Here is a 60,948-nt window from a genome sequence, read left to right as displayed (position 1 = left end):
CAATAGGAGGCAATAACATGTAGATTAAGATGCCCTGAGCTGTCTAGCAGTAAATAATCATTTAGTGCATCCTTTCCAGGTTTGGGGAAATGCCTTTAGCCATTCCCAACAGGCGATAACATATGTGATTCAGCCCTTGTTGAGTCCCCAAGTTCCATCAACCTTTCGATGAAACTCTTGCAATTATGACATGCTGGAACTGGCTTCTGGCAGAGCAAGGTTGTGTTTTCTGCTAATATGATATAAATTTAAAAGGTTTTGCTTTACAATGGGATGCTAGGAATTAGGCAAGAGCACAGTATCAAGACTACTGTAAAATTAAAGGAATTTCATTCTCAGGTTCCTAAAAGTAAAATCAGTTTTGGTCTAAAAATCATTAAACAACAAATAGCACCCATGCCTGCTTGGTAATGTCTGGCTTCAGATTAAAATGAAAATATAAGACAAATTTCAGCAAAATAATTTTATTTCCTAACACATAGTAAACATATACATCCAATATCTTGCACATTTATTCACAAATGACTTCCAAATTCCAATAACTGCTTTGATATTTAAGCATGTGCTAAAAGTTATCTTAGCTGAGATGAAAAATGCTTTCATATGGATAACACACTAAGTATATTGGATTGGTCACAGCAGAATTTTCTTTGTTAGTTAGATTAGTTCTATAAATTTAAAGCTTAGAAAAGCCACTACTTTTGCATCTAATACTTCCAGATGAATATGATGCAGTAATATCAGCTTGTATTTCAGAGAAATTTCCTTAGTTTTTCTGGTGATGGAACCATTTATCCACTAGATTCAGAGAAAAGAAAAACAAATTAGAACCCTCATTAAGAATCAAAATATACCCAACATATAACAAAGAAGAATATACTTGTTTTAATGTATCCTATTATTGATTACCTTCTTAAAACAAACTTTCATACTTGCAAGTTTCACTATAGCAAAAACGGTAATTTACCAATGTTTTCTTTTAGGCTTCCTTACTCTTGATACTAATCATATAAACATGTGCTTCTCATGAGAGGAACCTGATAGCGAATTCTCAATCTATAGGGGAGAGAACTCCGTTCTGGGTGAAGCAGCCTGTGGCCAGATGGGGACCCAGAGCCCAGCCTGCTCCAGTGCCCATGAAGCATGTACCCAGAACCCAGAGAGTGGGTCATGGTGTGGAAAAGGCTGTGATTAGGGTTGGCACCAAAGGTGGTGCGTACAACCATCTTTCTTTCTACATGCATTATGAAACTCTACAAATGTTTCTTCTCCCTTTCCTTCTCTTTCTTTGTATGGATGTGGTATGTAAGATTTATCTATAGATATAATTTTCCCACACATTCACATAAGGTTTAATGTAATTTTACTAGAATATTGTTCTTACCATCTGCAGGTATTGTGCAGGCAGATTCACAGGGTGGTGGTAACTAAAATAAAATATTAAAATATATTAGTCTAATCCTTTAAAAAAAAAAACTAAAAAAGTATACTGACAGAAATGAAAATGAATCTGAACAGAAGACAACTATCCTAATTTTTAGGTTCAAAAAATAATAATTTATAGGAATAATGCGAGGTTTGCTCTACTGCTAAAAAATGTTAACAAACTCAAGCCCCTTTTAATGACACACGAGAATAATAAAAATAAATGTATTTTGAAATAAAGAATAAAAACTGATTTACACACATAGTGATTTAATATATATTATATATATAAAATGTAGGCAGAGTGTTCTCATTGAAACAGTATGATTGCCAACCAATATCTTTTCCTATCCAAATGTTCTTATTTGTTTCAACTTTGTCAGGATTCATACATAAAGATAAATATACATTATTGGCTTTATCACTAAATTATTTTTCCTTTTACTCAATTAAAAAGCAGTACAAAATCAGACCTAATTTTCTTTTTTTTTTTAATATATATTTTATTGATTTTTTATAGAGAGCTAGAAACATCGATGAGAGAGAAACATTGACCAGCTGCCTCCTGCACACCCCCTACTGGGGATGTGCCCGCAACCAATGTACATGCCCTTGACCAGAATCGAACCTGGGACCCCTCAGTCCGCAGACCGACGCTCTATACACTGAGCCAAACCGGTTTCGGCCTAATTTTCTTTTGTTTTTCTTATTTAATATTGTAAATGAGAATAAATTAAAGATGATCTAGTTAAATATATTGGTTAATCTGAATCAGATAAAAAATAGTACAGAAACAAAATTATTTCTTTGATAAAGAGTTTACTGCCTTAGCCCGGACGGCGTGTCTCCGTGGTTGAGCATCAACCTATGAGCCAGGAGGTCACGGTTTGATTCCAGGTCAGGGCACGTGCCTGTGTTGCGGGCTCGATCCATAGTGGGGGGCATGCAGAAGGCAGCCGATCAATGATTGATTCTCATCATTGATGTGTCTACCTCTCTCTCCCTTCCTCTCTGAAATTGATAAAAATATATTAAAAAAATTTACTGCCTTACATGAAAGTCTTTTCTAAGATTATGAACCACCCCTGCAACAGTACCTAAAATGTGATAACTTTAACTGACCTTGTCAAGTAAGTTCCCATTGATTCTTTTGTGAAAAATGGCCTATAACAGGTACATAGGCACTTGGGTTAGTAGTACAAATTGTACTACTTTGCTACCTGCCCAATTGAGGGTGGACTAGGACACTACTCAGCTTTTACATGCAGTCAAATGTCTGCTTACGTGTGTTTATGTTTTGTAAGTTCAAGACCTCACACAGTAATATGCATACAGGAGGTACTCTAGTACTTGGTGAAAGCAGTACTTTTCCTCCCCATTTAGCACCATATTTGTCCTTTTGCAAGGAAGCGTTTACGTACAGCATCCACAATGGCTTTGGCAGCATCGGGATCACACTTGTAGGGGCTCTCAGACACTGTGGTATTCATGCTATTAAATAAAACAAAGGTAGTCATGAGTTGCAGTAACAAAAACTTCTCTCAAGAGTCAAAAAACACGTTGAAGACGGTATGCCACAGGAGATTCAAGTTCAATTTACTTGAACATCAGGTTTACTCAAGTTGCAGATTACAAAATCAGTATACATGAACGGTTGCACTTCTGTACTTTAATAACAAACTATCACAGAGATAAATTAAGAAAATAATCCCATTGCCCCAGCCAGGTGTCTCAGTTGGTTGGAGCGTTGTCCCACATACCAAAAAGCTACATGAGAAGGTGATCAACATCAATAATCATCAGGGAAATGCAAATCAAAACCACAATGAGAAAATCTCACACCCGTTAAAATGACTGTCATCAAAAAGACAAGCGACAACAGGTGTCAGCAACGATGTGGAGAAAAGGGAATCCTTGTGCACTGTTGGTGGGAAATGTACACAGACACTATGAAAAACAGTGTAGGGAGGGATTCCTCAAAAAACTGAAACTAGAACTAACATCTGATCTAGAATTCTACTTCTGGGTATTTACCTGATGAAAATGAAAATACTAATTCAAAAATGTATATGCACTGCCATGTTCATTGAAGCATCTATATATATAAAAGCCTAATATGCAAATAGACTGAATGGAGGAACAACCTTGCTATGACATGTGCTGACCACCAGGGGGTGCACGCAGAACATGGAGGGCATTGGCCGCAGCAGGATGGTGGAGCAGGTGAGCAGGGGCACCAGACCAAGGCAGGGCACCAGTTGCTGTCATCGGGGCAAGCTTACTGAAAATTCTTTGCTCCAGTGCGTGCCATAGTCCCACCCAGCACTCGCACCTGCTGCTGGTGCCGGCCCCGCTTGCACCCGCTGCTGGTGCCTGGTGCCGGCCCCGATCACTTAGCACTGTCGGAGGGTGCGAGCGGCGGCTGCCAGCCCTGATCGCCCCTGAGGAGTTCTCCACCTCCCCCTGCTCCTGAGGGGTGATCGTGGCAGCAGCCGCTGCTCGTGCCTGCTGACGGTGCTGGCCCCAATTGCTGCTCTGCGCCATCAGCGGGTGTGAGTGGGGCCAGCGCCATTAGCGCATGGGAGCAGCAGTGACGGGGGGCCATGGCAGGAGGGGCCGGGTGGGGGTGCGGAGGATGGGATGAGACCCGCCCCTGTGCCCACTGTGGCCTCGCAGCCCCACAGTTACTTTCAAGGTGCACGAATTTGTGCATTGGGCCCCTAGTTATTTATAATAGCCAAGACATGGAACAACCTAAATGTCCCTTGATGAATGAATGGGTAAAGAAAACGTCATACTGTTCAGCTATAAAAATGGAATATTATTCAGCTATTAAAAAAAAAGAATGAAATCTTGCTATTTACAACAACATGGATGGACCTTGAAGACATTAAGTTAAATAAGTCAGACAGAAAAAGATAAATACCGTATGATCTCACTTATACAGTTGAACCTGGAACAACACGGGGCTTACGGGCACCAACCCCACCACCATAAAAATCCACATATAACTTTTGCTGTTGTTGTTAATCCTCACCCAAGGATATTTTCCCTTTGATTTTTAGGGAGAGTGGAAGAAAGAGGGAAAGACAGAGAGAAACATTGATGTGAGAGAAACACATTGATTGGTTGCCTCCTTCACAAGCTCCAACCAGGGCCGGGGCCAGGGAGGAGCCTGCAACAAAGTCTGCAGGCCGACGTTCTATCCACTGAGCCAAACTGGCTAGGGCCACATATAACTTCTGACTCCGCCAACACTTAACTAATGTTGACCGGAAGCTTTACTGATAACATGAATTTTATTAACACATACTTTGTATGTTATATGTATTCTCACAATAAAGTAAGCTTAGAGAAAAGAAAATGTTATTAAGAAAATCATAAGGAAGAGAAAATAACATTTACAGTACAGGATGAATTTATTGAAAAAAATCCACATGTAAGTGGACCCAAGCAATTCAAACCCATATTGGTCAACTGTACATACATACTTATTCTGTAATTACTGAATTCTTTATTTTTTCTAGTGTTTTCTGGGCACACAATCATATCATCTACCACAATATGCTTCCCCTTTTCAATGTTCCTACATCAAAACACATGATTTCTTCATTGGCTACTATTTCCAGAACATTAGTTAAGAGATGATAGTGGACATTTTCTTACAAATCTTTAAAGACCTCAGAGGAAGTATATATTGCCCTGAACCGTGGTTGGCAAACTGCGGCTCGCGAGCCACATGCGGCTCTTTGGCCCCTTGAGTGTGGCTCTTCCACAAAATACCACGGCCTGGGCGAGTCTATTTTGAAGAAGTGGCGTTAGAAGAAGCTTAATTTTAAAAAATTTGGCTCTCAAAAGAAATTTCAATCATTGTACTGTTGATATTTGGCTCTGTTGACTAATGAGTTTGCCAACCACTGGCCCTGAACATCGAGGGCCAGATAGACTTGAGTACGAGTCCTAACTCTGAAAACACTTTGGGATGATTCTGGTTAAGTTTAATCTGCTTATTCTCTGTTACATGCTTTGCAAACATTTACTGCTCAATAAATATTACCTACTATTAGTGGCAGTAAAGGTTGTGTGCATGGTAGATACTGGTTATTTGTGATGCACCTTACACATTTACATCAGAGAATACTTACCCTAGCACTCAGCCTTATTTCACCCATTCCATTCTGACTCCTTAATGCCTTTCCCAATTACTTAACCTCAGAATGTTCTGATCTCACTGTCCCCTTACAGTTTTAGTTTGTCCTTTTTCAGGTATCTTATGGGCACTTTTCAGGCATTTATCTACCTTTCCACTCACTTGAGCACTGAATACAAAGAAGATACAAGTGCTAAAAATATCAACTAGGAAAAATATTTTTGGAAGGAGGAATACATTCAACAACAGAAGCTTTTTTCTAAGTGGAAGTGATGACACTGTGTTATGGTTGTTAAAACCTTTGGAGCAAGCTGGTCTGCTTTGTGTGATAAACATGGAAAGAGCAAGTGCTTACCAACTGATTCCTTTTCCTTCGATTTTCTTTGTCACTAATGCTCTCCAATAGTCATGAGTGCTTTTAATAATGTCAGTTGCAAAATCCTATAATTTGAAGAGATATGCATTACGATGTTAGAAAAGTATTCTTTTCTTAGTATCATCATTTTCCCAAAGCCTGATAACTTTGTCTCTTTTGAATCATTTCCTTGGGTCAAAAATGGAAGAAAACATTCAAATGAATAAATCAACATCAAGTCATGTCTTTAGACATTTTTTAAATGATCATATAGTCTTTAAATGGTAACAGCAGGTTAAATTATAAGCCTCGATACAAACAGACTTAAAGCCATAGTTCTGAATGACACATTACCTTATCTTTAAATTCCGCATTGAAAGAAAACTGGTTCTCTGGTTTTCCATCAGGAACCTTGTACCTTCTAAACCAGTCCACAGTAGCTTCCAGGTAACCAGGTTTCAGCCGCTTGACATCATTAATACCTTAGAAGAGAATAAGCAGATTGCAAGGTGCATACGTAATTATTTATGTGATAAAATATCAAGTACATCTTTACTTTGAAAGAACTATGGGATGGTTATAAAAAAAGTTCAAGATCATATTAGAGCTAACCACCTTGTTGCGAAGGGAACACATACACACATTAAAAGGAAATAAACTAGTGTCTTAGAATACCTCTGACGCTAAGTGGTAAGAGAACAACCAGTACAATGGTAACTTCTATTAGATAAGAAAAGGGAGAAATGATTGGAGCTACATAACGAAAAAACAGTTTGGCAAACGTTTGGGTAACTTCTATGAGGCGGACAGATGATAATAAAAAGGACGGGTCAAGGCTCTATTCACAGAGCCTCAATTCACCACAATTACATACTAAAGACAAGAAAAATGGATGACACGGATAACCACTGATGCATTACATATTAAATGTGACTAGACTATTCTAACTATAGTGCAGTGTTGGCATTCTATATCATAATGCTTTTGTTCTGGCCAACAGCAAAGTGTTTAAAAAAACTTTTAAAAGTTTCTGTACATCCATCAACTTTAAATGATCAAGCTGCCCCTCAATGCAAGCAAACAGAAGATACAAGTGCTAAAAATATCAATTAGAAAAAGTGTTTTTGGAAGGAGGAATACATTTAACAACAAAAGCTTATTGGTATTTGTATAAAATAACTTTAAGTCCAATTTATATCACACACAGTTAAACAATTATCATGCATTTTGTTTCATAGTACCACTAAAAGTATGAAAAGTTTACAAAGTGAACTGGGAACTGTTTAAACACTGATCAATTTCAAGGAACTTATAATAATTCACATAAAATGTGTCACCTAATACAGAACTAATCTGAAAATACAAAAATCCCAAGTATGGGGTATTTCCCAAAAAATTTTCTGACCAATTCTCCTATTCTTCAGGCACCACACCAATGAGTGTCCAACAATTCAATTTAATAATGACACTACTGGAATTAGCGTCTGATCCCACAAATTAAAGGGCTCAGTCCCATGGAACAGACATTCAGAAGTGGGTCAAAGTAATATTGGTCATAATGCCAATTTTCTATAAATGCTCTAAAAAAAATTTATTTGGGATATTTAAAAAATATTTCTTGTGTAGAAGGTGAAAGTGAAAGTTTATCCTCCTTTCAGATGGTGCTTTTTATTTCACAAACCCTGTTCACCTACAGTCTCTCATTTGATTTCTCCACAAAATGGTATTTACAGATAATTATGAACGTTACCAAGTTAATATACGGCTAATAAGTCAAAGAACCCACATCTCAGCACCTGGTCCAATGCTCTTTCCAATAAGAAGAGAAATCTTTCTTACTAATCTTAGCAAGACAAATCTTAACAAGATAAAAAACCTTTCTTGGCACTACCTGGTAATGACAGAATAATAGTACTGTGATCTTCTAGCTTACATAATTGTGATTGAGAAATGTCAAATATCCACAACAGGAAAATTTATAGAGACAAAAAGCATATTAGTGGTAGTCAGGGCCTGGGAGAAGGAAAAAATAGGAAGTGATTGCATAAAGGTACAAAGTTTCCTTCTGGAGTGATGAAAATGTTTTGGAACTAGATAGTGGTGATGGTTGCACAACAATGTGAATATACTAAATGCCACCTAATTGTATACTTCAAAATAGTTAAAATAGTAAGTTTTGTGTAATGTTAGTTATACTGCCAAAAAAGGGGAATGAAGTACTGAACATGTTACAATATAGATGAACCCTGAAAACATTATGCTAAGTGAAAGAAGCCAGACATATCATCATATGAACTCATTTATGTGAAATGTTCAGAATAGGAAAATCCATAGAGATAAGACAATAGGTAAGTGCCTGCCAGGGACTGAGGGAAGTGGAAATAGGGTGTGACTGCTAATGGATATGGGGTTTCCTGCTGGAGTGGAGAAATGTCCTGGAATTAACAGTGTTGAAGGAAAAGAGAGAGCAAGGGATTGAGGGCCTATTTGAAGAAATAGTGACTGAAAACTCCCCTAACCTGGTGAAGGAAAAAGACATACACGTCCAGGAAGCAAAAAAAGTCCTAAACAAGATGAACCCAAAGAAGCCCACACCAACACACATCACAAATAAAATGCCAAAAGTTAAAGACAAAGAGAAAAGCAGTTAGTTACCTACAAGGGAGCTCCCATAAGACTGTCAGCTTATTACTCAACAGAAACTTTTCAGGCCAGAGGAACTGGCATGAAATATTCAAAGGGATGAAAGCAAGAACCCATAATCAAGATTACTCTACCCAGCAAAAGCTATCATTTGGAAATGAAGGACAGATAAAGAGCTTCTCAGACAAGAAAAAGCTAAAGGAGTTCACCTCTGAACCAGTATTACAAGAAATGTTAAAGGGCTAATAAAGAGAAGAAGAAAGAAGGAGAAGGAGTGGGGGAGAAGGAGGAAAAGGAAGAAGGAAGAAAAATATGAATAATAAAATGGCAATAACTACATATCTATCAACAATTACTTTAAATGCAAATGGATTAAATACTCTAATCAGCCGAAACCGGTTTGGCTCAGTGGATAGAGCGTCAGCCTGCGGACTGAAAGGTCCCAGGTTCGATTCCGGTCAAGGGCATGTACCTTGGTTGCGGGCACATCCCAGTAGGGGGTGTGCAAGAGGCAGCTCGTTGATGTTTCTCTCTCATCGATGTTTCTAACTCTCTATCCCTCTCTCTTCCTCACTGTAATAAATCAATAAAATATATTTTTAAAAAATAATAATAAATAAATAAATAAATACTCTTAATCAAAAGAAACACGATAGCTGAATGGATAGCAAAACAAGACCCTTACATATACTGTCTACAAGAGACTCATTTCAGATAGAAAGACAAAGACTGAAAGTAAAGAGATGGAAAAATATATTTTGGAAACAAACAAAAACTGGGATAGCAATACTTATACCAGACAAAATTGACTTTATAAGAAAGGCTATATAAGAGACAAAGAAGGAACCAGTAATTCCACTTCTGGGTATGTATCCAAAGAAATACAAAACACTAATTCAAAAAGACATATGCACCCATATGTTTATTGCAGCAATAAATGAATGGATAAAGAAGTAGTGTAGATATACAATGGACTATGACTCAGCCATAAAGAAGAATGAATTCTTGCCATCGGCAACATGAATGGACCTAGAGAGCATTGTGCTAAGGGAAGTAAATCAGAGAAAGACAAATGCCATATAATTTCACGTATATGTAGAATCTAAAAAACAAAATAAACAAACAAGCAAAATAGAAACTCATAAATACAGAAAACATTTTGATGGTTGCCTGGTGGGAAGGGGTTAAGTGAATGGAAGAAAAAGGTACAGGGATTAAGAAGTACAAATTGGTAGTTACAAATAGTAATGGGGATGTAAGAAGTACAGTACAGCCCTAGCTGCTGTGGCTTAGTGGATAGAGTGTCGGCCTGCAGACTTAAGGGTCCTGGGTTCAATTCCGGTCAAGGGCACATGCTCAGGTTGCTGGCTCAATCCCCAGTAGGGGGGTGTGCTGGAGGCAGCTGATCAATGATTCTCTCTCATCATTGATGTTTTTCTCTCTCTCCCTCTCCCTTCCTCTCTGAAATAAAAATATATTTTAAAAAATACAGTACAGTCAATAATATTTTAATAATTATGTATGGTGTCAGATGGGTACTAGTTTTACTGGGGTGATCACTCTGTAAGTTATATAAATGTCTAATCACTGGGCTGTATACCTGAAACTATAATATTGTACGTCAACTGTCATAGAAATAAAAAAAAATTTTTTTTAAAAAGAAATCCTTAGGGACTCTTCCATGCTGTCCATAAACCTTTCTGTGATGATATAAACATTTAAAAAAATGATGACTTGTGATGATATAAACATTTAAAAAAATGATGACTTCTAATGGTATGTAAATTACATTTCAATGAAAACAAAATTTTAAAAATAAATAAATAGACCTACTGAGGGACAGTATATGAGGAAGGAAAGGAGAAAATAGTAAACACAAACTATCAGATTTTTGTCTTTCCTGGAATGAAGGAGAAAGTTTACTCAGTTAATTATAGAAGTTCGGCATTAGAAATAACAATGCTTTGTCAAATGTTTTGCTTCTCCTCCATTCTTTAAGAATTTGAAGGCATGAGCTTACAATTCTGTCGTTAGAGGTTAAGTGGTGCATCAGATGTAAGCACAAATACTTCAGACTCTTTAAACTTTCTTACCATTATAATTGGCTGCATCAGGATCATCCACATTGATGGCAATCACTTTCCAGTCAGTTTCCCCTTCGTCAATCATAGCCAATATGCCCAGAACTTTCACCCTGATTATTTCACCTCTTGCACAGACCTGAGAGTCAATAACCACAGTCAGGACAATACCACAGAATGAAACTTTGGAAGAAAAACACGGATAGAGAGTTGGCCTGCGGACTGAAGGGTCCCGGGTTTGATTCCGGTCAAGGGCATACGCCCGGGTTGCAGGCTCGATCCCCAGTAGGGGGCGCGCAGGAGGCAGTCGATCAATGATTCCTTCTCATCATTGATGTTTCTCTCTCTCCTTCTCCCTTCCTCTCTGAAATCAATAAAAAAAAATGTATTTTAAAAAAATGTATACACACTTTAACAGCTGATATTTTCACTCATTTTTAGTAATAATAAACACTGGCTTTATAATCATTCAAAGTGTGTATAATTTTGGGGGATACCCTGTATGTATAGCCATATATACTTATATGTACATTTTTTTCTAAGCTAGGTTTAAACATACAAATTATAATTATACAAATTAAAATATACAAATGCTTTAAATGAAATCTTCTAATCATCTCAAGTGACATCATTATTCATAATATTTTTTTAAAGTACGAACTTTATATATTTCACTAATATCATCTTAGCACTAAAGAAAAACATTTCAGATTACATTACCTTGCTTCCAATGTCACAGACATCAATTGGGTCATTGTCGCCACAACAACCAGTGTGTTCGTCATTGCGTCCAGGGTCTTCCCAAGTCTAGGGGGGAAAAATGCTTAGAGCATATCGTTCCTATACATGCTACTGACAGAATGGATCATGTTGACATTAAAACATCACATGAGTCTTTCTGCAAAAATATTAATCTTCAGCTATTTTTCTCATTTAGAAAAACTTTTATTCACATTTAAGAATCTTAACTACACATAATAATTTTAATTAAATGCCAGGGTTCCTATTATGCATAGAATGCTAAACTACATTTAAGCTTTAAAACAGGCAATGATCACCCAGCCAGTGTGGCTCAGTGGCTGAGTGTCAACCCAGGAACCAAGACGTCACCAGTCAATTTCTGTTAGGGTACATGCCCAGGTTAGGGGCTCGATCCCCAGTAGGGGACATGCAAGAAGCAGTCGATTGATATTGATGTTTCTCTCTCATCGATACTTCTATCTCTACCTTTCTCCCTTCCTCTCTCTCTAAAAATCAATTTAAAATATTTTTTTAAAAATAATAAAACAGGCAGTGATCCTATTTAAAACAAACAAAAATCAACCACCTGCCCTGGTTGGGTGGCTCAGTTGGTTAGAGCATTGTCCTGCACACCAAAAGGTTATGGGTTCAATTCCTGGACAGGGTCAGGGCACATATCTAGGTTGCGGTTTCAATCCCCAGTCCGGGCACGAACAGGAGGCAATCAATCAATGTTTCTCTGTCTCTCTCTTTCCCTTCCTCTCTATTTACTTTAAAAATATCTGAAAAGAAAACTGCTTTGAGGAACTCTTGGTACTTAGTATCTTCTACTAACTAGATTTTCTTTAAAATAAATTTCCAAAGCAGAAGTAGGTAGGCAGTAATACTAAAACAGAAACTGTGTTCTGATGGTAAAAGTGCCATCACTGACAGGAGCTAAGATTAAAAAGTTTAATCACAATTTTCTGAACTTTTAAATTACTGGCTTTCTTTCCTGTTAAATTGCAAGAGAGAGTCCTTACAAAGAATCCCATAAAAAGAACAGATGACCTATGTTTACCGAAAAATCAAGTTTAAAACGTAGCTGCTGTTTTGGTTTTCTCTCCTGATCCAGAATACTTTCTTGGATTTGTTTGTCTACTCAGCTGGAGTAAAGTAAAAAAGGTAAAAATGAAGGGTGATAGAGAACACCGGATCCAGCAAAGCCAAATCCAGCCTACAGAAGAATAAGAATTTCAGCAATGTTTTCCCAGAGGGAAGGTATTTCAAGGCTAAATACTAAATAAGTTGAAGTACAAGGCAAAATGATATAATTAAGGCAAGCTAGATGTGTTTGACCTATGTTTGCTTAAGTTATAGATTGTTTCACAATAGGTTCCACTTAATAGACTTAATGGTTAATAAAAACAAACTATTTATCAAAAGGGAAAAAATAAATTGAATATTCTGTGTAAAAATCGTAAGTGCACAGCATTAGCCTAACCAAACTAGAATTTAATCTGTTGATTACTCATAATAGACATGATTTTAGCGATTCTTCACTCAAATGTTACATAAGGACCTACTACATAACACTGACATTGCACTGGGGGTAAATCTGTAAACAATGCAGACATCTCTCGTCTTCAAAGGGTTGACTGTTCAGGAAAATACTATTCTTGCTTTACCACAGAGAGCTTGGCTTAAAGAGGGAATCAGGACTCTAAACATAAAGGTCAGCAGCTATGTGAACTAAGTGCTTTATTCCTCACAATAGCCATATGAGCTAAGTACTATTAATATCTCAGGGGGAGATATTCATGTCTCAGGGAGGAAGAAATAGAGACAAATTAGGTAACTTGGGGAGTGGCAGCCTTGGGATTTGAATCTAGTCTTTTTGGTGCCAAAAATCAGTGCTTTTATCACCATTAGCCTACACTGTCTCTCTTAATATAGATTTGCCACTCATTCTGTAAAGAAAGAATTTATAACTAGTCCATATAGAAAGATAAATATTTCAAAAAAGAACAAACTTTCAAATATGAAATTAAACATTATAAATATTTACCTTTTAGTTTATCTTGAAAAGTTATTGAAGGAAGTATTAAAATTAATTACCCCTTATGTTTTTAAAATCTATTATAGCAAAAACTTTCTGAAGATGTTTAAATATTTTTTTACTAACAGCAGTAAGTTAATTTTTTTGTAAGCTAAAATGTACATTTCTAACAATTGCACAGAGACATACCTGAGGGATGGCACCATAGTTCCAGATATATCCTTTATAAGGGAACACATTTGCAACATAACGGAGTTTCCCTTTTTTCACATCTTGTTTAATTGGGTTTAAAGGGTCCTTTGTAGCAATCTGAAATAAAAATTTCCTAATCATTGCATATTTGGATGTGAAATACTATTCAAATAAGGATTTGAGGAAATTATGGGATGCACACCCACTAGTTCCACTGTAATGACATATTTTATCTGTAACATTTTTATAATTTGAAATAAAAGTTTCTCCATAGTCAGCCTTTAAGTGGAAAACATTTGGGGTATACAGAAACTATCAAGAAGGGGAAAAGAACATTTAGTAATTCCAGAAAAGAAAATTAAACTTACCTGGAATAAATCCTAACATTTGAGAAATAAAAGATTTTTATTAAAAGGGCAAAATAAATATTACCAAATTCAGCTTTCCTTCAGAGCATTTAAAATTATTGAAGCATCTGAGTATCTATTACATGCTAAGTGTGGTTACATTTAAAAAGCTTAATTAAGTGACATGAAACACATAATAAATATCCTTAACCAAAAGCCAAATATCTTATGTGTCATCAGAAGGAAATTAACAAAATGCAACAGAAATTCCAATAAGATCATTTGTGGCTGGGGGACCAAGGTAAGCCTGTTGACTCTGTGAAGTCAGTAATGGACTTAAAAAGAACAAGACAGAGGAGAAAAGGGTAATCCCAGGCTTTGGGAATTCCAGAAGCGAAGATGTAAGGGAAGGAAAGTCTGTAGCATATTTGTAAATTGTAAATAGATGAGTTTAGTTGGAACACAGAGGAATGATTGGCAGGCAATGGGAAATACAACTGGAAAATAGATTGGGACTAGAAAGAGGTAATCTTGGGCTTTAGCTGTTTAACCCTTGAGCAAATCAGTACGGCTAGATCAAAACTAATATCCTACATCTGACTATCAAAGGCAAACATACCTCCATTTTTGCATTAGACCAGCGTGGTACTTCAACTACCATGTTGAACACATCCTGAAAAACAGAAGGTCAGATGGTCACAGGAGCTAATTTATTCTCTTCAATAAGTAGGCCCTGGTTCCTACAAAAGGAAACTGTTCATTGTATCTGATCTTTGAAGTCAATGGACTGTCAAAAAATGCATAAAAAAATAAGACAGACTGATGAAGAGACAAAGCAAAGTATTATTTTTGCAAGATATTATTCTTGCAAAATACTATTCTGCTAAACTATTACAAAATCAAGGTGGTGGGTGTATGGTTGTCCACTGTATAATTTTTCAAACTTTATTGGATGTTGTATAGTTTTCATAATAAAATAGTTGGGGTGTGTGTGGAAAGAATGTTTCTATAAAGAAGGAAAGTAGTTTCTAAACATAACAGAACTTGTATCACTGAAGAAGTACATCTTCAAAGCAATCATCTCCAATGCCTAGTCATTTCCATTGTGACTCTGAAATTACTCAAAATGTTTTTGGATCACCTATTCCAGAGGTGATTTGTAAGACAAACCCCAGATCAGTTTAATTACTTTGTCATCATTTAGTTTTAGCCTCAAACAAAATTAATCAGCTCAATTACCCACATTATTCTCCCAACTTGGCTGTTTTTAAAAATCAGCACTCCTCAAAAGGGCACTGAAATAAAATAATATGTTCCAAAAATATTTTTACCAATAGCATTTCTAATTGTAATTAGTTTCCAGCCTTAATATTGATTACTTTAAAATGAATGATACATTTAAAAAATTCCCAAGTGTTTATTATTTAGAAACACAATGAAAGAAAATCAGTCATCTTATTTTGCACACCTAAGTCAAATACCAACTTGACATAGGATCTCTAATTAAAACTGAGCTTTGAGGAGTCAGAAAATTACTTTTACCAAGGGACAAAACTTTAAATTCAGATTTCAGTTGATAGCCTCAATAAAAAGCACACATGAAGCCAAGTAGTCAATTACTCTATTATAAAATGTATTTTTAAAGTTGATTTAAAATAAAAATCATTTAGTCACACAATTTCTTAGAATTACATCTTTGCTACTTTGCATAAAAAAAAACAGGGACTTAGAGAATTATACACCTGAAGCCCATATAATTTTATTAACCAATGTCACCCCAATAAATTAAATTAAAAACATACAAACAAACAAAAAACAGGGACTGATGAGCTACAAGAGAATAAATCAAAGGTTTCAAGCCAATAATTACCTTGCTGCTACTTTTAACCAAGCAGAAAAGCTACACTGATTTATATTCAAGCGTGTAAATCTTGGTCAAACCAGGGGAGATAAAAACATTCCTTGGGTTTTGTTCTAAACATCCTGATGCCTACTTGCTAACAACATAAAAACCACAGAGAATGGAGATAGGTAGTTTTCAAGATCTATCTAGTACCACTACTCTGGTATTTTAAAATGTAGGATCTGTAAATCTATGATACTAGAACAAAGGGCTTTTAAAGTTTTCACTGCAATAGCCTAAAGGCTCACAAGATGGAGCTGTTACTCTGAGATGAGAAAACCTAGGCGATCGGTTGTTAATTTTTTTTTTTTTTTTAGGAAAATATACAGAATGAATATATTGCCTCGAGAAAACAAAGTAGCAAATAGAGCTGAAATCACTAATTCAAAGTTTGGAAACTACATCAAACACTTCAATGGAATTAAATGATAAATATGTATAGATTTCAAAACCACATTACCTAATATTACAAACCTGCGTAACTAATAGAAACAAAAACAAACAAACAAACAAAACCACATTAGCTGGGCTAAAAATAGCGAGGAGTATCCTGCAAGGAGCCACATACCCAATTGATTCATTTTTTAACAAACATTTACTGAGCACCACCATTAAGTGACATTTTTCTAGGCGCTGAAAACTACCAGTGAACAGAGTAAGTTTTTAACTCCCTAAGAGTTGGATCTCCAAACCAGGTCCTTCTGGCTCATAGGCTTCAAGCTAGAGCTTGGGGTCCACAAACCGAGATGAGAGACTAGCCTGTAAAATGAATGTTTAGCACATGTTCAAGAGTATGTAGATGCTGTAGTGATTACCGTATTTTTTTTAAAAAAATCAAAGCAATGAATGTGTAGTTTTTATTATCATGAGGAAAAATGTTCAACCAGTTATTCCATTGCTAGAAAAACATTCACTGTTAAAACATGCATTCTCATTGGAACTCTTGTGCACTGTTGGTAGGAAAGTAAAATGGCACAGCCTCTGGTGGAAAACAGAGTGGCGGTACCTAAAAAAATTAAAAATAGAACTGCTATATTGTGCACTGTGGACAGAGCTGACTCCGTCTTGAAGCTAACCTGACATATCGACTTCTGTCCCCCAAACCCCATTTGGGAATGTACACAAAAACTCTGTAGTGAGCCACCCGTGACCTTATCTGTCTCTTAACCAGCTCTGACACCAAGGCATCTGGGCACCTGGAGGTCCCCCTTCCCTTACATTAAACACACATTTCTTTCTTTTTTTGGCACATGTGATATTTCCTTTTTTTTTAAGCCTTTTTTTTTGTGTGTGTAAAGTATTATACATATCTCCTTTTTACCCCCCATTGACTTTCGCCAGCCTCCCCTACCCCCCCGTCGTATGCCCTCATCCCCCCCCCCCCCCCAGTGTCTTGTGTCCATTGGTTGTGTTTATATGCATGTATACAAGTCCTTTGGTTGATCTCTCCCCCCTCTCCCCAGCCTTCCCGCTGTAATTCGACCGTCAGTTCGATGCTTTACTGCCTCTGTATCTATCTTTTTGTTCATCAGGTTATAGTGTTCTTTATTTTCCATAAATGAGTGAGATTATGTAGTATTTTTCTTTCATTGCCTGGCTTATTTCACTTAGCATAATGCTCTCCAGTTCCATCCATGCTGCTGCAAATGGTAAGAATTCCTTCTTTTTTTAGCAGTGTAGTATTCCATTGCATAGATGTACCATAGTTTTCTAATCCACTCATCTGCTGATGGGCATTTAGGCTGTTTCCAAATCTTAGCAATGGTGAATTGAAACACACATTTCTTTCCCAGCACCTAGACTCAGTGCTTCTACACTAATAAAAGAGAAATATGCAATTTGACCATCACTTCACGACGCCCACAACCAATCAGGAATAAGTATGCAAATTAACCCGATAAAGATGGCGGTGGCTCCCCCCCCCCCAGCTGCTCGGGGCCTCTGGGCAACATGCATGCAGGCGCAGAGTGGCCAGGCAGGGCGGGACGCCTGCTATGAAGGGGAGGGCGGGGGGTGGAGGGAGCTACAGGAGCGGTGCTCCAGCTGGAGGGAAGACTGAAGGCTCCAGCCAGAGCGAAGACAGAAGGCAGCAGCCAGAGTGAAGGCCTGGTTCCCAGGTGCCAGAGGAAAACCGGTGCCAGCAGCCAGGGGAAGGAAGGCCTATTGCATGAACCTTCGTGCAATGGGCCTCTAGTTTAACTATAAAACACAGACTCTGGGGGATGAAGGTGCAGTGGATATCCAAATCACCTCGCCACCTCCCAAGATGCATCTCGTATCATAGGTGCCTTAATAAATGTAATGACAGGGTTGTCAGCCTCATGCTCTAGTCTCTCAGCCCTGGGAAATTTTAAGTAACAAGTGGGGAGCCAGGCAGGCAACCTAAGAAATGGGCCTTTAGGAAAAAAGCATCCATGGGGAAACCCCAGTTGATCAACTACTTCCATGTGGAGAAGGTGGCCCATATACTAGATTCCTGTGGACTGCCATGTGAGTACAAGGACACCCCCAAAACACTGGCTATTCTTATGCCTTTGTTTGAACAAGTACACATTACCCACTGTGGCCAGGAAAGAAAGTACATGGCCACAGCTTTGGGCTGGCGCCTCTTAGGGGTGGTTCAGATAGCCACAGACACCCAGCTACAGGCAGGAGCCAGGGTTAGAAAATTAGAACTGAAACTAGAAAAAGATAGCTACAACTTCGCCAGCATGAGGACTGGCTGATAGAGGGGGTGGGGAGTTAAGATCCTTTTAATAGATCCTACTTCTTTTATGCTAGCCATGAAGTCTGTTTGCATGTTAGTATGTTCATGTGTCTATATATGTTTGTAGATGTGTAGCATTTTCTACCTCCAGATGGTATTATTTGCTTAAAAAAAAACCAAAACTACATGATTGGTTTTAAAAAACAAGCACTTATAAGGGTGGGCTATTCTAAAATTCTCAAAAATACAAGAACTAACAGAAATGTTTTTCAAGTTCATGTGATCTAAGATTAATCTTTAGTAGAGCTAAAAAATAAACTTGGATCTGTTAATAAATACTTCTTATGCTTTGTTGAGGAAGCATATGTTTCAAAAAATTATGAAATATATTTGCCAGTAAAAACCCATGTTTCTATGTCTGGCCTGCGTGGCTCAGTGGTTGAGCATCGATCTATGAACCAGGAGGTGATGGTTCGATTCCCGGTCAGGGCACATGGGTACACAGTGTTGTAGGCTCAATCACCAGTGGAGGGCATGCAGGAGGCAGCCGATCAATGATTTTCTCTCATCATTGATGTTTCTCTCTCTCCCTGTCCTTTCTTCTCTGAAATATATATATATTAAAAACCTATGTTTCTAGGTTATAAAAGAAAAATAATGTTTTCCGTAATAAAAAGTATAAGGTATAAGTATGTATTTTTAAGAGGAGAAAAAAGTAATTTTGTCCTAAAGTGAGGCTGGTTGTTTCAAAATCAGAAAGAAAAACAACAAAATCTATTGTAAAAAAAAAGTTGTTGAAGGTTTATGAAAAGGTTATCTTGAGAATGGAAATTTTGTGTGGTCAAGCTGAATAAGACTGGAATAAATTTAATTAAGTACATAAATTTAAATATAAAAAATAAGCTGATTCAAAATTTAAGTCTTTTTCTTGATTTGGAAATGGCTTTGGGGATGTTCCTAAGGACCCCTGGAGTACCTTAAAAGATTTGCTTTTTCTCTTTTAACAAAGAAATATTAAACTAATTGCGCTTATTTGGTTTTTTAAAATTACATGGGATACATTGTCAAATAAGTAACATTGAGACTTCTTTATGTTGTATTTGTATATATCATAGATGTTCCTGAAATTCCTGGAAATCTGAGATGTCCTGGCATAAGATGTCTGTCATCGAAACTGTGTACCAGTACAACGGACAAAAATCAATACCAAAGGGCACTAAGATAAGCCACTTATCATGGTCTTTTGCTACCGTGCTCACATTACAAACACACACTCCTTTTCCAGCACCTAGACTCAGTGCTTTTAGCTACAAAACAGAGTCTGGGGGGCAGGAGGGAAAGGAGTAAAGGATACCCATATCATCTTGCCGCCACCCAAGATGCACCTTGTATGTGAGTTCTCTTAAACTCTTAATGTAATGATGGAGTTGTCAGCTTCTTTTCTGGTTTCTTGGTTCCAGGAAATTTTATGTAACATATATGATCTAGCAATTATAGTTTTGGGTATATGCCCAAAAGAACTGAAAATAGGTCTTGAAGAGATATTTGTACACCTATGTTCACAGCAGCACTATTCACAATAGCTAAAACATGAAAGCAACCCAAGTATCCCTGGAAAAGCAAAATGTGGTATATTATTCAGCCTTAAAGGGAAGGAAATGCTGACACATGCTACATGAATGAACCTTGAGGACATTATGCAAAATGAAGTAAGACAGACAGAATGAAATAAGATTCCACTTACATGAAATAATTCAAGAGACAGGGGCTGGACAGGGAGAATGGGAAGTTATTGTTTAATGGGTATAGTGTTTCAGTTTTACCAGAGCTCTGGAGATGAAGGGTAGTGGTGGTTGCACAATACATATATTTTTAAATATATTTTTTATTGCTTTCAGAAAAGAAGAAAGAGGGAGAGATAAACATCAATGATGAGAGAGAATCATTGATTGACTGCCTCCTGCAAGCCCCTCACTGGGGATGAAGCCCGCCACCTGGGCATGTACTCTGACCAGGAATTGAACCGTGACCTCCTGGTTCATAGATGGACACTCAACCACTGAGCAACACTGGCCAGGCTGCACAACAATATGAATGAACTTAATACCAATGAGCTGGATACTTTAAGTGGTTAAAATGACAAATTTTATGTTTTATGTACTTTATAAGTTAAAAATTGGGGGGAAATTATGGATTCTAATATTTCCAATGTTTATGTACTTAAAAATACCAAGACAAGTTTTTAGAAAATTTAATACCACCCAGAAATCTATGCTTTTTTTCTTTAATTCTAACTGGTTTCAACTATTACTTAGCTCATCATGAATTTATGGTTTTAGTATCCCCATTGTTAGAGGACTTCTCAGAACTCTGTTCTCCACTTTTATGCTTTGAATTTTAAATCCCTGCTCTGGCATCTAAGCTCTCAGATGCTTTATAGTTACAGGGAAAGGGAGACAGAGGTTAATAATAATATCCTTAGTGGGGGGATTTTGACCAGCCTATAGGAGGCTGGGAAAAGGCAAACTATAGCATTAGCTCTGATTTCCCAAAGTTAGAAATATAGCAATCATTTCATCAATAAGACAAGAATGTTAACGTTCAAAATGTCCAGATTCTAAGGAGATCAGAAACTTAACAAGTCTAAATTATACCATTCCAATAATAAAAGTGATTTAAGATAATTTTTTTAATGGATAGAAGAAATGTAACCTTTATCTTTTTTCCCGGCTTTATTGAGGTATAACTGACAAAGTTATAAGATATTTAAAGTGTACATGGTGATGATCTGACATACATATATACATCCATCACCTCACATATTTTTCTTTTCTTTTTTGTTTTTTGGAGGGAGAGATTATTTAAGTTCTATTCTCTCAGCAAATTTCAATTATACAATACAGTATTATCAACTATAGTCACCATGTTTTACATTAATCTTATAGCTCAAAGTATGTACCCTTTACCCTCTCCTTATCTCCCCCATCCCCATCCACTGATAACCATCATTCTTTCTACGACTTTGACTTTTTTTCATATATAAGTGATGCCATGGCAGTATTTGTCTTTCTGATTTATTCCACTTAGCATAATGCCTCCAAGGTTCAGCCATGTTGTCAACTTTATATATATATATTAGAGGCCCAGTGCACAAATTCATGCACGGGTGAGGTCCGGGCGACCCGCCCCAATGGGGGCCCATTGGGCCCGGCCAGCGGGGAGGAGGGGCCATGGGAGGGTGGCCGGCCGGCCCCGCCCCCAATCAGGGTGTTGGGAGCTGATCAGGGGCGGGGACAGCCAGGGGGAGGGGCTGCAAGCAGTTGGCTGGCTGGCCCAGCCCTCGATTGGGGTGTTGGGGGCTGATCGGGGGTAGAGCTGGCCAGAGAAAGGGGCCGTGGGCAGTTGGCTGGCCGGCCCCGCCCCTGATTGGGGTGTTGGGGACTGATCGGGGACCAGGCTGGCAAGGAGGGGCCCCCGATCGGAGCCCAGATCAGACAGGTTGGCTGCCGCAGTGCACATCATAGCCACCGGTCAGTCCGGTTGTTCTGGTCATTCCGGTCACTGGGCTTTTATATATATAGATACACACACACACACCCACACACACACATATATATACATATACATATACACATAAATATATACATATAAATATATAAATAACATTTTTCTTATCCATTCATCCATCAAAGGATACAGGTTGTTTCCACATCTTGGATATTGTGAACAATGCTGCAATGCACATAGGAATGCAGATTTCCTTTGGATTATACCCAAAAGTGGATTGCTGGATCATATGGTATATAACCAGCAAGAAACCTATACCTTGATTAGGCTGATAACTTCATCGATTCAACAGGAATATTACAGTAGCATGGTGATCCTAGGTCTCATCTCCAAACTGGTTAGTTTTCTTGTGGATCAAGTCAGTAGTCTGATAAGTCATTTACTAATGAATAGACTATGGCTATTATTAGTAATGTAGTTAGTATGTATAGACAAGAAACATGCTCTTAATTACATTCTACCTCTGAATCTTAGCAGTAAAGTTAAGTATATCTTTATTGAGAGACTTATGAATGCCTCATGACATATGATCTGTTTCCATCACTGAACCTGAAGCCTAGGGAACATGACATGCTGTACTGAAAAATTACATACATGGCTCAAATTAGCATTTTCTATTTGACCCATCATGGGTTTCTCTAGATAACTTTAGCCATTAAGTAAATATCAGATTTAGGAAGAAATAAAAAAGTCACAATTCTACCACCCTTTCTTTTATTTTTGTTTTGCAATAAAATTTGGGAAACAGTGGTGGTAGAATTTTCTTCTAAATTTATCTTATTAATTTTATTATAAATTTATAAATTTATTATATCTTATAAATTTATTAGATATACAGCAAGAGGCTAATAAAAAACAAAGTCATCTTGCCTTTTTAAAAAACTCCTAAGAGTAGTTTTGGGCATAAAATCCCTACCAGAAGAGCTTGTGTAGTTGATAAGGAACTGCTCTACTCCCATAAAGGTGCTAAAAGGTTCAGCACATTTCATCACTTCCAATAATACTTTATCTTATTAAAAATGCTCACCCAGTGAAAATGGCTCTTAACCCTTAGTTTTAAATTTTGGCTTGAAAGTCGGTTTTGTGATTATAGGATATACTCTAAGTTGCTAAAAGTAAATGGGTTCCGCCTTGTATACTGTCAGTGGGATTGTAAATTGGAAAAATGTGGAAGACAGTATGGAGGGTCCTTAAAAACACTAAAATAGAACTACCATACAACCCAGCAATCCCACTGATGGGTAAATATAAAGGAAATAAAATCAGGATCTCCAAGAGATATTTGCACTCCCCTGTTAATAGTAACATTATTCACAATAGCCAAGACATAGAAACAACCTAAGTGTCTGTAAACACTTGAATGGATATATACACAATGGACTATTATGCAGCCTAAAAAGAGGAATTCCTACAATTTATAACAATATGAATGAACCTGGAGGACATTATGCTCAGTGAAATAAGCCAGATACAGAAAGACAAATAAGGTATAAGCTCATTTATATGCAGAATCTAAAAAAGTTGTACTTGCCCTGGCCAGTGTTTTTCAATGGTGAGAGCATCAGACTGCACACCAAAGGGTCTTGAGTTCGATTCCTCCCCACTCCCAGTCGGGGTGCATGCAGGAGGCAACCAATCAATGTGTCTCTCTCACATCGATGTTTCTCTCTCTCCTCCTCCCTTCCATTCTCTGAAAATAAATGGAAAAATGTCCTTTGGTAAGGATTAACAAAATAAATAAGACAAGTCGGGGAAAGCTTACTCACACTACTTGTATGTAAAAAAAAAAAGTTAACCTTAAGCCCTAGCTGGTTTGGATAGAGCGTCAGCCTGTGGACTGAAGGGTCCCAGGTTCGATTCCGGTCAAGGGCACATGCCTGGGTTGCGGACTTGATCCCAAGTAGGGGACAGGCAGGAGGCAGCTAATCAATGATTCTCTCTCATCATTGATGTTTCTATCTCTCTTTCCCTCTCCCTTCCTCTCTGAAATCAATAAAGACGTATTTTTTTAAAAGAACGTTAACCTTTAACATTAAAATGTTTGGCAAAACCTAAAGCAATTAAATTGAATTAAAAAAAATACAATGACCAACATTCACACTGTGTGCCCCATATTCATTAGAATTATAACTCTGCAAAGGGAAACATGATTTATACCAACCAAACATTTATTCAACCAACTAGAGGCCTGGTGCATGAATTCATGCACCAGTGGGGTCCCTCGCCCTGGCCTGTGGGATTGGGCCAAAACTTGCTCTCGACATCCCCCAAGGGGTCCTGGATTTCGAGAGGGTGCAGGCCAGGCCGAGGGACCCCATCAGTGCATGATTGATCGGGAGGTTGGCCAGCTGGGGAGGTACCACGGGAAGGCTCCAGGGCGTGTCTGGCCAATCAGCTAGACCTCAGCAGCAAGCTAACCTCCCAGTCAGAGCAACTGCCCCCTGGTAGTCAGTGCACGCACGTCATAGCGAGCAGTTGAGCGGCCTTAGCATATCATTAGCATATTACACTTTGCTTGGTTGAATGGACAACAGATGATGTGACACTTAGCATGTTAGGCTTTTATTATATAGGATTATATAGGATTGTGTTGAGAGTCTAGGGAAGATAGTTACTCCATTAAAATTTAAAAACCAATACCTTTCAGTAATACTCATTTGTTTCCCAATTACACAGATTTTCTACTTATAGCAGTTCCAATAAACTCTTATATTTGGTTATACCTACTGCCATGTGTACCTATAGAAAGTAAACAAACTTAATTGATGTCATAACTAAGAATAAGCTCTTGTTTTGTCCCCTCAGATGAACTTTAAAATGACTAAATTTTAAAAACAGATGTTCCAACCATAATTACTTTTATTTTATTTTCTTTATAAAAATCAAGCAAAGAGTCTGCATTTTCAGTTGTCAAACTTTTCTATGATTTTCAACAACTGAGAATTCTGACCCTAGAAAATTACAATTTACTATAAATATGCATTTTCTGAGAAAAAAAATGCATATTTATAGCAAAATGCAATTTCAGAGAATTCACAGAACCTCAGAAAGCCACCAATGGGCATTCCTGGGCCTCAGGGCCATCAAGGACCCTGGACTACAAAACTTTATAGCCTTCCCAAAAGAAGAAAACTCTTACTTATTTCCTTTGCATTCTAAGCTAAAACAAAAAAAAATTTTTAATTAAGCAAGTTTTTCTTTCCTGCATTATCAAAGAGATGTTCACTGTAGAAAATGCAGAAAATACAGAAAGGCACTAAGTAAAATCCACCCACATACATGCCTCATGGGAAGTAGTATAGCTCAGTGGTTAAGACCACGGGTTATGAGCCTGAATGTCTGGCTATTGCCTATGAGTTCTAGCTGGTGATCCCAGATAATAGGTTAATAAAAGAACCTAGCTCAGAGAATGACATGATGGTTAAATGGAATAATCCACATAAAGGGTTTAGTCTAGAGCCTAAGGTATGGAAAGCATTCAATAAATATTAACAATATTATTTGACTTTTGAAATAAAAATCTTTAATAAGACTTCAACAGCAAGTCAGTGTAGAATGTAACATAAAATTCCACTAACACCAACAGTGCTCAGAGGTAAAGTAACTTGCTCAACATCACAAAACCAGTCAGTGATAAAACCAGGACTGAAATCAAGATTTGCTATCCATAAAATAGAGTTCTCAAAGTCTTCAGACATAACCAATCATTGTGGTCAACATAATCAACCTATTTTTATTTGTTTGGTTATTGTGTTTTGAGACTTGCTTTAAGAACAATATATGCATATTTAATCACCACAAATTAGTTTTTTTATAAAGTTGATAAATCACAGAAATTATGGTTAGAATAGCTGTTTTCAATTTTTAGTCATCTTTAAAGCTCATCTGAGTGGGAAATAGGAGCTTATTCTTAGTTATGACATGTCAATTAAGTTTAATTGTGATAATTTTCATCTGTTTTGAATTCTAACTTTGGTTTGGAAAATGCAAAACCAAAAGATAAACAAAAACAACCCAGAAAACCCAATCATTCTACATAAATAACAAGCTGAAAAAGACAGTGTTTATATTATTAATTCTGTGATATTTTTACAACTTCAATTTATGGAACAGAAATAGAAAATTTAAAAGAAGGCAAAAATTTTGAGTACAGTGAGATAGTATCTTTAAAAAGATAAGAATGATACACACTGCAAAAAATAGTTATATTTCTCAAGCATCAACCTATTTAATTAGAAGCCTGACTTTTTTTTAAGAGAGAAAAGAAACATAGTTCCATATTTACATATGCTCCCCACAGTCACTGAAAAACAAACCCAAGCCTATATTGTTAGAACTAGTATTTAACATCAAAGTTTAAGATGGAATAGAAAAATATCAAACTTCTAAAACTAAACATCAAATCATATTTGAATACTTTCATATTCAGATAAAGTTTTAATTTAGCCAATGTTTCACACTGTTTATGCTCTCTTTTGTATTTTAAAAATTTTTGGTATCTTAGAAATTTTAAGCCAGAAGACACTCTGAACTACAGGTGCTTTTATATTTGATTTCCAAATAGACCCAAGAGCAAAGGACACTTACAAAAAACAACAACAAAAATCCAGTGAGTCCTTGCCCTTGCCTTCTTCCACGCAATGGGATTTGGAAATAATCCAAGCAGGGTGTCTGAGTTATAAGGATTCCCAGGACTGGCTGGATTGATGACCTAATGGCATGTATCCCAAATCAAATGCTCTCCACACGGAAAGGTCCTGACTTGGAGTAGGATAATCCTTTGGGCATTTTCCTTAGTAGAACTGACTGCGTTATGTTAAAGGTACCGTCTCTCATTATCATCTGCCTAATGGATGAACATGTTAGGAATAAGGCCTATGGCCACCCACATACAAAAATATATGTAAATTTAATTACATTGGAATTTTTGTTGTTGTTGTTAATCCTCATCCAAGAATATTTTTTCCATTGATTTTTAGAGAGAGTGGGAGGGAGGGGGAGACCGAGAAACATCAATGTGAGAGAGACACATCAACTGGTTGCCTCTGGCAAGCACCCGGGGGGGGCCAGAATCCAGCCTGCAACCGAGTTACATGCCCTTGACCAGAATCAAACCTGTGACCCTTCAGTCCTCAGGCCGATTAGGGCTGAAGTATTTTTAAAATCACACTCTTCTGTAACCAATGGAGTCAATCTGTTATTTTACTTAGGCTATAATCCAAAATAATTTATGTGTACCACACCCTTACTCGTTTTGTACACAGTGAATTTCCTTAAAAACTAAACAAAAGAACACTTTCCTGTTTCTCAGGCAGGAATCTGAAGTACTGAAGCTCACTGAGAAATGGACCACTAGCGAAATAGAGTTGTTGCAAGAGCTTGTGCTTTTGAGCCACCTTTGGGTGGTACAAGAGCAAAGTATTTTTTAAAAATATGTTCTTATTGATTTAGAGAGAAAGGAAAAGAGAGGGAGAAACATGGATCAGCTGCCTCATGCATGCCCCCTTCTGGGGATCAAGCCTGCAACCTGAGCGTGTGCCCTGACCAGGAATTGAACCGGCGACCTCTCGGTGAATGGGAGGACGCTCAACCAACTGAGTCACACCAACCAGGGCTAAAAGTCTTCATTTAAGTAATCCCAGATTACAGATACAACCAATCCATATGAGACTTCAAGGAGTCACAAAATAACTTGAGTGAAGATGTTTTACATGACACCAATCTAGTCTTCAGTTTCCCATTTTGAAGAAACTTGAAGCAATAAGATTAGATACCACAATTGCTATGATCATTCTAGTCCTTGGCTAGAATATGGTCAAGTCACTTATTGCTATGGTCTGAATGTTTGTGTCCCCCCAAAATTATGCTGAAGTCCAAAATTCATATGTTGAATGTATGTGTTCCCCCAGAATTCACACCTCAAAGATGATGGCATATTAGGTGGGACCTTTGGGAAGTGGTCAAGACATGATGAGGGTAGACCCTTGTGACGGGGATTAGTGCTTTATAAAGCGGCTCTGCAGAGCGCCCTGGGCTCCTCTGCCACAGGAGGATACGCTGAGATGTCTGCAACCAGAAGAGGGCCCTCATCTGACCAAGCGGGCACCCTGATCTCAGACTTGCAGCCCCCAGAACTGTGAGCAATACATGTCTGCTGTTTATAAGCCACCCATTCTGTGGTATTTTGTTACAGCAGCCCAAATGGACTAAGACAGGAACATTGTTTTAAAAAAACACAACACAGCCTGGCTAGTGTGGCTCGGTAGTTGAGCGTCGATCTATGAACCAGGAGGTCATGGTTTGATTCTCAGTGGGGGTGTGCAGGAGGCAGCCAATCAGTGATTCTCTCTCATCATTGATGTTTCTATCTCTTTCTCCCTCTCCCTTCCTCTCTCAAATCAATAAAAATAATAAATAAAAATAAAAAACACAACACAGCTATATGTCAAGAAAATGTTTTCCTTCCTTAGTACATCTGTATGCCAAGGTACCATCAATAAACTTAGGGTAATCACTTTTTTACCTCTTCATTACTCAAAATCGAAAAAGATGTTACTGCAAAGTACTTTGCTATACATACTAATTATACAAAAAATATTCAAATGATGCCTATTGAAGAGGAAGGAAGGATCCTGCAGTCCACATCAACTCCCAGGAAATCAGATGTAACAAAGTAGAGTCTCTGAGTAAACACACTCTAAGAATCCCTCAGGAGAACACATGCCAATTAGAGGTCCCTCCTGTAACATCACTGGCCTGGGGCTGTTTGTTCCACGGCCTCCAGTTGGAGCCCCAGCTCAGGTAGGCTCCTTGGAAGCAACACACAGGTTGGATTTTCTGCCAATGTCCAAGTGTCAATACCAACCTGCAGCTAACTTCCTGGTAGTAGTAAAATGAATTCGTCTGTTTCTCTCTGATAAACAAGCACAGACAAATAGTGAGACAGCACACCCAAGGATAAAATTTCATCTTTACTAGTATTCTAGATGTGCGCTGGAATATGATGTTCACATGTTTATGTACAGACATCTAGCTAAAGAAGATCAATAACCTACGTAGCGTTTACAACTCCAATAGATTTGCACTCACTGTGAATCAAGCTTCCTGATTAAATGAAAATAAAAAATGTTTTAAAGGTAGAGAAAAGAATCAAACATTTGTTTTTGTGTCAATTCCTAAATTCAGTACAAACTTCTACTAGGAAAAAGGCTAAAAAAGCTGTGTTTTCTTCTTTTTAAATGACTATTTAAATCTGTACAAATAATGCATGATCTTTATAAAAAGGTTAGGAAATATAAAAAGGCAAAATGAAAGTAAAAATGAAAAGAGTCACTAGCAATTAAGTTTACCTCCCAAGGATCATGAATATTTTGGAATATGTAGTTGTAGACTTTTTTTTCCCTAGGGAAGTAAAGATTCTTACCATTTTGTGGTAAGCCTACCAATCTGTGCTAAAGTTAGATCTCTTTGGCTCACTGTATATACAGGAACAGGCAACTCTTTTTAGAAGTCTGTGGACTTACCTTTATTAACACTATTTGCATATCTTAACTCTACCAGTCCATTAAAAGTACTGAATTTTTCTGTATTCACTGAATAATCTAGTTTATTTTTTATTATTTAGTAAATATTCCACAGCCCAAAATTTGGGCTGTCTACTTAACTTTAAAACCACGAATGGAGCACTAAGATTTTAGTTCCAAATACACATACAAAAAAGACCAATGTGATTTTTTTTGTTAATCGAGGCAGCTTTAAAACATTGGCTTCTATTCCTCTACTCCTTCCCCAAGTTATAGTTGCTTCTTTAACTGAATAATCTGGATTTAAGACTGACTTCTTATTTAGTCAATGCCCCTTAACTCACAGCACAATGAGGCATTTTAAGAACTTATCCGATATAATAAAAGCCTAATATGCAAATTGTCCCCTCAACCAGGAGTTCCACTGGGAGTTCAACCAGGGGGTGGGGCCGGCCAGCCAACTGCCCTCAGCCCCTCCCCCTGGCCAGCCCTGCCCTGGCCGCCTGTGGCAGCAGTGGTGGTGGTGGTGGTGGTGGCAGCAGCAGAGGGATGGGGGGAGGGTTGAGGAGGCCCCAGCCTGCAGCCAGCAGCCACTAAGGACCCTAGTTAAGATATAAGAAAATCCATATGTGGAACTATCTGACCTCAGTAGAGACTAGGCTCAAAAGATAAGAACATCTTACCTTATCTGCATAAATTGGAATATCATGAAATGGAGAGATATATTGTCCCTTTTCATTTTCTGCAAAATAAATTAGAAAATGTTATTACTTTTTTTGTTAATTATATTTCCAGATATATGAAGTACACTTTTAATTTTTAAGAGCAGTTTTAGATTTACAATAAAATTGAGAAGGTACAGAGATTTCCCATATTCCCCCTGCTCCCACACATGCATAGCCTCACCAATTATCAACACCACTCACCAGAATGGTAGAGTACACATTTTTCACCAAGATTTTATTCCCACAAAAAAACTCCACCTTTCCTGACTCTCCTCCAAGACTGGGTTAAGTTTTCATCCTCTGCATTCCTCAGGCATCTAAGAGGTACTAACCTCTATAATAAGGACAGGAACTGCCTTATACTTGGGCTCAAAGAGAAGGGAGGGGATCAGTTTGCTGAATTATAAACCATGATGCCTTAAATAATGTTCCAGGAAGACAGAGCCAGCTGAGATTATGATTTTTCTTTAGGATAATCAAGTTGCAACAACACTTTCACAGGTAATTTCTATATTCTGGAGGTCAAACTACCATATCCAAAAAGTAATTTAAAAACTTTTCTCCAGGAAACTTCATGGTCAGTCCACACGGCATCCGTTCAGGTTTAGAAACCAACAGTGACCACTCCCAATCCCATAGTCACCTGTGACTGCTGTCCGACACACTCTCAGTTTTAAAGAGATCGGCGAATGTAACATTACAGAGGATTAAAAAAAAAAATCCTATTGAGGAAGGAGTCTAAGAAATCTATGATTTTAAAAAAAAAACACTTAAAATTATATAATGATATAATTATTGGTATTCTTAAGTTCCAGAGAGTTCCATCTGGTGAAAAGTTACTTTAGCCAGTGCCAAAGTCAAGGAGCGGCGTTGGTCTTCCAGAATGGCTATCAAATATTTGCTACTCATACACAACCTAAAAACTGTGTTTGTTCTGCAAATATAGCTTGACTATCACCCATACCATCCCCAGTCCTTCAAAACCAGTCACCCCTCCAAAACCCTCCTAATTGAGGAATTCCTGTGCCAACAGTAACTCCGGAAAAATAGTTCAGTTCCTGCACGGCCCTTGCTGCTTTTTCCAACATTTAAAACAGTGTCGGGTCGCAGCCGTCCTGAGTTTTACACGGTAGTCTAATATTCACCTAGATGTGGACACTTGAGAGTTCACCTACCTTTTCCTCCCACCCCGGGCTGCTTTTCGATAGGAGCTTTGTTCTTCCTTTCCGTATTCCCATTTGTTCCCTTTAAACCCACTCTTCCCTGCCCTTCACACACTGGAGAACTCACAGAAATCAGTGCACCTGCCCATTCCCTTCCAAATAAAACTGTAAAGAAGTTAAAACAGAAATGCCTCTGGTGACACATTTTTGAACGCCTCCAATCACCTGCTCCTAATAGCTTGGGGCGGTGGGGCGGTGGTAGAGAGTAAGGATAAAGCCGAGGCAGCTCTCCTCCACCTACAAGGCAAGGGGCGGTGCGCCCCGGAGCGCGGTGCTCCGCCGGCCTGCAGCCTCCCGCTCCGCGCGGGCTGGGGCAGGTGCCCCTCAGACGCCCAGTCCCTGCACAAGGGTCAGAACTGGGCACTTTCGAACTCCGCTGGCCAGACTGACGTCACCTGTCTGCCTGGGAGGGAATGGCTTTCTGTTTCACAGGCCGGTTCCCAGCATCGGTGCTAGGGGAAAACACGCGGCAGAGAGGCAGGAGCGCGGCCAGCAAACCCCCCCTCGAGGGGTGGGTCTGGGCCTCAGTCTCCCCGCTTGTAGGACAAGGGGCGGCACTTAACCCGCTTAGGGCCCAAAGTCAGGGCTATGGTGAAGGAATGGAGGTCCTAGGGAATCTCCCCCGCCCCCCCCCCCCACCCCTCCTTCTTTTCTTCCAAATTGAACAATCCTCTTAAAGGGATTAGTTTACCTCCAGACACCTTTCTAGGGTGACTCAGAGGTTTCCTTTTCCCATCACACACGGCCGAACACCTGCAAAGCCAGCCTGGCCCAGGTTCGGGTCCAACCGAGCCCATGCCATCCCGCCCGCGGGCCGGAGACCTGTGAAACGGGCCGACTGGGTCGGCCCAGGCCCCACGGACCGGCCGGAGGAGCCCATCCCGCGCCCGGGACGAGGGGCTGAGCGCGGGCCGCAGGCGCCCAGGCGGGACGCGAGGCGAGGCCCGGGAATGAATGGACGGGCGGGGGAGGAGGGACCGCGGGGCGGCCGGACTCACTGAAGAAGACTCGGTACTCGAGGGAGAAGGGCGCGGCGCGCTCCTCGCTGCTGAAGCCGCTCATGATGCCGGAGACCAGCCGCCGCCGCCGCAGCCACAGAGCAAGCAACCCGCACGCGGCGCCGACTGACAAGGGGAGCCCTCCGCGCCTGCGCACTGCTGGGACTGGCCTGGGGAGCGGCGCCGGGAGCCGCCTTTAACGCGGCTCGCGCTCGCGGGTCTCCTCCACCCCCGCCCGGCCCACCTCGCGCGCAGGCGCACTCCGCCCGGCCTGCGCGTCCTTGAGTCCCAGCCCCGCCCCTCGGGCTCCACCTCCACACACCCGCCCCCTGGCTCCCGGGCTGGGCCACGTGGCTGGCGGCCGGTTGGGGCTCAAGTCTTTGGCCTGCGGACTTTGGGGCACTGACAGAGGAGAGGAAAAGCTCAAGTTCTCGGTTTGGACCAGCTAGGAGCTGGCCATGGACCTCTTCCCAACCACATCCACTGGGAATTCACCTTTGATTCTCACACACCCTTCCTTACAGACTAATTCCTTATCTCAGAAGTCATAAGTCACCCACCCGCTTTACCCGACTGGCTGGCCCTGCCCCTGGCCGGTCGTAATGGTGTGCATTTGCATTTTCCTAATCCATAAGCAAAGCTGAGGCATATTACCGACAACCTGTATCGGCTGGCACCAGCTAAGTATCAGCTCCACCACTTTGTAAGTGTATGACAGCAGGCAAATTGCTGTTAACCTCTCTGACTCAGTTTCTCATCAGAGATAGTCATAATAACTATTTCATGGGTTGTTGGGATGATTAACTGAGTGATACACGGCAGGAGTTGGAGGAAGAGCCTGGCTCCTTGCAAGCACTCAACAAGTATAACTTGTTATTCCCACCCGCCCCAGTGGAGGAGGATTTACTCCCCCCCCCCCCCCCCCCCCCCCCGCCCTCCTTGTTAGACTCACCCCAGTTCCTCAGGGACTTGAGATGGAAGCATTGGAAAAGTTCAGGCTTGAGCTCAGGGTTCCTTGAGGACATTTCTGTCAAGCAGAAGCTCTATGGAGCTTATTTTTCTACTCTTGTTCCAATTCATCAGGCCAGACCCCAAAAGCTAAAGTCTAATTGAGGTTGTGGGCAGAGATTTGCATCACTTACATACCCAATCTATATGTTAAAAAAAAAAAAAGTTTATTTCAAAATCCTAATTATAAATTTAGAAATGATTATTCACATTTCACAGAATGCTTAGTTTTATTTTAAAATTTTGATGGCCTCGGTTTCGGTTTCTCACAATGGTGCCTTAAAAACAGGTTGATTTAAACATTATTTCTGCAAAACAATGTCTATTATGTAAAAGGAGATGCTCCCTTTATTAAATGAAAACAAAGTAAGAAAATTCTAAGTAGCAGAAACCGGTTTGGCTCAGTGTATAGAGCGTCGGTCTTCAGACTGAAAGGTCCCAGGTTCGATTCTGGTCAAGGGCATGTACATTGGTTGCGGGCACATCCCCAGTAGGGGGTGTGCAGGAGGCAGCTGGTTGATGTTTCTCTCTCATCGATGTTTCTAGCTCTCTATCCCTCTCCCTTCCTCTCTGTAAAAAATCACTAAAATATATTTAAAAAAAAAAAAAAGAAAATTCTAATTAGTTAGAAAGTGTCCCTCTCTTGTCTCCGTCCAGACTCCCATTAATTTTCAGGAGGCCAGGACTCACTGACCCTTTGAACACTACACCACACTTTTACCAGGAGTTAGAACACAGGGTAGAGGGGGGAAAAGACAAAAAACAGTAGAGCAGTGGTTTAGTCAGTAACACAACGTATTGTGGAAAGCTAACAGAATCTCTGCAGAGTGAATATTAAATAGGATCAACTTCAGAGAGTTTTTGAGGCGATGTTCTTTTAATTGAACTGCTCTCTCCTTTCTGCCTTTGGGCAGATGAAACTAGTTTTCTTGGAAAAACCCCGATTCTCCTCTGTGACTGACTTATGAACAGGCAGAAATGATGCAATAGTGTGCCACACATACTTTCCCTTTTGCCTCCTGCCAGCTCAGAGCAAGATAGCAAAGTTTTCCTGACCTCTGGACTTACGCACTAACTTTTATATCATTGAATGTGTTCGGTAGAGCCAATCAGCACCAACTTCAACGAAGTGTCAAGCCCTGGCTTCACTGGGGCACGAGTCAGTGCTTTGTAACTTTCCCTTGAAGGCCAGGGTGGTGACCCCACAGGCCCAAGTGGACCTTGTTCTCCTTCTCATGACTCCCTGAGGCTTAGCACAGTACCTGGCCTAGAGGAGATGTTCAATGAATCTCTGCTGGACCAAGAGATAGAGAAATTAGTGAAGAGGAGCAAAGGGGGAAATACCTTTTTTTTTAAAGCTAGACAAAGAATGGACACAAAAATCATTAACCTTACATGAAAAAAAAAAAAGATCAATTGGACTTGATCAAAACTTAAAACTGCTCAGCAAAAGACACAGTTAAGAAAATGAAAAGGCAAACCACAGACCGTGTGCCAGTTATCAATTTATGGCCTACAAGCTTCAAATTCAGCCTTCTCCACCTTCTCTGGGGCACATGAATATTTTCCTTTGCCCTCTTCGTCAGTAAAGGACTCGGTGTGCTGGTTCACAGGCCCCTACGAGAGCTTCTGGCTCCTGCGGTCCTGCAGCTTCTCCGGGCCTGGCTCCTGCCCGGTGGCGAGCAGCTTCGCTGTCACCTTCCTCAGAATGCTTGTCTCAGAGTGCTCCGGGGAGACATTTCCCTATGAACAGCCTTCATCTGCACTGAGGGCCTTTTTCTAGCAAGTTCTACTGATTGGCATCCCAGTGACTTCTCTGTAGCCATTTAGGAGGCCCTGGTTGGTACCTTCAACAAGATTTGCTTCTCAGCTCTGATGGGGCTTCTTCCTTGGGTATTGTGTGTCTCAGTCCTAGGGATAGTAGCTGCTCCTTCTACTACGTTTATTTTTAGAGCTCTCTTCATTTCTTACTAACCAATCTTTTGCTACTTCAGTCCCCTGTTATAAGTAAGCATTCTTTTTTTTTTTCTTTTTTTTAATTTACTGGGGTGGCATTGGTCAACATGAACATATAGGTTTCAGGTAAGGGTTTCTATGGTATCAGATCTGTATATTGCACCATGTGCCCACCACCTGGAAATACCTTCTTAATTATATGAGTTTAACAAATGATGCACTCAACTGTTTTTAAACATTAGCTTTCTTGCTCTGTAACTAAGTCCAATGGCACTTTTCTATCTACATCCTCTCCTCTTGCTGTGGCTGACTCTGTTGGATACTTTCGATTTTCTGATGCTCTCTCCACTTAGACTTGTTATTGCATTCTCTTCTGACATTCCTCCTACTTCTCTGGCCACTCATTAATCATTCTTCCCCTTAGCTTTCCCTTCATCTCTTTTTTAAAAAATATATTTTTATTGATTTCAGAGAGGAAGGAAGAGGGAAAGAGAGAAACATCAATGATGAGAGAGAATCATTGATTGGCTGCCTCCCGCATGCCCCACACTGGGGATCGAGCCCGAAACCTGGGCATATGCCCTAACTGGGAATCGAACCATGACCTCCTGGTTCATAGGTTGGTGCTCAACCACTGAGCAACACCAGCCAGGCTTCCCTTCATCTCTTCATCTTAATCATCATTGTCTTTCTTTTTTATTTTATTATTATTATTTTTTAACCCTCACCTGAGGACATGCTTAGAGGGGGTGGGGAGCAGAGAAATATCGATGTGAGAGAGAAATAGTGATCCATCGCTTTCCCCAACCAGGGATCCCAACCCGAAACCCAGGTATGTGCCCTGACCAGGAATTGAACTCACAACCTTTCGGTGTATGGGACAATGCTCAACCAACTGAGCCATCTGGCCAGGCCATCATTGTCTTTCCTACTTCTCACGTTCTCTCTTTCTAGAGATACTATGTCCCTAAGTTATCTCATGTATATATTTGGTGTCAACTACCACCTATAGGTCCTACATCAAGAAAACTTTCAAAAACTAAGTACTATTTAACATTTATTGTGGCCATGCTCTGTGCTAGGTAATAGGGATCTAGAACGTAGAAAGACATAGTCCTGGCCTTCACAGAACTTCAACAAATGAAGAGAAGACAGACTTTAACAAATAATTACAATCAATTTGGGTAAGTAGAGTAATAGAGGAAGTACAAGACATTGAATTATGGGAGCAGAAAACCTCTTCAAGGAAGTGACCTTAACCTGTGACCTAAAGGATGAGAAGGCAAAGGGGGATAAGACAGAAGCCAGAACTGGATTATCGAGAGATGAAACCAGAGGTGTGGTCAGGGTTAAAGTGAAGGGCCTTGGAAGGCAATGGGAACTCTCATACGGGGTTTGAACTTTTTCCTAAGAGCAATGGGAAACCTAAGAAGGGTTTTAGCAGGAACATGACATGATCAGAATTGCTTTAAAAAGTGACTCTGTTAGCAGCTTGGAGCCTGGATTGGGGTTTAGCAACAATAAAGACAGGGAGGATAATGAGAAGACTGCTGCAGTGGCCCGGGGGGAAGAGGATGGTGGTGCCCTGGACTTAAGTGGCAAAAGAGAAGATTGAGTAGAGAGCAACATTCCAGATAGAATTAATGGAACTGATCATTGGTGCACAAAGTAAAAGATGAGGGAGATGGATTTGAGGATGATTTCTAGGTTTCTGGCTACAACAACTGGTTGATGGTTTGTCATTTGCTGAAGTAGTTTAGTTTGGATGGAGAATTAAACAAATTATGACTCTTTTACCAGTGTACTTCTTATGTATTCATTTATTTTTTTTTTGCATGAAAAATATACTCACCCACAAAAAGTGATACCCAAAAATATACTCTCCCCACAAAAAGTGATACCCAAAAGTCTCAACCAATCATGACATCAGAGTCAAAGTTTAATTTCTCGTGATAGTATCTGCATTATGTCAAGATATGGCTTCTCTTGATCCAGAGACTTATGAACTTAAAAAGAAACCAATGTTGCCCTGGTCAGTGTAGTTAGAGTGTCGGCCTGCTCACCAAAGGGTCGCAGGTTCAATTCCTGATCAAGGGCATGTACCTGGGTTGCAGGTCCGATCTCCTGCCCTGGAGGAAACCAATTGATGTGTCTCTCACATCGATGTTTCTCTCTCTGTGTCTTCTCTCTCTCTCCCCTTCACCCTCCCTTCCACTCTCTAAAAAATTCAATGGAAAGAGTATCCTCAGATGAGGATTAACAAAAAATAATAAAAATAAACAATTTTTGGACAATTTAAATAATAGGAGAAATATACTAATAATTTAAAAAAACAGAGGACCTAGAACAGAACCCTGAGGACCCCCAATATCCCAGGGAAGGATGACAGAAGCAGCATCCATAATGGGGTCTGAGAAGGAATGCAAGCATGTCAAACTCAAGGGCTAACCCGGGCCACATAAACAAGGTTTTAGTTTATGTGGGCCGAAAAAAAACACAAAGCTTTAATTTTCATAGAAACATAGGTTTGTTTCAATAGAGACATGCTGAATACAAAGGGCTGAAATAAATGAGTAATCGTTAACATAAAATAATAGAACATTTTTATAAAAATTAATATTTTTTTCTTGAACATTAACTTACCAGACACTGAATAACTGCACAAATGAATAAGCGTGACGCAAATAAACCTATTTTTCTTGTTCTCTGAAAGCGAAATATTTCCTGTTGCGCACACCAAACTAGTCAGTCCAGGACTAATGACGTGGCAATCGACTGCTAAAATATTCACTGCTGGTCTTAGTGGAGAGAAAAGGTGTGCCTGTGCATAAGGCCCATACGGGAAATGAATGCAACATGATTATAGAAATCAGTCATTAGTGAACATTGTAGTTCGTTATTAATAATTATGTATAACAGGATATTGTAAAAATTAAGTTATAAGCTTTTTATTAAAACGTTTCTTACATACCATTATATTGGCTGGGCTGCAAAAATATTGTTTTGGGCCACATGCAGCCCCATGGGCTGAGAGTTTGACATGCTTGCCATAGAGGTAGGAGACAAAACAGGACACTGTGGTGTCTTGGAAACCAGAAGAAAGAGGGGATTTTAAGAAGAAAGAGCAGTCAACTCTTATATGCAGCTACCTTCTGGACTTCTCTACTTGGCTGGCATCTCATATTCACCAGGTCAAAAAATGAGCTCACCTTCCCCCCGAGCCCTCTATCTCAGTTAACGGTGCCACAGCTGCCCAATCAGCCAACCTGGACGTTCCTCTAAGCTCCTCCTGGTTCAGCCCTGCAGCAGCCACTGGTGGTTGCCTCCCCTACACCTGTTTACTCTCCCTTTCTCCTTCCCCACAGGACTCTGTTGTTCAGATGCATCTACCCACCACTGTATGGCCACGTGCTTTAGGGAATTTGGTGCTATCTCAGCCCCAGGGGAGGGTCAGATTAAACTTGATTAAGTCTAAGTTAATCACGGTGGTCCATTCCCTTGCCAATACCGGTTTGGTTGTGGGTAGGTGACACAATTCTGGCCAACGTTGTGTAAGGGGAAGTGTGATAGAAGCTTCTGGGAGAGGCTCTCTTGCTTTTATGAGCTATACACTGGAAGAGGCCATGTTCTTCCTTTTTTGGACATTGTCTTGGCATTTGCCAACTCCGGCTGTCTTACAACCTGGAGGAGAGGTACCCTGTAGGCAATAGCGGTAAACCTACAATTAAGAGGCCAAACGGAAAATTATGTGAAATTGTTATCTCACGTGACTTTGTTGTTGTATTTAAACCAGTCTGATTCGGAGTATTCTGTTTCTTGCAGCTGAAAAACATTCTAATGGATACAACTTCCCAGCAGTCTTTACCCCTCCCCCAGATTAATTTGATTGCAGATGGACTCTAGTTCAGGTGTGGGTCTTGATTAGTCTAAATCAGTCATTGAAATCTCAGCCCCTTAACTGTTCCAGAACCCCATTGAAAAACATGGGATTTCCCTAGCCCCGTGGTCGGCAAACTGCGGCTTGCAAGCCACATGCGGCTCTTTGGCCCCTTGAGTGTGGCTCTTCCACAAAATACCACGGCCTGGGCGAGTCTATTTTGAAGAAGTGGCGTTAGAAGAAGTTTAAGTTTAAAAAATTTGGCTCTCAAAAGAAATTTCAATCGTTGTATTGTTGATATTTGGCTCTGTTGACTAATGAGTTTGCCGACCACTGCCCTAGCCACAAGGTTTGGTTCAAAATAGATACCTGACTCAATTTGAGCCAATGAGTTTGCTGACTCCTTCTGAGGAGTTACTTTGTTCTCTTAGGAGAAACTCATGGAAAGAGATATTCTCTCTCTCTCTCTCTCTCTCTCTCTCTCTCTCTCTCTCTCTTCTCTCTTCTCTCTCTCCCCTAATGTAAACAAAAAAGCTTGTAGCTCTGATTGCTGATAGCTATCTTCTGTACCATGAAGAAAGCCAACCTGAGGATGAAGTTTGCATTGTAGATGGCAGAGCAGAGGAATAGAGACAACCTGGGTACTTGATGACATTGTTGAGCCACTGGATCAACCAATCCTTCGAACTTAGTGTTCTATGAACCAACCTATCCTTTTATGTTAAGCTATTCTGAGTCAGATTTTGTTAATGGCAACTAAAAGCATCCTAGATAATGACCAATCCTCCCACAAGCTACCATTTACCAGGTAAAAGTGCATGGATCTTTCAAACACCTCTTGCACTTATTGCCTCTTCTTCATCTCTACAGCATTAGCCAATCCTGGGATTTCTCACCTGGATTCCCACAAAGGACTCCTAACTCACTGGTCTCCAGTCCCATTTCCCTCCAACTCACTCCCTACCTGTTGCTCACTTCCCTGTTTCAAACCCTCCTCTTTACCTGGTTGTCTCTAGCTCAGTCTTTAAGACATTTCAAGTTTTTATGGGAACACTTTTCTGGCACCCCTCAGGCTGTTCCGTTGGTTATTTGGTCAACCATGATACCTCGTCAAGAAAGTACTATTCCACATGATGATTTTTGTCTTTTCTATCTCTGCTCACTGGACTGTGGGGAGTTCCCCCATGTTCTTAGACTCAACACTAAGTTTGTTGAGCGGACACATGCCAGAAGTAAGTTTTGTCTGCCCTGTCACATTTAAAAGGGGGAAGCTAACCAAGTAGGTAATTTGGTTTAGTGTCAAGAACACTGGACTGCAACCCACAAAGCCTGAAATTTTGTGTTGATTTCACTACTTATGAGCTTTGGGATGTCAAGGAAATGCTGTGACTTCCCTGCAACTCATTTCCCCAGCTGTAAATGGGAATACTGCAGTTATGTCGGTGGTAACACAGCCTACCGTCTACCTTTTTGGGAGAAGATGGCTGTTTTGCCAGGTAACTGTTCATTCAGAGTAAAGATGCAAAAGGGGGAGAATTGCTAATGTGACAGAAAGTGAAGTAAACACTAAGTTCTTTTACAATTAGTTTATTTTCCATTTTCCATAATTTATAGCCAAGATAACAGAATCATTTTCCAAAGACATGGACTAGAGGATAATAAAGGGGTGGGTGATTATGATCATTAGAGGTGGCTTCAAAAAACTGCCAGATAGCAAACACTGTGAATGAACAAAATACACTATGCAAAATGCTCTTCCTTGGGGGCGGTCAAATAGAAACAGAGGCAGGATACATGGAACAGACTGACATGTATCTGAGGGGAAGGGTGGGTGGAGGGAACAGATAAAAGAAGGTGGAGAGATTAGCCAAAGAACATATAGGCATTGCCCATGGCCACAGACAACAGTGTGGTGAAGGCCAGGGGAGGGGGCGGCAGGTGCTGGGTGGAGATGGGCAAAGGGGGGAAATAGGGAACATCTGTAATAGTGTCAACAATTGAAAAAACAACAACATAAATATAGGCTGCTCAGTCACTGAAAGAGCGTGGCTTTGGCTGTTCTAACCTCCCGGCAGAGAGGGAGACAGACCAGGGTGGGGAATGGTTACTCCTCAAACAGAGAGTGATTTAACACCACCACTGGCCATGTGACAGCCCAATTAATTTGCCCAAATCACTAAGCTTGGGTTTTTCCACCCACATTAACTTGTTTGCTTGCACATGACAACAGCAGCATTTGTTGGTGACAGGACTCAAAGGCCTGGGCATTGTAAGTAGCAAGAGAACACAACTCAAGGCAGGACACCACAGCCAGTTCGCAGCCTTCGCCCCATCAGTGACCACATGCAGAGGGGCCCACAGGACCTCTTTCAGCCCGGGCCTGCCTTGAAGGCTTGGTGCAGGGTTGGACCAAACTAAGTTTACACCTTTTACTTTGAGATGGTATTCTTTCCATCCCAAATCTTTGGAAACCACTAAATGTGATGGAAATGTGGTCTTGTGGCCAAAACAGCAGTCTGGAGCCTGTGGTCGTCTGGTTTTATTTTTAGGATTAAAGGGGACCTCTATCAAACCTTGTTCTTTTATTCTGAACCTCAGTTTCCCAAAAGAGGAAGGAGAATCCATAGCAGCTTCAGGGAGAGGCAGAAACCTGGCTTCCTAGTCAGATGAGCTGAGGTTTGAGTCTCAGCTTCAGCATCTCCTAGGTATATGACCTTCAATAAGTTACCTAACGCCTTTGAGCCTTGGTTTTCCACCTATAATATGGGAATAGTAATAAATACCTGCTTATTTCATTACTTCATTTATTCTACAGACATTTATTGAGTGCCTCCTATGTACCAGGCATTGTCCTAGATCCCAGTGCACAAAGGTGAGTGAAAGAGACATAGCCCCTCTCCTCATGGAGCTTATGATCCGTGGTAAGAAATAAACAACAAAGCTCTTAGAATTACGCCTGGCTTTTAACAGGAACTCAGTAAATGTTTTGAGTTGGTATTGAAATTCAGTACCATATTGATATGTGTTAATTCCTTTCTCATCGGTCCCCCTCCTATGTTATGGCCTTTGCACATGATGTTTTCTCTGGGTTGTTCTTTTCTCAGCAATCCACATGGATCCCTCTTCCACTTCATTCATACCTGAACGCAAATGCCATCTCCTCAGAGGGGCCATTCCTAACTACCTATCAAAATATCCTCCCACATCTATCACATTCTATCTGCTAATCTTACCTTAAACGCATTCTTTTTAAAAATATATATTTTATTGATTTTTACAGAGAGGAAGGGAGAGGGATAGAGAGTTAGAAACATCGATGAGAGAGAAACATTGATCAGCTGCCTCCTGCACACCTCCTACTGGGGATGTGCCCACAACCAAGGTACATGCCCTTGATCGGAATCAAACCTGGGACCCTTCAGTCCACAGGCCGACGCTTTCAACTGAGCCAAACCATCTAGGGAAGACCCATTCTTTTTTGTTTGTTTGTTTGTTTGTTAATCCTCCCTCAGTCAAGGATATTTTTTTCCCATTGATTTTTTTTAGAGAGAGTGGAAGGGAGGGGAGGAGAAGGAGAGAGAGCGAGAGAAACATCGATGTGAGAGAGACACATTGATTGGTTGCCTCCAGCTTGCAACCTGACTGGGGCCCGGGATCAAACCTGCTGCCCAGGTACATGCCCTTGACCAGGAATCAAACCAGCAACCCTTTGGTGTGCAGGTGGATGCTTTAACCACTGAAACACACCGGCCAGGGTGCTTAAACCCATTCTTGATGGGTTTAAAATCATTTATCTATTAGTAACAAGTTCCTCTTAGATTTAGGGCATTTTTTTGTACAAAACTGTCTACAATATAATCATAATTTTAAGACAGATTTGATAACACTTTACAACACAAAATATAGAATAACCAATAAGCATATGAAAATATGCACAACATCACTAGGGATCAGGAAAATTTTTTAAAGACTGATACTACTAAGTTGGCAAGAACAACAGGAACTTTCATACACTGCTGATGGGAACGAAAAATGGTGCAACAACTTTGGAAAACACTTTAGCAGTTTCTTACAGTTAAACTATACAGTACCATACAGCGAGTAAACCCACATCAAGGTATTTGTCCAAAAAAACTGAACATATATATGTGTGTGTGTGTGTGTGTGTGTGTGCGCGCGCTTTTATATGCTCATAGCAGCATTATTTGTAATTCAGAAATTTATAAACACTAGTAACAACCCAAATGGCTATCAACTAATGAATGAACAAACACAATACAATATATCCACACAATGGAATGCTACTCAGCAATAAAAAGGAACAAACCAACACATGCTGTAACATGGATGAATCTCACAAACATCGAGCTCAGTCAAAGAAGACAGACGCACTGCATGGTTCTATGTACATGACATTCCGAAGTCAGATGGGAAGTTATCAGGCACCAGGAGTGGGAACAGGGGTGACTACAAATTGTCACAGGGAATTTGGGGGTGGGAGGATGGGTGCTAGAAATATCTTGAGTGTGATAGTGGTTACAAATTGTATCCAATAGCTAAGACTTATCAAAACATATACTAGGATGGGTGAATTTTATTATACACAAATTATGCCTTAATAAAGCTGTTACAAACATTTTAAATATATAGATAGATATGCATAAAGAATGACTCTATGTCCCGGATCCGGGTGAGGCCGCGCCCCTGGGTCCGGGAGAGGCCACGCGCCCCTGGGTCCGGATGAGGCTGGGTCCCGGGCCCGGGTGAGGCCGCGCGCCCCTGGGTCCGGGAGAGGCCATGCGCCCCGGGGCCCGGGTGATGCTGGGTCCCAGGTCCGGGTGAGGCCGCGCGCCCCTGAGTCCAGGTGAAGCCGTGCCCCTGGGTCCGGGCGAGACCAAACCAGAGGGAGTCAGCCCTGCATTACCACCATTTATCCACCATCCAGAGCTGAAAAGTCAGTGCCGACATGTACACATAAGGAACTGGTGGACATTGAAATTGGGTCTCAAAAGAACTGTTGGTCCAGAAAGAAACTCACTACAGACTGATTCATTTGCCTGTCAGCATAACTATTATTGCTCGTCTCACATTCGGTTCTTATAAGTATATCTCTAGTAACACATGATCTCACTCATCTAGGGGAAATGATGAACAACATAGACTGATGAACAAAAACAGACCTAGAAACAAGGAGGCATCAATCGGACTGTCGGGCCTCAGAGGGAGGGGAGGGGAGGGTGGGGGTAGGGGGGAGAGATCAACCAAAGGTCTTGTGTGCATGCATATGAGCCTAACCAATGTTTAAGGACAACAGGGGGGTGGGGGCATCCGTGGGGAGGGGTGGGGGATGGGAATGGGGGGATGAGGACAAATATGTGACACCTTAATCAATAAAGAAATTTTAAAAAAAAAGAATGACTCTATACTTATCTCTTGTGGTAGGATTTGGGTGCTTTTTATTTTTGTTTCTTGGCTTATGTAAATTTTGTAAAATTTCCACAGTGATTCTAGTGCTTTTGTAGAGAGAGAGAGAAAACAACAACAATAAAACTCCATAAACATAAATAATTGGGTTGTTCAACAAGGTATCTATTGTTGAGTCAATATTGTTTGCTTGTAATGAACCCATTTGGTTCACCCCCTCATCTATCTTTCCTCAGTGGCATTTCTGAGGGGTGAGCTGAGGAAATGGATGCAAAAAGGTACAGAGCTTAATAGCCATGCTTTGTCCGTCCAGTTCTCGGTTTGGCTCTCACCTTGATTTTTGGATGAATACACAGTAGACTAATGATTGGGGGGCTCTCACCCAACTTTGCCAACTCCACCCTCTATTCCAACCCAAATCAATTCATGCGTCCTCCAGGCCCCAAGAGAAAGTCCTTAGCATAGGGCTGGGCAGTTGTGGTTTGTGGGGTCCAGGCCTGGCCGCCTGCCTCCAGCTCGCGTTGGTCTGTTGAGTGTTGCGTGGTCTTGATGAAGTCAGGAGGCCATTCATCAGTGGAGACCCACGATTAGCAGGACCTCTCAAACTGCACATGGCAGGACAGGACCCAGAGTCCCTCCAGGAGCCCCTCTGGGGTCGGGGTACTCCGTGTCAACAGGTCTGGTCCTTTTCCTGCATCATCTCCTCACTTTCCACCCCTTAATAGGGCAGTCACCTTAGGAGACCTGACCAGCCCAAAGGCGGAGGATGGCATGGACGGAGAAATCCGCTTTGCTTGCCCTTGCATACCTTGGGGAGCGGGACAAAGCCCCTAACAAGGCCCAGGCATTAGGACACAGGATTCTGCTGAGGGTAATAAAGCGATACTTACAAAAAGAGCTTCATAAAATTTCATCCTGTGGAGAGAACATAATTTTCCAGCCACTTTAGTTAAGAAGGAAAGCCCAGCGTGGGAATCAGAGCAGCTGGGCTGGGCGTGGGGAGGGAGACAATCCTTGCTGCCCTAAGAGACTCTGCGTTGTCACCCATAAGTGCTAAGTTGGGAGAAATCCCAGTTCAGCTCCCAACCTGGGGTCTCTGTCCTCAGGGTTCACACAGGCACTATTTTCAGGGACTTAGAACTCCAGCATCTTAAAGCTCTACACATTATTCATAATAGTCAAAAGGTGGAAACCGTCCAGGAGCCCATTGACAGATGACTGTGTTAGCAGTGGGGAAGATGGCGCCAGGCGCTAGCCTCGCTTCAGCAAACCTCAGTGCTTGAGTTCTGGCTGAGAGAACGATTCCGAGCCAAAACTCAAATCATAAGAGAAAGTTTATTTATAAAGTCACAGAGGGAGAAGAAGTGAGTGGTAGAAGAAATGGGCTCAGGAAAGAAGTTATAGCAAAAGAAGGCCTCCATGGATTGCTTGGCGCCAGGGGAGGGGGTCATTGGCCATTGCCGCTGGTGCTGCTGTCAGCCATGGAGGCGCTCCCGCTCGGCCTGGTTTAGCTGCTTTCCTGGGCCTGGAGCTGAGACACACCTGAGGCCTAGCTGTCATCTCCAGGGATTAATGCTTAAGGGGATGGCTGTGCAGGGTTTGTAGTTTTGCCTGTTGCTAGGCACCGGAGGCTCTACCCCCTGGTGACCCTCTGCACCTGGCCCGTTGTTCCTGCTCTGCTCATGCCTATCAAACCGCCTCCTCCAAGTGGATACACAATGTGGTCCATGTGAGAAAGGGCTCACCTGTCCGAATTTCAAAGGACCGACTGGGAAACAGAAGCATGGCGAAAATGAGATTCTTAATAATGAGAGAGAGAGAGAGAGAGAGAGAGAGAGAGAGAGAGAGACCATTGCACAGGTACACCCATGGAGCAGGGACCATAGCCCATCTAGTTAGTCCCTCCTCCCGTTCCTCATTGGCTGAGTACTATGAGGCCACCTGTTTCCTCATATGTGGCCCAGGTCTTGCTGTCTCCCATTGGGCCACTAAAAAAATTGGCTGAGGCCTTTCTAGCTGCCTCCACCTCCCCTGCCTGGCTGAGGCAGACGCCTGGGGGTCTCCACCTTGTTGGCCCGGTGTGCAGTTCTTTGTTCCTCTTCCCTGCTCCCTACATTCTGTTTGCCCTGGGGCCATTCAGTAAATCCCATCGGAAGCTGACATGCTGGAGATGGATCGCAGAGGTCCATTTCTTAGAGTATAACAGATACAACGGGATACAGTCAGCCTTGAACAGGAGCAAAGTACTGATCCATGCTACAACGTGGGTAAACCTTGAAGACGTTATGCTAAGTGACAGAGGTCGGACGCTGTATGACTCCTTTTGTATGAAGTGCCTAGAAGAGTCAAATTCATAGAGACAGAAGTAGAGTGGTGGTGCCAGGGGCTGGGAGGAATGGGGAGCTGTTGAAATGGGTACAGAGTTGCAGTCGGGGATGCTTTAAAACGTTCTGGAAACAGTGGTGATGGTTACACAACAATGAGAAGGCACTTAATGCCCCTGAACAATGGTAAAATTTATGTTGTGTATATTTTAGATCATGCACAAAAAGCCGAACACTCCACAGGTCTCATCCCCTTATAAAAGCATTAAATCACACCTGTGACCATTCAGATCAAATCTCTAAATGGGCAGGCATGGCCTCTGATTGATTTAAAAAAATAAAAATAAAAGTAACAGCAGAAATATATCAGTGATGACCTAGTGCCGTTTTCTTGGCAGGCACTATCTTTCAAAGCATAGCATCTTTGGGGGGAAATAAAACAAAGGGGCCTTGATGGAAAGGTTGGCCTGGGTGAGCGTCCTGGTCTCCCCCTGCTGTGGAGGCTGTGCGTCTGTGGTCGGGGAGGCCATGCTAAAGGGGCAACACACGCCACAAGAGTGACCAGACAGTGTCTCTGGACAGACTCCACCCACGGGACAAGCGTTTGGGTTTGAGATGGCCGTTTCTCTGGCCTATTTTTAGAGCCTGGAGTCAGAGTTATTCACAGTAAATAGCCAGGAGCTCTCTGGCCCATGACACATAACATTGATACAGCACCAAACATGCACCAGCTAATGAGGGGCAGGATGGCACACCCCCTCCTGGACCCTCACCCGTCCGTCATCCCCAGACACCTGGACCAGGTGGGGTCCTGGAGGGCCTCACTATCTTGGCACCCTGCTCAACACGTGGCTTTGGAGATGTACCCAGAGAGGATCAGGCCGGACAGTGAAAGAGTCGACACAATAGATTCATTTCCCCGGCCGAGAGCTTGAGGGTGGGGATCTGGTTCCACAAGCATTCTGGTTCACCTCAGCAGAAAGCGTTGTGGGAATTTCCAGCTTTCCTCCCCGCTATCCCCTTGGGTCATCCACCTCCTTGAGAGGCAGGATGCAGCGTAGAAAGAAACCACCCGAAGACAAATTCTAATCCAAACCCTGCCCCTCTGTGGGCTGTGCCCTTGGCCCCTTTGAGCGTCCGTTACTTTGTTTATGAAATGGAACAACAATATCTCCTTCTGCCTCATTTGTGTGAATCAAACGAGACAGTGTCTGGGGACTTGCTTGAGAAGGTTACACAATTGTTTAGGAATTTTCTTCTGCCCCTACATCTGGAATAAACAAGGTTAAGTCATTGTGTGTAGATTAAGGAAACAATCGAAGTCTCAGAGTCCAATTCTCTTTCCTGGAAATCTTTCTTTTTTATTCACTACAATTCTAGTCACACTGTGTTTTATTATTATTATTTAAAATACTTTTTATTGATTTCAGAGAGGAAGGGAGAGGTAGCGACAGAAACATCAATGATGTGAGAGAGAGAGATTGGCTGCCTCCTACACACCCCCTACTGGGGATTGAGCTGGCAACCCGGGCATGTGTCCCAACCGGAAATTGAACTGTGACCTCCTGGGTCGATGTTCAACTGCTGAGCCACATATCCCGGGCCACGCTGTGTTTTCTATAGAAATGAGGGGGAATGTCCAGTTAGCTGCAGGTTATGGGAGCCATACAAGGATCATCGGGGCAATCCCATTTCCTTCCATCTCTGAAAGAGAAGCCTCATTTCTCCAAGGTGATGCAGGCGTGTTGGGTGAGAGTTGGGATATACAAGGAACCTCCTGGTCCCAGACCCTTTTTAGGGTACCAGTTATCCATGTTGGGAGGGACTTAGCGTTGGTCCTCTAGGAGGCCCCAAAGGGCACACCAGCTTCAGTTTGCCAACTCCTTCCGGCCTTCCCAGGAGGGAACGGGGAAAAGGCCTTGGGACGGCCTTGTGCTTGCAGCTCCGGTGAGATGTGTTTCCAGAGGCAGAACGGGGCACTGTGCTTCCCCTCCCTCCTGCCCTTGAGTAAACAAGCCCACACCTCCGTGGGCCTTGCAGCTAGCTGCCTGTCACACCCTAGCTTCTTGCCTGGGCCTGGGTGATGGTGGTCAGTTCCCTATGAGGAGAGGAGGGAAGACAGAGCCCCCCAATCCTTACCTACCCCCCCCCCCCCGGCACACACACACAGGGCTCAGACACAGAGGGCGAAACCCAGAGTACCTGATGCAGGCTCTTCAGGGCACATTCCGCAGCTGCTCGGGCATGAAGTCCTGTTGTAGGACTTTGGGGAGAAGTGACCGACCCTGGACACCGGCTAAGACACCTGCACAGAGCTGGCAGGAGGGGCGTCCATGTTCTCCTCGGAAGGGGTCAAGGGGAATGGCTTCAGCAACACGTGAGGGGCTCCAGGACACGGACACGAAGCATCCCGAGCACGGGCCAGCCTTGCTCTTTGCTTCTCTCCAGCACACCCACGCAATGGGATTCTGAGCAGCTGTAAAAAGAATTTTTAAAAGTTTAATTTGTTAACATAGAATAACTTCATGTGAATTAATTTTAATGAATCCTATTTACAATATACATGCTATGTTTTTAAGCAGAGAACAGGTAACGGTGAAGAAGTGACTGCCAAGTTAGCATTTCCCGAATTTGCTTGCACGTGTATAAAATACTTTTGGAAAGAGACACAAGAAACGGACATGCTGTCTTCCAAGAGCAGACAGGGTGGAAAGGAGGTTTTTCATCAGATGCCTCACATGAACCATGTAGATGCGTTATCTATTCAAACAATTTTAAAATGTTAGGCATGTGAAAAGGACTGGCAAAACCACCTTAACCAACCAGTGATCTCTCCATATCATTGTTGACTGGTGTGTGTGTGCCTATATGTGTGTGCCTGTATGTGTGTGCCTGTATGTGTGTGTGTGCCTGTATGTGCGCCTGTGTGTGTGCCCGTATGTGTGTCTGTATGTATATGTATGTGTCTGTATGTGCATGCGTGCATGTATGTGTGTGCCTGTATGTGTGTGTGCATGCATGTGTGTGTGTCTTGGTGGGTTGGGAAGAAAGATGAAGCACAGTTTATGTCCAGCAGCCCGGAAAGAACCTGGGATTCAGCAGTGAGTCAAGGTCCTGTTAGGCAGAGCCAGCACACCTGAGGGGAAGCTGACTGCCTGGCTCCACTTTGCTGGGTTCTAGAACCTATAGAAACTAGGACTGTGACTCCCCTGCCCCAAGCCAGGTAAGTCACTGGGAGTGGGGCTCTGAGCTCAGCACCTGCTGGCTGGGACCTCCAGGGGTCTCCACAGCCCAGGAAGTCCAGAGTCCCACGGTCTGTGGAGCCTTATTCAGACACAGGAGAGGGTGGGTGATGGTGGGATCTTTCTGACACTTGCAGATGAACAGGCAGGAATTTAGTGGCCAGGAGGTCTAGTTCTGCTAAATGGTCAGCCAGCGCCTACTTAGACACTCCCAGTGACAGGGGTGTCTTTTATTGGAGAACAGCTCAAATAAGTGGGTTTTTAGGTCTTTATTCAGAAAAAAATCTGCCTCTTTACCACTTCTTCCCAGTGGTTCTGGTTCTGCCCATGGGAACCACCTGGGAGAGTAAGACTGAATGCTGTAGTTGTTAGAAATATGGGCGTGGGAATGGGACACTTGGTACTTAGCTGTGCAACTACAGACCTGCCCCTTAATCACCCCAAGCATCAGCTTCCTCGCGGAGAAAATGGAGATAATAACAATGCATACTTCACTGGATTGTTGTGAGGCTTAATTAAGATAATGCAGGGAGAATAAGCCACACAATGCCTGCAAAAAGAAAAGATCAATTCATTGTATCTATTATTCTAGTTTAATCCCTCAGCCACATGACTGTCTTGAGAATTGAGACAACCGCATCCTGGCCTAGAGAGCAGGCGAGTGATGATTTCAGGGGAGGGTACGCCCTCTGCCTCCATTGCCTGCACTCACCAGTGATGAGGCTATCCACAGGGCGGTAGGCATGCAGCCAGGTCGCTGGCGGCCAGGTGGAGGATGAACATGTTGGTCACGATGCTCATGTGCCGGTTCTTGAGCACGATGAAGCAGACCAGGGCCATTGCCCACCGTGCCGAGGCCGCCCCTGGTGAGGAGTTTTGGTAGTAAGAAGAGAAGGTGAGGTTTGCAGCTGGGGTGGCCTCAGCATGACTCCCATTCTGGCAGGGGCCAGCTGCTGTTGGGAGGCTGAGAGGGCTCCACTAGGAGCAAAGGAGCCCATGGGTCAGGCTCCTCGGCAAAGAAGAGATGACTGGCTTCTCACCACGGGTGAGAACCTTCTGTGCTCCAAACCCTGACCATGCCCTGGGGACCCCAATCATGTGCTCAACTCTACTTCTAACTGGATCCAAGACTTTCAACCCACAGCCACTCAAACCCTTGACCTCACACCTCACACCTGGATTTTCCTCGACTCCTTTCCTGATGTCTTCGGCTGTTCCCCATGTGCAAACAATTCCCCTCTGCCCCATCTCCGCTCCACCTTTCTCAGCCCTGCTCTCTGCCCCAGAGGCCAACCTGTAAGGACTACATCACCCAGGTTCCTTGCCCTCTGATTGCTGATCAGCCAATGGGAGGCTCCCGGAGAGTGAAGGCCTGGAGAAGAGAGGTCAGAGTATTCATCTCCCAACTCCCTCCCTGCCTGGCCCACTCCTGCCTGTGAGGCTGTCTTTAAGGGCACTTCTGTTAGATGATTCATCTTCCACGACTCCAGCTCTTGCAGGGCCACAGTGACGCTGTTCCCTCCTGCACCGACAGCTTCCTGTGATTGCCAGTCCAGGGCTCCTTCGCCATCCCTTGCTGGTTCCTGCTCCACTTCCCCCCTGTAAAGTCTCCCGGTTAAACTCTCTTCAGTTAAACCCTCTCTGAGCCCTAACTGGTTTGGCTCAGTGGATAGAGCATCAGCCTGTGGACTGAAAGGTCCCAGGTTCGATTCCAGTCAAGGGCATGTACCTTGGCTGTGGGCACATCCCCAGTAGGAGGTGTGCAGGAGGCAGCTGATTGATGTTTCTGACTCTCTGTCCCTCTCCCTTCCTCTCTGTAAAAAAATCAATAAAATATATTTTAAAAAAAACAAAAACCCTCTCTGAGTGCAACACCTGTTTTCTCCTGGGACCCTGACTGTTACTCCCTCAGAATCTTTGATGCCCTTCCTCACTACCTCCTCCATGGAACTTTATTTGGGAAAAGCAAGAAGGCAGTAGAGGAAGGGAGAAATTAAATTAAATTAAATTCACCAGAAGGCCATCTAAAACCAAGGCCACCACCCACCCTCACCTTCTCCCGGTGTGGTGATCAGCTGCTTCATTTGCACAGCATTTAACAAAGCCCTTCCATACCTTTTATTTAACCTCACCCTCCCACTACCACAGGAGGTAAACGGATGAGGCATTAGCCCCATTTGAAATGGAGAACTGGGATCAGAGGGGTTCCATGGCTTGCTCAGGTGGCACAGGACCATGCAGCAGAGTTGGCCCTGCTCTGTGTGTCTCTGAATCAGTCCCAGGCTTCAGTGTGTGTTTCTCAGCCACATTCAGGGAATGGCTCAGTGTCCAGCCACCGCTCTGCTGGAAAGTCATTAGATGTAGTGATTCATGATGTTGTCTCAGAAGCTCTCCTCCTGCCTTCCTCTGGGACTGAATGTGGCCTGACCCGGGGCGGTGAAGAGCCTTCGGGGACTCTTCTGTCGCATCCAGAGCTCAGCCACTAGCGGCCCACTGGAGGCCTGGGACCTAGAGAACAGAGAGACCCTGAGGGGGCGTGGGCCCAATGAGCTGGCACAATCAGGGCTGCAGGGACCAGCAGGTGCCTCAGGGGCACTCTGGAGGGGGACAGCGGGCCTGCTGGTAGATGTGAAGAAGCTGGAAGCTTCCATGCACAGTGAGGGGAGGAGATAACACTCCCTTGCGTAGCCCCTTCCAGGGGCGTCTGATTGCTCCCAAACATCTTTATTTTCATATGGAAAATGTCAAACATGTACAAAAGAGAATGTTATAGTGAACATATATAAGAGTCTGTAGTTTAATGAACATTACAAGAAAGAAGAGTACAAAGAAACCCCATGCATAAATCATTCACTTTCAACAGTTATCAACTCAAGGTCAATCTTATTCCACCATGCTCCCACCTCTCTGCATTATTTTGAAGTGAATCATCACATGGCTTCTTTTCATCCATAAATATTTCAGCTTGTATCTCTGAAAAATAAGACCAACACACCCATAACCACAGTATCTTTATCACACCTAACAAAATTAACAATTACAGTATGTCATAATATTATCAAGTAGGAGCCCAGTGCACAAAAATCATGCACTCAGAGGGGGGGGGGGGGGCGGTCCCTCAGCCTGGCCTGCACCCTCAGTCGGACATCCTTAGTGCTGCTGTGGAGCATCTGCCTCCTGGTGGTCAGTGTGTGTCATAGCGACTGGTGGTTCCACTGTTTGGTTGATTTGCATATTAGCCTTTTATTATATAGGATTATCCAGTATCCAGCATTCAAAATTCCCTGATTGTAGCATAAATTTTAGAAAATAATAAGATTTCTGTTCCTGTTATCTACTATTATGTGGCAAACCATTCCAAAATTTAGTGGTGCAGCAGTGTGGCTTGGCAATCTGGGTGGTCCTTCTGCAGGTCTCTCTCGGGATCACTCATGCAGCTGTGGTCATCTGGTGGCTCAACGGGGCTGGAAGGCTCAAGGCATTGTAGACGGATCCCTTCTTGAGGAGGAAAAACTTCCTATTCCTGGCAACTCCCCTGGGCTGGGGTGAGATGGAGTGCAGGTAGGCAGGGCTCCCCCCAACCTGGGCTCCATGCCAGCTGCCGGAGACTTCATTAACACCCTTGACTTGTCTTTCTAGCATCTGCCTGGTGCCTTTGTGGATACATTACAGCCTGTGAAAATTTCATCCCCGAACCCAATTAAGCCCTTCCCCTCCTGGGGCAGCTTCCTGGAGGTCTCAGGATGTACTAGTAATAATGTTCACCTCTACGGCTCTTTGATGGTCTCAGAGACCAAGCCCCGGGCCGCTGAAAGCTGAAGCTGGGATGGGCAGGGGTGAGGGGGTGCACTGGTTTCAGTGTGCATCCCGGACCAACAGCATCACCTGGAACTTGTCATAAATGGAAATTCTTGGGCCTCGCCCCTCATCTGGGGAATCGGAAACCCAGATGTCTCTGTTTTAACGCATCTTCCAGATGATTCCAATACATGGTCCAGTTTGAGAATCACAGAACTAAAGGACTTAGACCAGAGCCCCTGCAGGCAGTGAGTGCACACAGACTGGGAAGTCCCAGCCCTCCTCTCTGCCTTCTCCCTGGTGACTCCAGGTGACAGATTGAATGTTTGTGTCCCTCAAAATTCATTTGTTGAAACCTAATCCCCAGTGTGGTGCACTTGGAGGTGGGGCCTTTGGGAGGTAATTCGGTCCTGAGGGCAGAGCTCTCATGAATGGGACTGGTGCCCTGTAAAGAGCCCTGAGAGCTCCCTCGTCCCTTCTGTGTCAGAACAAGGACAGTAAACCATGAAGAGAGCCCTCACCCACTCTGTTGGTGCCTTGATCTTGGACTTCCCAGCCTCCAGAACTGCGAGCAGTAAGTTTCTGTTATTCATTAGCCATCCAGTCTGTGCTATTCTCCGCTAGCAGCCTGAGCAGACTAAGACCACCTCATCTCCGTGGGAACTCCGAGTTCTCATCTTTAAAATGGAAACACACTTCCTGGTGCAACCTCGGGTAGCTCAGGTCACCTCTCTGGGAGTCCTCACTGATAAAATGAAGAAATGTTCCAACTTACTGAAAAGGGGTTGTGGTGAGGAGCCAATGAGATAATGTGCGAAAACTTGGAGAATGCTGGGTGCATGACCCTCATTAGGGTTAGGCCATGAGCAGCAGTACTGACTACTAAACTACACAATGGTTGTGAAGATAATCTACACTAATAAAAGGGAAACATGCAAATTGACCATACCTCCGCAATTCCCACCAGCCAACCAGGAGTGAGTATGCAAATTAACCTAACAAAGATGGCGGGTTGATTTGAATACACAGGCGCTGAGCAGCCAGGGGCATTCTGCACTACCCCAGCAGCTCCAGGCCTCTGGGTAGTGTGGGAAGGCAGAAAGGCGGCTCCGGGCCGGAGCAAAGGCGGTGCTGGCAGCCAGGGGAAGGAAGGCCTATTCTTGCATGAATCTTTGTGCATCAGGCCTCTAGTATTTTTATAATACGCTTGGTCTGGGCCTTCCTGCAATGCCTCCTGTGTGAGAGAGGAAATAACACCAAAATGAATGCCCTGAGCACAGTCAGTCTAGGTATCTCCCAGAGTTCACTGCCTTCACACTAATAACTTCATCGTTATCGCCACCTGCCTGCCTGTCCTGGTACCACACTGGAGACCTGGGTTCACCATTCAACACCCACTTGTCGAGAGCCTCCTGGGTGAATACAGCCTGGGCCCAGGGGCACAGGGACCTGCTGAAGAACACAGCATAGGGGCTGCTGAGAGCACAAGGTGGAAAACAGAATGGCTAAAGGGCACACAAAACAAGTTCAACTTCATGTAATTTCAAAAATACAATTTTGAAAGAGCATCGGGGCAACCTTTTCATCAGTCAGATTGTCAGAGATGAACAGTGTTCAGCGAGCGCCAAGTGTAGCAGAGGTTTGGTCAATTTGCACCCCAGGTGCTCTTTAGTGAGAGGGGTCCAGGCCCATCTCACTGTCAGCCCATTTTAATTCACCCAATGATTTTCCTCAAGAATACAAGCCATGCCGAAACCGGTTTGGCTCAGTGGATGGAGCGTCGGCCTGCGGACTGAGGGGTCCCGGGTTTGATTCCGGTTGGGGGCGTGTGCCTTGGTTGTGGGCACGTCCCCGGTGTGGGGAGGGGGGTGCGGGAGGCAGCTGATTGATGTTTCTGACTCTCTATCCTTCTCCCTTCCTCTCTGTAAAAAATCAATAAAATATATATTTTTTAAAAAAGGAATACAAGCCAGATCTCTCCCATTAGAAATGTAGGAAACTAATTTTTTGGATCTAAATCCAGGATTTCGCATTTCACTTACACTTACATTTCATTTTCTTGGTTTCAATCCAGCATTCCAGCATGTTGAGATAACCCCACATCTTCAATCTGTTGCCAAGTGGGTGTAACGGCTTTTGCACAGATTTGATAAACATGACTTTTATTTTCCTTTGAAGTTATTTAATGTCATATCAAGATCAGAGCCCGAGGGACCTCTATGCTTCATTCAAGCCTTTTTAAAATATATATATTTATTGATTTCAGAGAGGAAGGGAGAGGGAGAGAGAGATAGAAACATCAATGATGAGAGAGAATCACGGATCACCTGCCTCCTGCAAGCCCCATACTGGGGACTGAGCCCACAACCCGGGCATGTGCCCTGACTGGGAATCAAACTGCGACCTCCTGGTTCATAGGTCGATGCTCAACCACTGAGCCACGCTGGCTGGGCCAATGAAGCTCATAATGAAAGCCTGTTGTCAGTCCTCCAGGCCCCTTTCTACGTCTCCCCTGCAGTTCACAGGGCTTTCGTGGAAGGTCCCTGTAGTGTCCTGCTGAAATTTCCTAAGTCCATGGTCAGCAAACTGCGGCTCTCGAGCCACATGCAGCTCTTTGGCCCCTTGAGTGTGGCTCTTCCACAAAATACCACGGCCTGGGAGAGTCTGTTTTGAAGAAGTGGCATTAGAAGAAGTTTAAGTTGAAAAAATTTGGCTCTCAAACGAAATTTCAATCGTTGTACAGTTGATATTTGGCTCTGCTGACTGATGAGTTTGCCGACCACTGCCCTAAGTCATCTTTCCACCTCTCAGAAACCCAGTTTGAAAGAGGAAATGCGGTCGGTGTGGCATGATTTGCTGTTAGTGAGCACTCTACTACCTTCTATTGAACACTACAATCTTTTCTCTCTTTTTGAGAAATTTTACTTTTATAAAAAAAGATGTGCGTATTATAAAATGATGTGCTCATTCTAAAACAGTCCCCGTGGCCAATGCATTTGTGATGCTTCTCAGCCCAAAGGTTCTAGCGGGGTGGACAGTTCCTGTGCAGGCAGCCTGCCGTCACGCCTGTACCCAGGGTGCTCTCTGCTTTGCTTTCCTTGAAGCCATGAACAGGAATCACCTAACAGAGCAGGAGAGAGGCAACCTTCAACCAATGGCGAGGGGCAAACAGCAGTCAGCTCCCCACCTCCTGGGGCAAATCTCGGCTGCTTTTTTCTCAGAGGGTCCCCAGAGGGGTAGAATCCCTAGTTGCCCACAGCTAACCCAGCTCAATAATGCCCCGGTTTCTTTCCTTTCTCCCTCTCCCATCTCACTCTCCTGACTTCTGCTTCCACGCATGACCTCCCCAATCAACTCCTTGTACCCAAGTCCTGGTCTTAGGGTATGCTTTCAGAAGCAGGAGAATCAAACACAGATGTCAGTGACTATCTCCCTGCATGTATTTTACCTACGTAAACAATAATAAGCCCATGTAATGTTGCCTAAAGGGGATCATACAACATGTGTTCTAAAACCTGCTCTTTTTGATTGCTCACAGTAGGCAGTGAACATATTTTCATACCAGTAAATAAAATCCTAGACACAGTTCTTAATGTCTGCATAGGATGCGGTTGGAGGTGTGTGTGATCTTTGATGTACTTGATTTGTGGACATCTAGATGGTTTCCAGTTTCGCACTGTGCTGAAATGCTCTCGTTCATTCCTTTGCACGTCACAGGATGTCCTCTGAGGAAATGCTGAGATGCGTGATTGCTTTATTGTCTCCTCCGTGTTTGATCATTTATCCTGGAACTTTAATAGAGGTCAATATTCATCTTAGGAGCTCAGAGTTTTTTTAAAAAAAGCTATCTTCCCATCCTTTTTGGAAACCAGGACACTTTCCCACCTTCAGTTTTCTGGCACTTCATTCTCTGTCGTTTCCTCTCAGGCCATGATTACATCTGCACACGCCTCCAGGTCCCTGAGATGCATTTATCTGGGCTGCAGTTGTTCGTGGCGTGGCGCCTTCTTATCTCTTATTTCGGGTTTCCATTTCTGCCTTAAGCCCTTTATTCCAGCATTGGAAGTAACATGGCCTGTGCTCTGCCCTGCCTGCCTTCCTTTGTGAGTGAAGGTTACACCACACACCCCAAGCCCCGAGCAGACTCCTTCTTGGTCTCCTTACCGAGACTCTGTCTTTGCCCATTTCCCCAGCTCCCAGTCACTGGGGCTTGGTGCATTGCTAACACTCTTTTTACACATCCTACCAATCTTCCAGATTCTTCCGCATATTTGTTTGTGATGCCAGCCTCCAGTGGAGGGAGGTGGAAGGGTGGGGGGCTCCCAGCTGACAGGTATCCCGGAGCTGGCTCCCCGGGGTCTGCTCCCCTGCACTGAGTGGGGTCCTGGAGACGGAGGTGGGCAGGGAGCGTGTGATCGCAGCCCCAGCCCTTTGCCGGGTGTCACTCCACTCACAGACGGACTCAGCCTGCCAGAGGCCAGGGCTGAGGACTCACGCCCAGCGCTTCTGCTCGCAGGGCTCTGCCACCTGCCATCGCTGGGGAGGGAGGGGGCCCGCTGGGCATCCTTGCCATGACATCCTGCACACCTGTGCCCACTGTAGTACCCCCTGCCCACCTCACCCAGCCAAGTGATGGGGCTTTTTCAATAGAGACAATCACAGCACTAAAGTGGGGGACACACACCCCTGTCCACTGAAGTCCTAGCAGCGACTTCCAATAACTGTACACCCCTCTTATGCCCCACATCCCAGTTCCAGATCCCACTCTTTATCATCACCCCCCAGCCTGACACCCCCACCCTACATCACCCCCTTCTCCTCCCCCTCCCCCTCCCTCCCTCACCATCACCCAGCCTGGTGTCCAGGCCCCCAGGCCCTCCTGAGAAGGGGATGAGAGGCGATGTGAACACACAGGAGGGCTAAGGGAGGGAGCTGGGGCGCCCCATCAGCTCTGAGCTCTGTGAGGAGAGTGGGGACAACGTTGGGTAGCTGACCTCTGACTCTGGAACTGACCCACCCAGGCGCTCACCAGATGCTTATCCTTGGGCTTGTGTTAGCTAAGTGGTTTTGAGAGGTGTAGAGGACATGATGTCAGTTTCCGTTCAGCACATAGGTGTTCAACAAATGGTGCCTTAAGCTAGATGGGAACCAACATCCTCCTACCATTCCGCCCGTCAGGCACCCAACAGCCACCACCACAGACGTTTGTCACATGGATTGAGGTCTCAGGTTCCAGGCAGATGAAAGAGTGAATGGACCATTCTTTCCTTCACTGGGGGTCAGGGGGCTATTGCAGGGGACCCTGGGGAAACAGGGACATCAGGCCCCTTCCTAGTCTCCTTCTCCCTCCAGCTCCTCCTCTGGTCTGCCCTGAGTGCCTGGCAGAGTCACAGAGCTAGAAGGGCCTTAGAGGTCACCGAGTCTAAGCCTGGCCTGGGTTAGGGTCACCAAGTCTAACCCTAACCCTAACCCTAATCCTAATGCCCAGCAGTGGGTACTCCTGCCCTCAAACCACTCTCCCTTACACCAGGACAGCCCTTCAGAGAGCCGGAGGGAGGGTGACCCCTCAAACCTGCCCTTCTGAAGGTCAGACACTGCGTTTCTTCGGGCTTTTTCCTTCTTGTGATTTGCCTCCATTTCATCTGTAAAACGGGGACATCAATAGTGCCTGCCTCCCAGAATTGTTTGTGAAAATTAAAGAGTTACTCTATGTCCAGCACTTGGAATAGTGTCTGGCACACAGTAAATGCTCAGTAAAGGTTAGTTACTAATATTATTACTGTATTGAGCCCACCTTCTTGTGGAAGTACTCACGGTTCTTCTAAAGTCCTTCTGACAGTCAGGACCCAGAACGGTGACAGGTCATATCAAGCCCCCTGGACCACTGCAGAGTTCAGGGCACTGCTGTAAAGTCTGTACAGCCCAGCACTGCCATTTACTGCGTGTGTGACGATGAGCAAGTTATATAAATAACCTCTTTGCGCCTCAGTTTCCTCTGTTCTACAACATAGGGATAATAACAGCACCTACCATGTAGTAACACACTTACAAAAGTACCTGGCACATAGTAGGTGCACAACAGATATGAGCTATATTTATTTGGGTACTAGGCTTTGAATAAGATAGTCTCACTTCCTCTTTCCTTTCCCCTCTCTTTTTTCTTTAGCAGCCACATTATTCTAGGGCATTAACTTAAGCTTGTGGCCCAAATTCCCCCACTTCCCATCTTTTTTATTTGAAGAGTTCTGGATCACAGAGCCACTCTTTCTTTCTTCTGCCTCCTCTACTACAGACAAATTTCTTCTACCATCGGAACCAGCTACATGGGGCACCATACAAAACAAACTTAGTGGGTCCAAGCTTTGAGGGGCAGGCAGGGCAGTGCCATGGAGAGAGAGACCTGGGTATGAATCCTTCCTCGACCATTTATTATCTGTGTGATGCAGGGTGAGTCACTTAAGCCTTCTAACCGTGTTTCCCCATCTGTACAGTGGGATTTACAATCATCCCCTCAAGGCTGCAGTGAGGATTAAAAGTTAAGTTCCAATAATACAATGCCCTTTCTTACCCCAAAGTTATGGATAAAGGCCAAACATATAGCTTGGGTAAAGATCTTCCCATGCAGGTATTTTAACGTGCCTCCTCTCACTCCCCTCCTTCCCCCAACAGGGTTCCCAGGAGACCTGAGGCTCCATAATGCT

The 60,948-nt window shown here is 42.7% G+C and overlaps 1 protein-coding gene across 1 annotated transcript; it reads right to left on the bottom strand.

The window, feature by feature from the left end:
* Positions 1-466: 466 nt before the first annotated feature.
* Positions 467-32,843, bottom strand: PPA1 (inorganic pyrophosphatase 1). The gene is made up of 11 exons (XM_079793849.1): positions 32,619-32,843; positions 30,356-30,414; positions 14,592-14,645; positions 13,623-13,742; positions 11,375-11,461; positions 10,667-10,793; positions 6,285-6,412; positions 5,931-6,016; positions 2,847-2,916; positions 1,385-1,427; positions 467-798 (listed from the first exon to the last, which is right to left on the bottom strand). The coding sequence occupies exons 1-11, from the start codon at positions 32,680-32,682 to the stop codon at positions 767-769; spliced, it is 870 nt and encodes a 289-aa protein (XP_079649975.1). The 5' UTR covers positions 32,683-32,843; the 3' UTR covers positions 467-766.
* Positions 32,844-60,948: the final 28,105 nt, after the last annotated feature.

This window comes from Cnephaeus nilssonii, assembly GCF_951640355.1.
Source record: "Cnephaeus nilssonii genome assembly, chromosome: 16".
Taxonomy (NCBI): Eukaryota; Metazoa; Chordata; class Mammalia; order Chiroptera; family Vespertilionidae; genus Cnephaeus; species Cnephaeus nilssonii.
Note: the sequence above shows the minus strand (reverse complement) of the source record. Positions and strands in the feature narration are given on the sequence as shown.

What these genes read in the sequence shown, in the direction of transcription:
- PPA1 (XM_079793849.1), bottom strand. Translation starts at nt 32,682, where the DNA reads ATGAGCGGCTTCAGCAGCGAGGAGCGCGCCGCGCCCTTCTCCCTCGAG. An exon ending in GGTCTAATGCAAAAATGGAG is followed by an intron (nt 13,743 to 14,591) that starts GTATGTTTGCCT and finishes TTTTTATTTCAG; the next exon opens with ATTGCTACAAAGGACCCTTT. An exon ending in TCTGTGACATTGGAAGCAAG is followed by an intron (nt 10,794 to 11,374) that starts GTAATGTAATCT and finishes ATTGACTCTCAG; the next exon opens with GTCTGTGCAAGAGGTGAAAT.